At 33.2% G+C, this 68,497-nt stretch overlaps 4 protein-coding genes and 1 long non-coding RNA gene across 5 annotated transcripts; 2 read left to right on the top strand and 3 right to left on the bottom strand.

Annotated features, from left to right (window-relative positions):
- Positions 1–11,391: 11,391 nt before the first annotated feature.
- Positions 11,392–13,709, top strand: LOC132060861 (uncharacterized). The gene is made up of 4 exons (XR_009416044.1): positions 11,392–11,513; positions 12,636–12,806; positions 12,907–13,003; positions 13,467–13,709. It is a non-coding gene; the product is annotated as an uncharacterized LOC132060861 (long non-coding RNA).
- Positions 13,705–16,931, bottom strand: LOC132060859 (probable E3 ubiquitin-protein ligase ZFP1). The gene is made up of 4 exons (XM_059453766.1): positions 16,441–16,931; positions 14,900–14,998; positions 14,363–14,509; positions 13,705–13,991 (listed from the first exon to the last, which is right to left on the bottom strand). The coding sequence occupies exons 1-4, from the start codon at positions 16,861–16,863 to the stop codon at positions 13,755–13,757; spliced, it is 906 nt and encodes a 301-aa protein (XP_059309749.1). The 5' UTR covers positions 16,864–16,931; the 3' UTR covers positions 13,705–13,754.
- A 1,868-nt stretch (positions 16,932–18,799) lies between these two features.
- On the bottom strand, positions 18,800–22,347 carry LOC132060858 (GDSL esterase/lipase At1g58430-like). The gene is made up of 3 exons (XM_059453765.1): positions 21,693–22,347; positions 20,205–20,460; positions 18,800–19,203 (listed from the first exon to the last, which is right to left on the bottom strand). The coding sequence occupies exons 1-3, from the start codon at positions 22,311–22,313 to the stop codon at positions 18,998–19,000; spliced, it is 1,083 nt and encodes a 360-aa protein (XP_059309748.1). The 5' UTR covers positions 22,314–22,347; the 3' UTR covers positions 18,800–18,997.
- A 22,460-nt stretch (positions 22,348–44,807) lies between these two features.
- LOC132060857 (transcription factor PHYTOCHROME INTERACTING FACTOR-LIKE 15-like) lies at positions 44,808–48,002 on the top strand. Its single transcript, XM_059453764.1, has 5 exons — positions 44,808–45,979; positions 46,080–46,173; positions 46,326–46,391; positions 46,904–46,969; positions 47,576–48,002. The coding sequence occupies exons 2-5, from the start codon at positions 46,147–46,149 to the stop codon at positions 47,837–47,839; spliced, it is 423 nt and encodes a 140-aa protein (XP_059309747.1). The 5' UTR covers positions 44,808–45,979; positions 46,080–46,146; the 3' UTR covers positions 47,840–48,002.
- Positions 48,003–48,770: 768 nt separating this feature from the next.
- Positions 48,771–51,600, bottom strand: LOC132060856 (reticulon-like protein B9). Its single transcript, XM_059453763.1, has 5 exons — positions 51,479–51,600; positions 50,536–50,716; positions 49,804–49,933; positions 49,628–49,697; positions 48,771–49,063 (listed from the first exon to the last, which is right to left on the bottom strand). The coding sequence occupies exons 1-5, from the start codon at positions 51,588–51,590 to the stop codon at positions 48,894–48,896; spliced, it is 663 nt and encodes a 220-aa protein (XP_059309746.1). The 5' UTR covers positions 51,591–51,600; the 3' UTR covers positions 48,771–48,893.
- Between the last annotated feature and the right edge of the window lie 16,897 nt (positions 51,601–68,497).

The following is a 68,497-nucleotide window of genomic DNA, read 5'->3' as shown; positions in this document are numbered from 1 at the left end:
TATATAGTAGACGTTGAACCCCGCTTTGGCTTCTCATGTGTTTACTTTTTTATATTTTGAATCCCTTAGTGAAAAATCGACTCGCCCTTTTGCCCCGATTCCGAGCTTTAGAATTAGTTGAGACTTGAGAGATAATTTCAATAGAAATAAAAATACCCAAAGCGATAAAGGAAAATAAAGAAGAAACCTTGTTAAAAAAATGATTAGCTTCGTCAAACAATCCTGATTAGTGCGGTATCGTTTCAATTATTCTTGAATATCAAAATATCTTTCTATGACAAGTTGATTAATCAATACTGATTTAGTTCAAAAGAAATGATTAATCCTGCATATAGTAAAGCTCAAGTCGAATTATTGAAGAATATTATATCATACAGTTGCATTTGTTGGAAATAAAATGAAAAAAACTCTAAAATAAGAAGAATGTTCTTTTTAACTCCCAAATACTTTTGTATGATTAATTTTTAGGAGTTTATAGTTGATAACTTAATGCCACAAAGAATGAACCAAAAAATAATTAACAATTTAACTTTTAATGTCGGTTTAATATCACTAGTATTAATATAGCTAGGAAGATATTAAACTTTAAATGACATGCATTTATTTATATAAAACGGCTCTTGTAACATTTCATAATCTTTAGCGGTGAAACTATTTTTCCCCCCTGAATGTAGTATGCGGTGAAACTGTCCACTTCTTAGATAAAGATAATTTGGGCACAACTTCACTAAAATTTATCTGATATTAATTCCACTCATTCGATTACTGATCTGTTTAAGTGGTTTATATATATATATATATATATATATATATATATATATATATATATACTTAATATTTTATTATTACCAAGTTGCAATAAAAGTCATCTTCCGGGATTAATAAGGTAATGCCTAGCCCTTTTACTGTACTTTTCTTTGAGTTTCGCTTTTATTGTATAAATTTTTAAAAAATTAGCTCTAAGTACTTTGCCTAGTGATTTTTTTTTTTTTTTTAAAAAATAAAATCTTCCATAGAAAATGTTTGCGGTATTTGGGTGATAAGATGAAAATATACTATGAAAAATATATATATTAAAGACTAATAATAGGCATAAGAGAGTGTATTTTGATTTTGAGCAGTAAAGATTAAAAATAATAGCTAGACGTTAGTTTAAAAAGTCAAAGTGTTATAATAAAATGATATTTTCTCATAAGTAAGAGAAATCATTTATGTTGTGTGTTTAAATAAAGTACTACGTATATGAAAAGTATAAAATAAAAAAATTATTCATAAGATGTTAAATATTAATGATGTGAGATCTTATAAAAATTGTACAAGTTTAATTTAAAGCAGACGGTATAATATCATGTTAGGAATATTTTCTGTTTTAGCTTAGTCGCCAGTATTGGAGCTGAAGTCTAATAAGATGAGTCCGCAGATGATGAGACAGTATGTTTTGTTTCAGCCCAACAGTACTAGTATCAGAACCAATGATTAATACTCCTCTGTTTCAATTTATATGAACCTATTTGATCAAAGACGACATTTAAGAAAAGAGAGAAGACTTTTAAACTTCAATGCTCAAAAATGTTCTTAAAAATTTTCCGCGTGGTAAATCATTCATAAAAGTAATTTGTTTCCAAATATAAAGAGGTCATTTATTTTTTTGACAAAAAATGAACACAAGCCAAACAAATGAAATAGATCACCAAATATAATGTCATCGCTTGCGTAAGCAAGGGAAAAATAGAAAATGCCAGGAACATTCGAACTCAAATAGTTATACTACATTTATGCCGAAAAAAGAACTTGCAAGATTACAAATAAATATAAGGATATGTTTTACGTGTCAACGAATTTTGTCTTTTTTTTTTTTTTTTTTTTTGAAATAGCGACCGCATGGTTACAAAAATTGACACGAATCTCAAACAAACCCTTATATATAAATATTATATTAAACCAACAGAGACGAGGCATCTTTTGTATTTCCCACATTATCATGATGTTTCCACACGTCCTTCATCCTTTGTTCAGACAATATTGTTAGACCAAAAATACTATGATACAGAAAATTGTATTTTACGCTATATCAATGAGCTCTTTTTGAGTCCCCAAGGTTGGCAATACAGCAAATTGTATTTTACTCAAGCATAGGACAACTTGGTCCTTTTACAATTTCTTGATTCTCTGTTTTGCAAGTGCACAGGGACCAGGGTGTTACTCTTTTGGCTATTGCAGATATTGAAAGGACAAAGCTCCTACAAAGATGATTTCTTACCCTAAAATTTCAGCGTGTTTTCGCCACATCTTTGGATTATCGGGCGGCTATTAAGGTTTTAATTGCATTAAGATTTTTATGATTATACCATGTTTGGAATAAATTTTGTTGTGTTTACAAAGTTATAGTACTCTAATCTTACCCATAATATTTGTTAGAATATTATCTCATGGCCGTCAAACGCCGAAAAAACATTCTCTCATGAAAAAATAACCAAACGTTTGACAATTCTGCAAACTATTATTAGAAAGAAAACATAGGTATCCCCTAAAAAACCATTGGAAAGAGTGGAATCTGTTTTTCAAGCATCAGATTCCTGCTGGTATGTTTTGCATCACTCGTAGAAGTTACAATTATGGTTTAATTTCTTCACTATTTTTTTCACCATAATATTTTTTGAAGTTTTTACTTAACCCTGGTTTTGGCTTTTCAGTAAAAGAGCCGTACAAGCAGTTCAGAAAACGCGTAATATTCGTTTTATTTTTACTTTTAAATAAACTACAATACATAATGTACTGTATTGGAAAAATAAATTGAACAGGCTACTATATTCTTCTAGAAAATGAACCGCCTAATATTCTGTAGTATACTAGAGCGGTTGGTAAATTCTTCATATTAAAATTTCGTTATTTGTGCAATTTCCTTTTTTTCAGCTAGGCTATTAATTCGAGCACTATAGAAACCACTTTAATAACGTCTCTTCTAAGTCTTCACTCAGAAAACCCGAATGTGAAAAATAAAAAGAAGACCGACGAAAATAAATAAAAAATAAAAAGAATACCATAACTCTATTAAACGTTTAGGAAGAAAAAAGAAACTAGGCAGACTGGTCTGTATTCGTATATTTCTGCCCAATTTTGTTGAATTGGTAAGGGGAAAAAATAGGTGGGCAAATTTAGACCGGCAAAAAATGGTTCCCTATTCGGACTATTAGCTTTAGACTGGCAAAATAATAGGGTTTGAACACAAGTTAATTAAAGCTTCACTTGAGTCATATATTTGAAATGCACAGATATGCTTATTTATTGTTTTAATTTCTAGTAAATTGATCTAGACTGGGATGCGGACCTAATATAAGGACTTCAAAAGTTATATACACTCAACCCTCCGTATAACGGCGTCATTTGTCCGAATAATTTTTGAATGCTATAGCAAATATTGTTATAGATGACATATAATATAACATAATATGAAAAATCGGTCTTAAAAAATTTGGCAATTATAGTGATTTGTGATTATAGAAAATGACTGTTATAAAGAGATCTGACTCTATGTAAAAGTACTATCAAATTAAATTATTTGAGATAGTTTATACTGTAGTTTTATATCTTAGGCCTGTTAAATACTTGTCATTTATGGATTTCAAATCATTTATAACAATTAACTAGTATCAGTTTAGTTATTTTCATACAGAATTCACAATGAAGCCTCGACGGCGATGATGATCTAAAATCTGGATTCTTGTTACCTTGAAGAATTGTTGTTAAATAAGTCAACTATGTGCTGACCCAAAATTAAAGGTTATTGTCTACCTTCCTATTTAGTATGTCATTTATCTTGTTTTTCTATCTAGTTCCATCTTTCAGGCATTTAGTCAAAAAAGGAAAAAAAATGTTAAAGGGGGCTGGAGTGGATTTCAAATTTCTGAATTTAAAAAAGAAGTTGTAGCTGAAATTTTCATGTAATGGAATATAAACACACAACATCCAGTTTTGTTCTGACACTTTGGATGGTTGGAAAACACTTTTGAGTGTTATTTGGTACGAAGTTTTTACGGGAAATGTTTTTTGAAAAATGTTTTTTCTAGTAATGAAATAATTTTCTTATTTATTGTCTTATGGTTGGTAAATAAATAGAAAATATATGCAAAAGGTATTTATATATAATCTAGCTTAACACTATGGTATGGTGTTGTGCTGAGTAGGGGGGTGGGGGTGGGAGGAAATGAGGGTTGTTGGGGGTGATGTGTGTTGAAGGGTGAAGAGAAGATGATCAGCGTGAATTGTCATTTATAGAACTTATTTTCCTTATTTCTACTAATGAAAAAAGTTTATAATTAACTTTGTGGTTTAAGAAATAGTAATTTTGTTCTCTATTTATAGTTGAGTTCAACTATACTCTCGCCGTTAGGTCAGCATTTGCTTTTATGTGCCAGCTAACCTAATGAAATCAATACAAAAATAAAGAAGTTCAAGATTATTTGTGATTTTGTGAAATTGCACAAAACTGTTCCTCATTTGTTTGGTTCACGAATTGTTTTGTATGTTTTTTTATTCATGAATATTTGTTTGATGTGGGATTTATGCTAAATTGTAGTTAATGCAGTCTAGAAGAGTATAAATATTTCTTTATAGTAGATTATGAGAACGCACTCTTTAATTAAACTCCAAATAACGATTTTTGATCCATTATTAAGAAAACTATTTTTTATACAAAGTATAAACTGATAATTTATCTCGTCTTGATGCGCTTTAAATCTCATGGTGATAAAAAATCTATACAGTATTAAACCTCCTTTATCTCATCTTGATGTATTTTAAAGTCCTTGGTGATAAAAATCTTTATAATATTAAACCTCTTTGCTATCTTGTATATTCATTTAAAATAATTTTTTGTAATGGAACATCATATATACATGGGTGAAAATCATTTACACTGTCAACTTTGCTTTAGAATCAAACCTGCTTTAGAATCAAACGTAAATTTTGAACACTAGGCATTCTCCTCCACATATCATGTCAATTAACTTTTCTGAATGTCTATTCAACCCTCCTATTAACCTTTGTCTTTTTCTTTGTGTACTTTAAAATGATGATATTTCTTTTAATATATGTAACAAATTTTCTATAAGTAAAATTATTTTCGAGACAAAAGAAAGTGAGATATACTAATTGAATATATACATTAATAATACTCTATAATGAAATAAATGAGCAAAGTAAGAAAATTTAATTTTATTAAATATAATCATTTGATTATCACTTGCTGTTCTTTTCACAAGAATAATTGTGTCAATTTTGTTGAGCCAACTTTAACGGAGGTAAAAATAAATAATTTTGCAACTTAAAAGAGTAATTTTGGACCTTTTCCCTAAGAAAGAATTACCCAATGCATGTTCTGTTTGTGCTCACTCTTATTTCCTATAACAAAAATAAAACCGATAAATAGTAATTTGTTCTGAAATAACAATAAAAATACGAGACAATAAGAAATATAGTTGATCTACAAATGAATTGATTTAGCTTTCTATCTATAGAGGAAATTGAAGTTGTTGTGTGGCTTTTATGAAAGATGCTTGCAAGCTGCTGCATGGGTTACTTGCAAGTTGCTTGTTTGATTGCAAGCCTCTTCATGAAATTCTTTGTGCTTTTCAGAGCTACAATGAACCTGCTCGCATGAAGTTTAATTGTAGTTACTTATTTAATTGCAGCCTTCTCATAAAGCTGCTGCAACAAGACTTTTCAGGGACTGCTTACGAAGTGCCTACATAAACTACCTGCTTGATTGACCTGTTGGTAAGTTACTTGCTTGTTTGCAAGCTTCTTCAAGAAGCTGTAGGAATATTTAAATGAACATCCTTTGAATGTTCTTTTAACATATATGATAAGATAGAACGTAGCCACATAATAGCTTTACACAAGTCCGGAGAGCATAGCTTGTTCACCCCCAACGAACACATACTCACAGTCTAACATTCTTTCCTAAACTTGAAAACATACCCCTTTTAGGTACATAATGTTAACAGACCTTGACTTAGCCTTCCAATTAACCAAACAATGTTTAGTGCGTCCAACACAATTCAATCTGCATAAACATATACTCCCTCCATCCCAATTTATGTGTTATATATAGTTCGTATTTCGAGTATCAAGCAAGAAAATCTTTGATCGAGATTTATTATGTCCTTTAAATATTTTAAATTGTTAATTCTGGTCTTTTAGTACTTTTTATGTAGTTTTTGAATTTATAAATTATTTTTTTAAAAACCTTAAAGATTGTATGTGGAAAGGCACCGTCAAAATAAAAAAGTACAACTATCGAAATCCGAATCTTAACATAACCCATCTTGGGTTAGCAAAAAAAGCTACTATCTATCCAAATCTTAGCCCCTTTGTTAATCCCATCTTCATGTCCATAAATTCGTCACATGGTATTTATCAAGTCCTTGGAGCTAGTAATTGGAATAATTACGCCACTCATCCTCAGGCTTCGAGTTACTATTCGTTGTCTTCCTCACAAGACCTAAATCATGTTTAAACCAAGAATTCTGTCCACAAATACACTTACTCAATCATTTGGACGTCAAAATCAAGGTTCAATATGTGAGATTACCGATTTTGGTTCACACCCTAACTTTGAAGAATTTGGGATTCTCGATTAATTCTTGAAAATCTGAGAATGTCATTTGATTTAGGTATCATAACTTTGCATCAATTAAATGGTTGAAATCTACCAAAAATCAATTATTTCGTACATACGCTATCATGCTACAATGATTTCAGCACCCTCACGTGGGACCGTACACACCTCGAGGTCATTTTGATCACATCATTAGGGTTAAAATTAGCTTGACATCCAAAACTTTACGGGGATAAAATTTATCCTTACTAAAGGATGATATGTAATTTACTCAAAACGCCTCTTATTTGTGACTAATTAATTTAAATAATTTTGTAAGTGTTTAAGTTCTATGTTCCGATGGTATAATTTGATTTTTTACAGAACTAGGTATAGGTAAGTTGGTTGGCAATTTTAGATGAATCTCTTAATTAACATTAATGGTCTAGTAAAATAATAATTAACCTACTATTACAAGCTAAAATTTACTAATACAACAACAATAACATACCAAAGAAGTTTCACATATGTGGTAGATAGCAAGAAACGTGACGCAAATGCAAGTAGAGAGGTTGTTTCGGTAAACTAGACTTGATTAATAATATAACAAATATGTACTGTATTAACAAAAACGTATTGTATATACAACTTAAATTTTTTCCTAAATAAATGTGCCAAAATTTTCAATAGGCACACTATCATACTAATTTGTTGTTCAAACATTGACAATTGATGTGATTTGACGTAAAGGTCGAGTAAATTATGAACTATAATTTTGAAAAGATCGAAAGATCTGATGAAAGAAGGTGACAGCTTTGTAGATTCGTTCTCATGGTTTGGTCTTTTGCTAAGTTTAATTTGATTTTTGCAGATTGGATGATGAAAAAATGAGTAAGCTACTGCGTCAAAGCTTACCTTTTTTAGAGAAGACAAAGGACCTTTTTTCTTTCTTTTGTGTTTTCTGTTTGTATGCCGCCAAAATTTTGATTCCTCTCACATGTCAAATTACTTCTCATTTCCCACATCCAAACCCCCCCCCCCCACACACACCCCTCCCAACCTACCCCCTCTTCCATCAGCCTATATATATAACTTCACTCGGCCATATGCATTGAAGGTGTCTGTGTTTCATTTATCCCAACAAAGTTTTCTCCGCCTCTTGTGTTGCTCTAAGTTGATTGACCACCAGATGTCAAAGTGGAACTTAAATTTAGATTCTTCATAGATGAAGTTGTTGGTGAGCAATTATCTCTGAGTCATTTAAAGGTTGATGAAGTCCATAAGCCAAACTTTTGGGACCACTCACCACCAACCCTACTGACCTTAGGTGCCCCTGGGGTGGAAAATCATGTGCCTATGTTTGGAACTACAAATTACTTATCAAGTACTCAATCTGATTCTCAGCAGCCACAACAAAGAAAGATTATGACAAGACCTTGTCATAAAATCCTAGATAGGGAGCCAAAAGGGAAAAAGAGAAAATGTGGAGAAGATTTACTGTCTGAATTTGATGTGAGTGTAGTCCCCGCGATGGACAAATTATGTAGCTAAATAGCAAAATTCGTGGGCAATTCTACTTAGCAACAGATTAACGACATATTATTAGCTACGACTGACTTAGCGACGAAGTTCGTAGCTAAGTCCAGTTTCTTTTGGGTAGTGATAATTGATATTGTGTAATGACAAGCGATTGACTTATTAGCTCAAACATATCTTGATGCATTGTGCATGTGGTTTAGTTTTCACTTTATTATGATTTGATTGTAGTACTACTCTTGTTATTATCAGGCTAATGGAAGTGGGTTGACATCAAGAAGGAATGAAGATGGTTTGCAGCAATGTTCTAAAGCAAGTTCTGTTGACATCCATAAAATGAGTGAGAGGGTTAGTCTTCTTCTAATTACCTTCACGCAAAATATCTACGACTTGTTTAGACGATAAATTTCAAAAGTCTGTTTCATCTTGAGAAACTCTATGTCCATGTCCAGTTAAACACCATCACATAAAACGGAACGGGGAAGGAAGGAGTATTCCTAATTGAACATGGTTTATGTCATGACTCTCATGGCTATGCATAGTTTAGTGAGTGTACAAATATGAAATATCATCACATTGTTCTTTTTTGTGTTGATGAATGTGAACTTATAATTTATTATATTAGGTCCTGTACGCGCTTAATTGCAATATGCTTCTATATTTTATATTTGTAAGTCATAATTTTCCTCTTGTTTCTCTACATGCAGAGACGTAGAGACCGGATTGCGAAAAAGGTGAAAGCTCTGGAGGAACTAATACCCAATTGTAACAAGGTCTACCTTATTCACATTTCTGTTTTTGGATTCCAAAATCAGAACTTGTCTTAAAATGGCTGGAAGTTATCATTTTATTTGATACGCATTGTAGGCATTTAATTTTTATCCATTCGTTCATGCCAATCTCGATTGGACTTGGAGATAACTTTCTTCAACAAGTTGCATAGTGCTTATAATTGAATACCTAGCGATAGCATATGGTACATAGAAGAGTTATGCTAGTCAAATATGAAGAGATCACAAAATTTGATCATCAATTGTTATCAAATTTTTGCGGTTTGAAATTTGTTGTTCCACATTACCTTCTTTCCATCGTGTTTGCAAAAGACTAGAAATATTTTTTGTTCTCATTTTAACTTTGACACGATTGGCCCCTTCGCCTTTTTTTTTTTTTAATTTTATTTTATTGTGCTGATATTACTTTGCCAAGTTCTTCTCTTTTAAAAATTCCTACTTTGGGCTAAATATATGATCCTTTGACCAGACAGGTAGGGCCTCAGTACTTGATCAGGCCATACAGTACATTCAAGCCTTACAGCACCAAGTCCAGGTGCCCCCTCATCCTTTATGCCTCAATTGTATGTTATTTTGGTGGGGTGGGTGGGGGGGGGGGGGTTGGTGACTACGACCAGAGGGCAAAGCTACATGGTCCGGAAAAGGTCGAATCGGGTTTTCTTTTTGAAAAATTATATATACTGTGCAAATAGGAAAAACTAAAAGGACAAGTTGAAAGAGATTCGATAGTTACACTTTCTGTCTCGCGTTAAAAAAAAAAAAAGAGAGAGATTAGAGTGGCATACAAATAACAAACACATTTCACTGTTGGAAGAAAGTTATTTCAGCATCATCAAATCGAATTTATAATTTTGAAAAAATTACTTATCTTCCGTGATTTATAGATTTTGGATTGTTATGATCTTGCTATTGTAGTTTTCCTCAGCTTCTTGTATTTCTTACTATCATTTGTTCACTTCTTTAAATATCTACACGGCTTACTAAAAAATCTGCGAAGGCCACAAGCTCCGCTACGTATTAACAAGGAGTAGAGGTAGATTGGGCAAATATGAGTCTTTTAACATATTAATTGCTTGCTAGGTGATGTCAATGGATGGATTTCCATCATGGCATTCAACATCCACTCTACTAGCTGCCAGAAACCAAATAATACAGAGCAGCACTCTGCAATTTAATCCTTATGTGCCAGTAATGCCAAGGATAACATTTGGCTCCTATTTTGGTTTTGGGACATCTATTAATTATAGCAATATGCTTTCCCCCAATTTGTTCCCAATGATGCTTCTGCCTTCCACAGGCAGTCACTTTCCATTTTTGCCCCTTGCCTCCATCACAAGAAAAACTTAGCTGAAAAATGCAAAAGCTTCTTTCCAATCTTTTTTACTGAGTTGGGCATGTCCAACTCACATATAATTTTTGAGGAGGTTGGTTTTATGTTCCCCTCCTTGATGTAATCGTTTTTTGGATCTTAATATACAAGGTATGAGTCAATGTCGAAACTTTCGTGATGACTTTAACGAAAAAAAGAAGGAAAAAATAAAGTGTTTGATCAAGTTCTTAGGGAAAGAAATAAGTATTTTTGTCTAGTAGCATGAGTTGTTTTTTAGAAACTCTCCCGAAGTACTTTTGGAATCTTGGCTAAGCACAATTGCTGCTCAATATTTGTAAAAATCAAATTGATTAGTGAAATACAAATGGCTACTATCTAAATTGTTTTTTGGAAAATGCTGATTTTTAACGTAGAATACTTTTTAAAATAAGCAAATTTAGCTCGGCTAGGCTAAAATCTCTTCTACTGCTGGGAGGTTGAAAAGAAAATCAGTATTTGAAATTGCAGTACTTAATTATAAGTTTCTCTTACGCTGTTTCTGTTGGAAGCAGGGTATTAATTAGAGGGATTAAGGCTTTAATACTATGCTGACTACTTCACCAAATGAGCAACAAAATAGTATTAGAGAAATCTGGTATCAGGTGTCTTAGTACAAATTAAGCTGCAGTGTAGCTAAGATTTGTGACAAGCACATATAGGAGTGTCAAATGGGCGGGTTAAATGAAATTGGGCAATAAAAATGCAGTTATGTAATAAATAAGTTATTAACATTGGCCAAAAGCTTATTATTTAAATAAACTAAAAATGGGGTTCGGTCATGACCATCAACTTGACCCAATTTTTTTAAAGGGTCTATTTTCTAGAAAAATATTTTTTTGGAAATTATTTTCTAGAAATACATTTTTTGCGAAAAATAATTTCTTGAAAATTATTTTTACGGATTTTTTGTGAAAAATATTTTTTAAGAAAACAATTTTCGTGGTAAATATTTTTTGAGAAAAACATTTTTCGTGAAAATATTTTCTTTCATATTGAATACACCACAAACTTATAAGATACATGATACAAAAAAAGTATATATATTAAACAAATAAATTAAATCTCAAGCAATAAATTTAAATTTAAATAAATTTTAAAAATGAGCTAGTATTAGGCTAAGTTGGAGATCCTTATGTGTTGTCTTGGCTTAATGATTTGACATCAGCTGCAGACATGATGCACCCACAGTTGCTGAAAAAGCTCGTAATGAATAACTTCTGTAAGTGCGCACATGGGCAGTAAGCAGACATTTTCTTTTCAATTGATCGTGAACTGTGCAAATTTATGGCCCTGCTGTTTTATTACTTCTTTATATGGAGAGCAGGCAAGTTTCAAGTTTCATCACTTAGGTTATGGATATTTCGACGGTTATTTTTTAGAGATAACAGTATGAGAAACTTACATGTTCTGAAGAATGATTCAATGACCATCCGGCTATGCCCCAAATTCCTGTTTGCAGTGTTTGTGTACCAATAGTAGCACCAATGGCTGTTAAAAATGTCTTTTCCTCTCCACTCCCTGTCTGGATGATATGTTGAGTATGAGTTGAGATCTTCCACGTTTCAGATACACTCTCATGTGTATCTGTTGGGAAAGAAAATTTACTTATTGAAGTTTGTCCTTGGCAAGCCAAATTGAATTTTGATTTTTACTTTTTGGCTTATAGACTTCTTAGAAATGAAGGTAATGAATGGAGATTATGTGAAATTTGATTCTTATTCTTATTTGTTCGCATAAAGTATGAGAGACGAAGGACTATTGACATCTTCAGATGGAAAAGGAAAATTATATCAAGTACACATCAGCTGTATAGTCCATTGCCAGCTAGATATTTTCACTTTTGTCAAAGAGCTGCATATGTCAATATATTTATTTGGCTCTTTGGTCTACGAATGCTCTGTACTGCGTTCCTTATTAGTTGTCATGTTTCTTCACTGCCATATCTCCTTTGATTTGCTGTACTTGAGCCTAGGTGCCTTTCGCAAAATGTTTCTCTATCTCCACTTGGTAGTGGTGAGGCCATGAGACACTCCACCATCCTCAAACTCCACTTGTGGGATTACATTGGGTATGTTGTTGTTGTTGACTTTTTGGTCTACGAGCTATTGACTCTTTTCACACAGGTTGCACTCCTGCATAACTGTTTTCTCACTGTGGAATTCCTTCAAATTAAGGGATAGTTGATGCATTACTAGTTATATAGGCTGTAGTCTGAGGGTGATCCAGAAAGTTCACTTTCTTTTGTTAAAAGTTTCTTTAGGGGGGTCACGACCATCTCTATGTTCTCTTGAGATTGCACATGAACCTTTTATTACAGATTTTCTTAGGGATCTTCTTACAGGTACTATTCCTGCTAAACTTCTTTTGCAGTTGACCACCGCTTTCTGAGAAGGGGGACTCCGTGACAGAAGTGGTAAAATATTCTACAAGGATAATCTTCACAAATGCAATGTACCCGTGCTGGCTGTTGCTGGAGATAAAGACATAATCTGCCGACCAGAAGCAGTACACGGTACGTGTCACTCTGACTCATAGTACTTTCGCTCATTCTTCTGTATGAGGATGATAAGTTTTCTAATAATTCTTTTCTTGCAACACATTGGTTCTAGCAGAAACTGTAAAGCTTATCCCCGAGCACTTGGCCACCTACAAAGTATTGGGGATGCTAATGGTCATTATGCTCATTATGACTTGGTGGGGGGACGCATGGTATGTAAATCCTTAATACTTTCTAGCTTCTTTTGGAATACATAAATGACAGAATACAATCGAAACGAAGGAGCTGTATGGGTGATAACTAACTGAATGGATATAAACTAGTTCTCCGTTTGGGAATAAATGCGAGCTTTAAAGGAACCATAATTTGTTCGGAAAGGCAAGTTATTTAGAATGAGATGTTATTTAGAATGAGATGTACTTGAATAGTCCGGACTGGAGAGGATTCATACAACCAACCTCTATGGAAGAGGAGAGGTGCCTAGTCACATTTGAATTCACCTTCCATGTTTTTTGTTTTCTTATTATGTAAACCGGAAGAATTAAATATACCTAGATTAGAAAATAGAGTATAAGTCATTTACTACTCTGTGAAAAAAGCATCTTTTGTGCGTTGCTATTATTTCTCCGTTACTGTTATTGCATTAACAGGTTTTACTCTTCCTGGTGTCTGCAGGCTGCGGAACATGTATATCCTTGTATAATCCAATATTCATCTGAAGTCACAGCCTGATAACTTTTGGCAGTTACAGTTGCTATCTGTTGAGGATCTGCATTTGTTTAGGGAAATGCTCTATGCTTATTTGATTAATAGGCACAAAAGAATTCCTAATATTAGATTGGGCTAGATAGGTTACCTGCACTCGCATAGAATCCCTAAATGAACAAAACATCTTAATAGGAGAAAAGTTCGTTTTCTTGTAGAATTTGACTGTCAACAACAGAATTCCACTCATAGATAAGTTCACATTGTGATAAAACAAGAGAAAGGAGAGTACGAGGGAAACAAGTTAACAGGCATGAAATAAAGCTCGAGCACATTAAAGAATAATCCTACACCGGCTTCTCCAAACTCATGAGCAACTGCACTTTTGCACAGAGGGCATGCATTCTTCTGTAGAAGCCATTGTTTTATGCATTCAATATGATGGTAGTGTCCACAATCAAGTCTTCCAATTTCATCACCACCTTTGTACCTTTCCTGCAGGATTACATATCCATTGTTAAAGTTATATTCACTGATAGTATAAATAATTGCTTACACAGTTAGGGTAACTTAAACAGAATTAGAAGGTTGCTTGCCTCATTTTTAGGCTACTAGTTTCACTTATTATATGTAGTTAGTATTTACCTTTAATTACCTGATATTGTAAAAAGCTTTTGCATTGTCATCATATAGTAAACTCGTATCTATATTAGTTCAGGAGAGAGTCCTGTTCAAGAGATACTATATCATATAAAGCTTTTATTTTTCAGCAAACCTAAAGTCTAAGGGAAAATAATGGGGTTAAATAAGAAAGAAAAGGAAAGACAAGAAATGATAACTAATTGAAGGTGTTAAAAAGAAATCACTTGACAAATGGTGCATCTCCAGCTTTTGGAGATAAGTAATGGGGAGGATATTGTTGAGTGCTTAAACTTTTTTGTATGTTGGAGTATTTGCTCTTCTCCCAAACTTGTGCCCACATACCCAATCCTATCACTCAATTTAACCAGTTGCTGCAAAAAAAAAAAAAAAAAAAAATCATTGATACAGAAAGTTATACATTCATCTACATTGAATCTCCCCTCCATATTGATCATACTATATATGACATTCTCTTGCAAACTGGACGTTCTGTATGAAAATCATGACCTTTTATATTTATATAAAGTCAAGATGTGATTGTACCTTTTCAACCTTTATGACAAGATCTGGGGAAGGATCTGTTAGTAAATTGCGTTCAAAACCAGTAAAACAGAAAATCGAAAACTGGAAATACAGAAAATATTCGAGACCACAAAATACATTGCATGTTCTTAAGGAATTTAATCCCCTTATTGTACCTGAGGTTATGAATTACTTCCTACTAATAAACAAGGGAAAATGTGTGAAATCAAAACAGAAACCTCATATGACATAGCATCTACATCGAATCTCCAGCCTCTATATTGATCATAGCCATCTAATTCTCTTGCAAACTGGAAGTTCTGTATGAAAATCATGATCTGCAAGACTCATATAAAGTTAAGATTTGATTGTAGTGCACTAAACTGGCATCATGAGCAAGATTTAGGGAAGGATCAACGGCGCGAGATATATCTTATATGCAGTCTTATCTTGCATTGTCACATAATATTTGACCTTCTTATCACAAGATGACAATTTTATTGTTTATCCATCCATTCACTTTTTCACCATTTTTCATTGTAATGACTCATGGATTAAAAATTCAAGTCTTTGTGTTATGGATCCTAGTCCTCTAGAGTAACTAAGTTCTAGTTATAGAGTAGTTTGTACATAATGAATACTTTTGAGTTATGTCAAGGCGTCACTCCTCAAGTTCTAAATTTATAGTTTATACATAACAAATAAAATTTTAAGTCAAACACAGATTTTGCCGAACCCGTAAAATAAATGCTAATATAACCAAAAATAAGAAAAAAGAAAAAGAGGACTGAGTAGTGAATTAGTGATACTTACAGGAGGACAACTGTGAGGAGGAGGGTGGTGATTAATCCTTGTATTAGAGCATGCAATGCAGAGAACACAGATTACTGTATATATAATTGTTGGTAGAAGTCTGCTCTATTTAATCACATTTAGTCTAATTCACTGTTATTAAGTAAGCACAATCATGAATTTCCACACTAGTAGAAACTATAATGACGATTTTAAAGTACTATCTGGCGAAGAAACTTGAAGATGTTAGTACTATAACTACTAGAAACAGAGAACTCTGCTATTCAAAACTCATTTTGTTATACTTTGAGTATGTTAGGGTATTAACGTACCAAAATTAAATGAATTGGAGAAACCCATTGATCCTAAATATATTACAGTATAAGTTATTTCTGGAATTGAATTTTTTCAAGAACATTTCACGAGCTTGTTTTTTTTTTTTCGTTTGTTTGTTTGTTTTTGTTTTTCAAGAAATGTAAACATGGCCTTTGAGGATATTAAATGGGGTTGACAAGAAAAAAAAAAAAGAAAAAAAAAAGACAACTTCTTTGATCACCTATTTAGAAGTTCCTGCAACATGAATCACCCCATATTGTGTCCAAACAGTAGATAAAATTGCAAAAGGTTTAACTTATATGCAGTTTATAATATAAAGATTTTTTACATTATCAATGTATCTTAATCTGTTACAACAACTTATTATGATTAATTATCTTCTTGATGTAGGTACTTAATTTAATGGTGCAAATTATATACCTTTGTTAGTACACTGATATTAAACTCATTGCAGAATTACATATAACAACTACTACCCTATCTCAGGTTAGTTGGGGTCGACTAAAAAATGTGGAATTACAATTTACATGTACTATAAAATCAAGAAATTTCAGAATTGGATAGGGAACAATTCTCGGAATGAGCTCAAATAGAGAAGTTACCAAGATTACTAACAAATTGACAATTGAGAAGAAAAGATAGTTGTATATACCTCTTTGTTTTTCGATATTTGAGAAGTGATTTTAGGCCTAGGAACAACATCAGAAATAGAACCAATCCCAGGTGGAGCATAACATATATCATGAGTATCAACTACAACATGTGCTTGGTTTTTGACACTTAACAATCTTGTTTTCTTTCTCCTGACCATGTTCTTCTTCATTGGCTTATAAGGGTCTACATGATCTCCTTTACATCCAAGCTTTTCAAAGGTTAATGACATGAATGTCTTCTTCTTTTGAGGCCTTCTACTTAAAGAACTCTTTGATTCCCTTGAACCATTTTTGGTAGACATGTTTGAAAAATGAAAATTCAAAACAGAATGAGTATAATAATTTCTTTGGGAAGATGTGTTTAAGTCTTGTTTGTTTCTTGAGTTTCTGAGTCTTTTATGATCAAATGTTGAAAGAGGCATGGTGGAGAAGTTATGGATGCGGAAATGAGCTGTGATTAGCCCTAGGAATCACAAGGAAGTAGAGAACAAGGGTGTGTCTGGTGCGAAGGAAAATGTTTTCTTGAAAGTGTTTTTTTGGAATATAGGTGATTTTTTTACTTATTTTCTTATATTTAATATATAAATAAAAAATGTTCTGCCAAAAATATTTGTATATAATCTACTCATACACTATGGGAGGTGGGAGTGGGGGTAGGAGTGTGGGTAGGGATGGGGCTATGATGGTGGGGTGTAAGTATGGATGTGTTGGAGGGTGGGGATAGAGAATCAATGTGGAACAACATGACTCGCGGAACTTGTTTTCCTACGTCTACTAGAGAAGTTATTTTTCTCATTTTTAAGAAACTTAATTCCTCGATAAAATATTTTTCAAAAATGTTAACCAATCAAATATGAAAAAATTGAAAAATATTTTCTAAAAAATGTTTTTGTCTGTACCAACACACACCCCAAATGGCTTGCAGTTTGTTATTCTAGAGTGCACCGATGCACAAGAGGGGGGTGAGGGGTTGAATTGTGTATGCCTAATTTTCGCCTATTCAGGAACACACCTAGACGTAAAGTGTAATAAGTAATAAACAAATAGAATTTTACGTTAAAAACCTCCTTACTTAAGTGAGTAAAAACCATGACCTATATTGTGTAGGATTCACCTCAAAACTACTAAAGAACAAGATCGATTTTAGTTACGATTCAACAACCAAAGGGATGGATGTGCAAATGAGCTGTGATTAGCCCTAGGAATCACAAGGAAGTAGATAACAAATGAATTGCAGTTTCAAGGCCATTTGATACAAGGAAAGTACTATTGAATTATTATGTATATATATGAAAGTAAGTGTTATTCATTGAAATTTGTTGTGCTATTTTGGATTTCTTGGAGGGAGGCCAAACATGACAAAATGGTATAGTATTAACCTTACATAATACATTTGTCTGTCTTCTACGTGTTGTTTTTACTAGTGTTCTGTTTCTATTTTTCTAGTTGCAAACAAAATTGTTGGGCTGTCACATCTCCTACCTTCCAATATATTCTCATTGAATTTGAGTGCATATATTGTTAGTATAAAGATTATTTTTTATACAATCAGGAAAGGGAAGATCTATCACTAAAATTACGTGTTCGGCAGAACTCAATAGCTATGATCCAGATCTTGTATGTGTATTAAAAAATTCACTTAATATGTATAAATAATCCACGTAGAATCCAGTAAGCAAAAACGATTATGATTTAGAATCCATGAACTTAAAATTCTGGATCCAACTATACAATCAGAATATCAGATCACTCAATGCTATGTAATTAACTTAAACTCATTCTCATTTTGTACTTCTTTCTTCTTGTGAATATTTTTTAAGGTCATTTAAAGGTGATTTTTTTTAGGTAATTATGGATTTATTGGGGAAAGATAAAGATAATACATGATTATGTTTCCTTACCTTTCTGTGGATATCATGTAATCAAGCTGGTCATGTTATTGTCCATTTTTGTTTTTCTTTGTAATGTTGAGTTTTTATCCCCATTTCTGTTAATCATAATCTTGCATTTGGTTAAGTCTGTAAAGATATTCTTATTTCAGTAGGATTTAGTGAGCCAAAAAAGTTTGACAATGAACTAATATATATTTTTGTTTTTGTTGCCGGATCTTTGATATAATGGTAAGAGCTCAACACGTGATGTGTAAGTTAGGCGCACGTCATGAGTTCGAACTCTTTGCAGACAATATCTTGGTATTTTGAGTACAGAAGGGTAGAGGGACAGGATTATTATTCACCGAGGTTCGAACACCGACCCTCGAATATTTCTCGATTATCAAAAAAATATTTTTTGTTTATCACTAATTCCTTGTTTGGGATTTCATATTCTACCCTGCATAAAATGAAACATAAATTGAATTCATAACTTATACATGTTTTATTTATGTGAGATTGTAAGATGACAAATCAAACACCGTATTTGATTTGTTAAATTTTATTCAAAGCAACTAAAAAGCTACCAAATAGCTATACTAATTTTAATACGTAAATAACTCTCTTCCTAATGAGCAACCAAATGACACCTAAAAGTTTTACAAATTTTATTTTGGGTAGCAAATTAAAAACTGTCAATGGTTGAGAATTTTGGGAGAAGCTCCTTCACTAAATACTCAGTAATGTGGTAATAAGTTGATTCGGTGGGATGAATGCTATCAAAGAAAACATATTGTGAAGCATCTGAACACACTGGAGATTTTTTTGTACACAAGGGTCTTGCTTCTAATAATCCAGTTCCACAACAACCTCTTTTTGTTTCTTCAAATCCTGTTATAATTATGTAAAAATAAGAAAACAAAAAGCATTTTAGATTAATAAGAAGAATAAAAAGGTGATTTGGGGAGGTTTGTAAAGTATAAACTTGGTTAATATTGACATCCACTGACTTTGTGATGAATGAAGTAAGTGCAAATCTTAGAGAGTTCAAATTTTAACAGAAATTAAAAACATGTCAGGTGATTTCTTTCTATCTGCCTAAGTTTCGATGGGCATAGTTTGCTAAGGTTGTTCAAGGTTTCAACTAGCTACCCTTTACTTTATGTGGCTACGCTATTAATGAAAGAGTTACCTGATATATGTGTTGGTAAAAGTAATAAATGCTCAATAAAATAGTTAAAGTGTGTGAAATTGTAATATACATTAAAATATTACCCGATTTTGTAATATGAAATTGTAATATACCTTCTTATGTGTATACATGAAAATGCGGTTGGTGCAACTATTCCAAACTAACACTTCCGATCATTTTAAAATTGGATAAATTAAAAAGGAAAGTTTACGTAGAATTTGATCCCTCTTCAATAATAATGTAATCTCATGTATTAAATATTAATTGTTTTGACAAACTGAATTATTTTAAATGATTTTGCGGTTTTAAAGAGACGAGAAATCATTTGTTTTCTTTTCCTTCGTCAAATAAACCCTTATTTTACCAATCAGTCAGTATAAATTAAGTTAGATATTTAAAAAGTGATAAAGAATCATAACTATGCTTAACAATTAAACAGTCTTCTCTAAAAGGTGTGTAATAGAATTATGATGTACTCACACAAATATTTTCTAATTAATATTAAGAGAACACAAAGAAGTAAACGTTACATAACTAAATAACTCAAATGAAGCATTGCAAATTTATGTTGTTCGGACTCTCCAAAAAAAATGATGGTGCATTTATATCGGATCTTTCAAAAAAATTCATTTTTGATGAAATCGATATGCATCCAGTAAAATTTTTAAAGAATTCGAGCAACATATAATTGAAAGCTTACCATATTCATGTGGATTAGTGATCAGATCTGATAAAGGAGTGTAGATATCTGCATAAAATATTTTGCTTCCTCGAAGTTGTGCTTGTATATGTGGCAACAATTCTTCAAGTTTTTTATTATACGATTGAGAATCTGAATTCTCTTTATCAATGCAAGTGCTATGAAGTGGAGATTTTAATGTCATTTGAATTGGAAGACAACCAATTGGAGGAAGCCCAGTCACTATTATCTCACGACATCCAAGTTCATAAAGTTCCTAGTAAAATAAGATAAAAAAATTCTATAAGTTTTATGTAGTAAAAAAATAATACAATTATATCAATTATAAGGTAATTATAGATCAATATAAATAATATCAATAATATTGATTGATTTTTACACTATTAGATCGTACATAAGATATTTACTGATAATCATACATAAAAGAATGGGATTGGTAATCTAGAAAATAAAGCGAGTTACCCGCTACAATATGTAAAGATCACGTGTTAGTGTAATTTTTGTCACACTATCGGTATATATATGAGTTAGACTCAGTATTAAGTAGTGACTTGCTCATAATATTATCTAATATGTTATCAAAGATGTAAAACTCATCGATAGTGAAAAAAGCTTTTTATTTTGTCAGTATATTATGTTATTTTTTTATTAACCAAAAGTAATAATTCCAACTTTGAAAAAAAATCATGAAAGTTAAGACCATGACACGCTAATCTTGATACCTTTGTAAAGGGAGACATTCATTGATACATCATAAACACAGTCTTAAACCTTCAAACTTTGCTAAGATATTCATCAAAAAATGTACAGAGAGTGATAAGAAGACAAAGATGTCAATACTAGGTAATTTCATTTTGTTTGTCTAATTTTTTTTCTTTGAGAAAAGCAACATATCCCGTCTCTCTAAATTTTGAGAGTTCTCATGATATTGATGCTGATGGGAGATAATAAGTACTTGATTGAATAATTGAAGTGTGCGCAAATATCACACTCTAAAAAAATATGATATGAGTTGGTTTAAACACGGAAAAGATATTATATGTGTAAATGTTCAAGCCTTAAACACAAGTGACACCTTAATGAGAGGTGGAACCTTCTTCCAAAGTGAACAGTATCACTAATATAATGGTATGGCAAAATGTTACATCAATATGGCCCGGCCCGAATACCGTAGTTGTAAAACATTGCAGCCTAGTTAGTGTACACAACTTCTCGCGTTCACACAGGATTCGGATAAGAGGTCGCATCCCAAGAAAGTGTAATATATGCAGCTTATCCTGACACAAGTGTTAGTGACTGATTTTAATGTTCGAGTTGTGATCTCTATATTATACGGAGAAAATTTTATCATTACTCAAAAACTCCCCTTCATTATTATAAAACATTGAAAAAAGTGTATATATATATATATATATATATATATATATATATATATATATATATATATATATATATATAAAGGACAGAGATGTGATGGAGAGAATTAACCTTGACAAAATATTGCAGCTTGTCTAGAAGAAAATTTTGATACTCTTTCATGCTAAACTCAATCCTTCTTGTTGGAACATCATAGAAATTAAAAATAAAATCATTACTTCCTGAACTAACAATAACCAAAGCACCTTTCACAATTCTTTCTTTTTCTTTCTCTCCAAAAAAACCTCTCAATTTCTCCAAATACTCCTCAAAATATTCTAACTGTTTTCTCATTGAAATTACCCCTGAAATTGAAGTTGTTAAATCATCATATCCTGATCCACCTGATGCAAAACAAACCCCACTTCTAAAATCATTCTCTGATAAACTTGAATTTAAATATGGTGGCACACCATATTTTTTTAGTTTTAATAACATAGCCACTATATCTGGTACAAGTTTTCCATTTGAAAATCTACCTGTTGGGACATGGTTAAAATAATCCTTTCCATAAGGTATATGATTTCCTTTGAATAAAGTGAATATATAATTATTATTTCCAGTGTCAACTGTTGAATCACCAAAAACAAGAATTGATGTAAATTTGGGCATGGACTGGCTTTTAGTTGTGTTACACAAAAAGAGGGCAAAGAATAAGAAGAAGAGGGAAAAGAGAAAAACTTTAGGTGCCATGGCTTAAAAGTAAGAATTGAGCAAAAATTGTAATTTTAATATTCACTACGAGAAGAAAGATTCATGAGTATTTTTTATGGTTTAAAGATATGTTATTATGTACACTATTATTATATACTTATAGGAAATTGTTTTGTAGAAGAAACTAGTAGCAATTTTAATTTCTAAGGAAAGGAACAAAAGTTTGTAAAACTTAATGAAAATGATATATATATATATATATATATATATATATATATATATATATATATATCTTTAATATTTCATTCTTTATATCAACAAATCAAACAAGAACACAAGGTTTTCCTTCCTTACCTTAAGCCCTTTACTAGTTATTATATTATAAACAACGGATGAGTAGTGTGCAAAAGCTTATTGTATATTTGATGCTTCTTTGATGGAGAAAATAAAAGAATGCTTCTTGTGAATTTTTTTATTACCTTCTAATATAAGTCTTTTTCTTTATATCATTAAGAAATTAAGCAGCTTCAGAACATGGGAAAGTTCATGTGTCAATGTTTCATAAAAAACTGAATTCTTAAGGGATTTTTGATGGAGACTTAATCTAGAAATTTACCATTGTTTACTTGCTTTAAAGGCAAATTCTTTAGAAGTATAGCCCTCTCATCTTAAAAGATTTTATGTAAATATCAGGTTACTAAATATTTTTTTTGAAATCAGAAGTAACTTTCGTGATCTCATAACTCATATATTATAACCATTTTTTTGCGCGGATTGCCCTTCTTTTGGGGTGGTCTTTAAATTTACCCCTCATATTTGTGGTCTTTAAGTTTTGTCCTTCACTTGAAAAAGTGGGCGAATACGTGAGGTTCTGAGTTCGAACCCCCGCTCAGGCATAAAATAAAAATATAATTTCGCAAGGCACGGCTGGGGGGAGTGTATGCCAGATCCAGCATACAATCCTAAAGGAAAAACTAAAGTTATGCCGGATCCGGCATACAATCCTAAAGAAAAAACTAAAGTTATGCCGGATCCGGCATAAATAAAAGTTTGCCCCATAAGGCAAAACTTTTTCTTAAGGCATAGTTTAGTTATGCCTTATGGGGCAGACTTTTAATTAAGGCATAACCAGAAGTATGCCCAATAAGGCAGAACTTTTTCTTAAGGCATAGACTTTGCCTAATAAGACAAATTTTTAGTTATGTCTTAAGGAAAAGTTCCGCCTTATGGGACATACTTTTAGTTATGCCTTATGGGGCACACTTTTAGTTAAGACATAATTAAAAGTTTGTCTTGAAAAGTAAAAATAAAATAAAATATATGCCTCAAGGAAAAGTCTGCCCCCTCCGACAGACTTTTAGTTAAACATAACTAAAAGTGTACCAAAGGGGGCATAACGAAATTCAAACTCTGCCTTGCGAATTTTTTTAAAATTTTTGACTGAGCGGGGGTTCAAATCCGGAACCCATGGGTTTTAGGCAAAGGGAAAAATTTAAAGATCACAAATATGAGGGGAAAAATTTAAAGACCACCCCAAAAGATATAACTAGTCCAGTGAAGCTCGTGCTGAGCCCGGGCCCAAGATCAAGATACTAATGCACTTTATAATGTTTTAATTAAAAAAAAATGTGTATGTTTCTTAGGCACAACTCTTTTAAAATGATTGCTTCTTAATCATGTATTATTCATTAGTTAAATTTTTAGATCATATAATTAGATAATTTACTGAAAGAATTGTTATAAGAAAGCAAGTTTGCTTGGGATAAATAGGTATCAAAGAGATAGAGATAACTTGATGTTTAGTAACATAATTTAAAGTATGCAGAATGATTTCAAATTTTCTATAGTCATAAATTAAAAAGGACATTTTTATATTTTATGAATTTGTGAGCATATAATTTCTAGCTAGAGGTGGGAATAGCATGTTTTGCTATTCATTGACTAACTACTCATAATTTCATGTGACGATAGTTTATGCTAAAATAAATATGGTGATTAAAGTCTAGGTTTAGATGAAATTCAAAATAAATTGAATTCTTTGAAACAACATTAACTCATTGATGTTTTATTCTTAAAAGAAAACTTCCTTACTCAACCAATTAAGGATTACATGATTTCTGACAAATCAAATTGTTTGCAAGAAAAGAAAGATGTGATTATTAATATTTAATAATTATGGTATTGAGGAGTAGATCACTTGGTAAGCATCTTTTATCTTTTTCTATCCCACTTAATAAGCAAATTGAATAAAATTTAAAGGTTCTTTTTCTTTTATTTTCCAAGATTTTAATCCATTAATTGTTAAAAAGTTTGAAAATTTATTTTCTATTGTATAGTTGTGTTAAATCATTAAATCTAACTTTATATTTTCAGAATAACCTTGTTTTTACTAAAAATAAGATCAAGAGAAATTTAATGGTAATTTAAGAATTACGAAAGAAAATTTGATCGATAGAGTACTCTTCTGGTACTAAATGAGTTCTTCAAAGTTATTATCATCACAATTTTAGATTATCTTTGTGCATAGTTATTTTTATTAGATGGCATCATCACTCTTAACAATTTTTTTAGCATTTTTAAAGGGTTCAAAATTGATTATATTGACCAAATTGATTGTGTCAACCTAAGTAAAAATGAAATAAAGTAGAGACAAAAATAAGACATAGAAAAAAGATATGCTATCAATAGGGGGTGTACATGGACCGGGTTGGTTCGGATTTTTTAAACACCAAACTAAATTAATTGCGTCGGGTTTTTAAATTTATACACCAAACTAAACCAATAAAATTCGGGTTTTTCAACCTCGGGTTATTCGGTTTTCTCGGGTTATTTGGGTTTTTTTTTCCTGGAATAGTCTTGATACAAGACATATAACTTTTACTTCAAATATTTCTTTAGTCCTAGTAAGATACAACTATGTAATTGAGGCATTTCATAAGAAAATAACATAAAATGTGAAAAGAGTGATGATTGTATTAAAATATTCAACAAAAGATAATAAAATCAGTTAAAATAAATATTGCTAATTAATAAGGCATAAAGAAAATGACCATAATCTAAAAATATTAAGTCATGCTAAAATAAGTACGGCTAATAAGTATTGATTACATGACAAGAAAAAAAACTTAATTTATGTATTTTCACTCTCTAAACCAATTATGCAAAACTAAAGGATAGATATCTAACATTATTGTCATTCCTAGTGGTAAATTGAATTTCTTTTGTTAGTATTAGTGTTGAGTTAGTTTTGATTTGGACTTTATATGAGTTACTAACATCCATAGGATATAAAACTTATTCACATTCAAAATCCAAAGTTCATGATAATAGATAAAAAACTATGAAAAAAATTTAAGAAATATTTACAAATTACATTACAAATAAATATTTTTATTTATAAAATATTTTAAAAATTGAATACATGTAATGTCGGTTTGGTTTGGTTCGGTTTGACTTTATTTAGCTAAAACCAAACCAAACCAATTATGGTCGGGTTTTTTTTTTTTTTTTTTTTTTTTAACACCAAACCAAGTCAAACCAAACAGCTAGTCGGGTTTTTTTCTCGGTTTGACTCGGTTTATCGGTTTGCCGGTTTACTTTATACTCCCCTAGCTATCAAAAAGGGTTTCAAAGTATCTTGATATATTGAAATATACTTTGATACCTGAAGTAATAAATAGCAACTCTTAAGGACAATTTGACAGAGTAAACCAATTTGGTTGGCCCAACTAAATACTTACAATGTAACTAAGTACTACAAAACTCATTACATTGCCGCTTATATATAGTAGTAATATGACTGACTTCACCTGTCAAATTGATTTGACTCTTTATTCGTTTTGAAAATATGATTGGATAATTGATCAGACTAAACGGAAAAATAGTAAAACATTAATATCTAGAAGAAGGAAAAGATAAAACATAAAACATGATTAAGATTTGAGAGAGGCAATTATAACTACGAAAAAGGCCAACAACAACAAAAAAGAAAGTTAGCAGATTGATTCCAAAAAAGTAGCCATATGCTAACTACAGCCTACAGGCCACTGATTTGAAGTTTAATTGTTGTTTTTAGCACATCAGACCATGTTCTGAATTTTGGCTGTGACAGTTCAAATTTTCTCCCATATGATTCAAATGACTAAATTTTAAACATATTATAAATGTTGATTATTTTTGGAGATAACAACCTTAAAAGTGATTATTTGTGCATTCTCCCCAAATAGATCGACTCAAGAATGAATTTGGAGTACAAGAGAGTAATTAAGATTACTAACCTAAGTAATTGACCAAAAGCTAAGTTAGAGGATCGATAGTGTAATTGAAAAAAGGTGATTCACAAGAGTGGCCCGGAGAATGGAGATGGGTGATTTTGAATTTTTGACAGCGCTTATCCTAGGAGGAAAAACTTTGCGTTTAACTAGTTTTGACTTTTGATATTTAAGATTTGTTCATGGGGCCCGTGGGCGTCAAAGGTTCAACCATTTCAAAGTCAATGAATGTAATTTCCTATTGAAAGAAAGAGAGAAACGCAAAGTAATTTGATGAGCTGAGTTGAAAGAGAGATGATTGATGAAGGAAAGAAAATTATCTAGCTCAAATTTTTTTCTAAATTCCTCTAGAAGTATGAACGCAAATGTTTAAATCTCCTCAAATTTTTCAATTTTTTTTATAGCACTAACCTTTATTGCGGTTTACTATATTATATTTAGATCTTTATTTTAATTTATTTGTAATAATTTTATGAACATATTTATCATTAATGTAAAAGAATTTTAGTCCGTATGGTTTATGCTTTTTATTTTTAAATGCTTTTAATTTAATTAATTTATAAATATTTCTAACAAATTATTAAAGAATTAAAAACTTAAATATACCCTTGCCAATCAACCACAAACCTCCCAGTTCTGCTCATCGATTGAACCATCCCGAAAAATCCCAAAACTCTATAACTTTCAACAAAGCCAAATACGCCTATTGTATGATCAAGATATTCATATCGTGAAATTACAGTATAGAGTTTTTCTAGTTTTTGAAAAGTTTTTTCTTTTATGTTCTCTGATAGGTAGCTTTCATTTTGTTGATACAAGCTAATTAGCTTCAACAGATTAAACCTCCGTTTTCCAAAAAGCTACACTACAATCACTACGAAGTAAGATGAAAAAACATCATTCTTTTAGCAAGCTGATTTCTCATAAGCTCACTCAACTATCGTAATTGTAACATAAAAGTCACTTCACTTTGTTTTGTAACGAAAGTCACTCAACTTTCATCTTTGTAACACAAAAGTCATTCAACTCATTTTAGTCAACTTTTGCTGACGTGGCATCGTTTTAAAAGTGAAATCCTTATTTAATATAAACCCACCCATTTTTACCATTTATGATCCGCCCCACTAAACCAACCCGCTATTCGAATTTTTATAACATATCACTAAGGACTTAAATTTTGGCTCTAGTTCATCTGGTTACTATGACACTACTGCTAAGCTATTTGCAAGTAGTAACAGTTCTTCAAGGAAGTTTATACATTCTATTCACAAATTAATATTACGCAAATCAACTGAGTCTAGTTGTACCTTTGTTCTTCTTTTCATCTATGATGTATTCAGAATACAATTCCCTTGAGCAAGCAGCTTGAATTTTACAAAGAATACCATAAGAAGTTGATAGTGATTGTAGGGAAGGTAAATGCCACATCGATAATCAACGTTTTAATTCACTTAGTTAATGCAGGAGCCATGAAGTGTGATTTGTTCAAAATTACTATATTAATCATCTGCTCTACAAATTTACACAACTAATCGCTTTTCAGACATCCTCATCAAGTCCTACACTAAATTCATTGGATAGCGGGTCAGGTTAGTGGGGCAGATCACCAAATGGTAAAAATGGGTGATTTTATATTAACTAAGTATTTAACTTTTAAACAAATGTCACGTCAGCAAAAGTTGACTAAAATGAGTTGAATGACTTTTGTGTTACAAAGATGAAAGTTGAGTGACTTTTCAGTTACAAAACAAAGTTAAGTGACTTTTGTGTTATAGTTATGATAGTTGAGTGACCTTATGAGAAATCAACTCTTCTTTTAACCCATTCTATAAATGAAAGTCAAAACACATGATCAATCATTTACATAAAGTGGATTCACATTTGACATATTTGCCAATATTGAGAAATAAATTTGAGATATTCCAAAACTGAACTTTGATTTCTTAAAATATATTTATAAATTTAATTAAATAAAGAATATACTAGATATCAAATCAATTAAATTGTAACCTTTTTTAAATTAATGATAAATAAGTTAAAAGAATAGTTCTTTTGAAAAATTAGAATAAGAAGGTAATTGTAATATCACAAACTACAAGGAAACCGTCAAGTGTTGATCAAGAGGGGACAGATAGATCTCTCTACTCTCAATTAAAGTCTTGGGTCCAAGTCCTGAGAATGAAAAAGGTCTTGGTAGGAAGTGTTTTCCCTTTTAATAGGCCTTATGCAACGAGAATCCTGGTTAGTTGGGGCTCAAATGCGGGCATTTGAAATTATCCCGCTTTGTTTTTAGAAGAGTGAAGTGCATAAATACCAGCTTTTGGGGTCGCCATTTAATTAGTACCTTTTTTTTTTCTACAAATTTATACAGTTCGGGAACAATTGCAAATGTACACGCGCTAGTTCCAGTCTCTCCCTCGAATGCATAAGTTGCGAAAATTAGCGCCTGAAGTTTGACTAACTTTGGACATTTTTGTTTGAAGTGTGGCCTTCTGAAGACCAAATATCGGATATTTTTGTCTGAACTATGATATGACTTATAAGGCCAAACTTCGGACATTTTATGGCGTTGGCTAGGTTTCAGATATATAATGGCTTGCCAAGGCAAACTTCTTATATTTTGGGATGAGGCTAGGGCCTATATTTGGCTGAACTTTAGACATTTTGGCACGAAGCTCAGGTGAACAAATTCGCCCAGAACCAACAACTTTTTCTTCGAATTTTAAGTAGAAGAAGCCTTTTCTCTGTAACTTATTAATACTAAACACACATTATATAATTTTTAAAAAGTGGGTACAAGTTAAATGACAAACCTAAATAGGACACACCGTGAAATTTTACTTTTTGGAGGGACCAAATTTACAAAAAGTAAGGGCACATGGTAGTTTTAAGACTTTTTTTTGCACGGATTTCCCTTCATTTGGGGGTGGTCTTTAATTTTTGCCCTTTGCCCAAATTTCCCGAGGTTCTGGGTTCGAAACCCAGCTCAGTAAAATAAAATAAAAAGTAAAAAAAAAATAAAGGAATTTTCGCAAGGCATATGTTTGGATTCGCAAAACTCTGCCTTAAGGGTAGAATTTTGGCCTGAATGTTGCCTCAAAACTCTGCCTTAATGCAGAATTTTGGCGTACCAACAATGGAACTTGCATCTGGTCTTCAATAAGCTCTCTTTTAACCATTCACTTCCAACTTTCTTTTCTTTAACTTCTATCAAAATTGTAGTGTTAGGAAATTTTACAAGTAAATAACTATTACAAAGTTTCAGGTTTCCCTACAATATAAAAAAGCAGCGGTCATCTACAGACCTATAACAACTATAAAAGCACTGTTTTGCAGAGAAGGATCTTGCACTATTAAGTTGTTGCATTGCGGTCTTGATTAGGGCACTTCACCTTTCAAGTGATTTTACTATATCCAATGACAAGGATCTTTAGTGGTGAACATTATGCTCAAGCATCTCAGAGCTATAGGTGATAGTATGTGATTTTGCTAGAGTCTACAATATAGTTCAATTAAGATGAGTAGTAGTGAATTTGCCGTCACAATACAAGTCTGGTAGTCATGTATTTTGCCAATGAAATTCTGCAAAATTCTGGCCATGCAAAACTCTGCCTTGCGATTCTTTTTTAAATTTTTGACTGAGCAGGGGTTCGAACCCGAAACCAAAATTTTTTAGCGAAGGACAAAAATTAAAGACCACCAATTTGAGGGACAAAAATTAAAGACCACCCCCAGTGAAGACCAATTCTGCAAATTGCCCGTTTTATGAAGTTTCTAGCTAAGCGGCCAAAAATACAATTGGGCCAATATACAATTACAAAGCAGAGAACAGAAAAACAGGCCTGTGTTAAGCAAACTACATATTTAGGCCCAAACCAATCTTGCGCATCACAGCTGCAATTCAATTTTAATCTATTTAAATTCAAGTCAACACATCCATTTATATATGACTAAAACCATTCATTTTGGTTCTATTTATATAATTAAAAATTTCAGCGAAAAAAAAAAATACAAGTAAGAAAGGGGTATGCCAGTTTGAATGGTGAGTCACACTAATTAGAAAATTATTATTTTCCCATTGAAAATTTATCAGTGGCTATTTCTACAAACATTTTAGTTGAATCTATGAGAAAAGAAAAAATAGTGTTTTCACACGAAAAACTTAGGAAGTTTTCTAATGTTTCAATGTGAACTTGTTTCTTACCATTTGCTTTCATTCATAATGAGATGAAAAAATCATATTTTATATTACGTATTTTCCACTGAATGTTAGTGGAAAATATCTCTTTTCCTACTAGTGTCAGCATTTGCATATGTTTCCAGATGGGGTTTACGTTTTAAGTTCAGGAGTGCAGACATTTTCCAATACTCTTGTCACATTTATTCATGCAAAAGAGATTAAAAAATGGTCTTATAATGAATGCAGACATTTAGTCCAGTTCCAGTGATATCTGTTATAATCACGTAAAATTTTCACGGGCCAGCTTGTTGTAATGCCGCAATTTATCTGTTTCCGGTTTTTTAAAATTTGTTTATATATACTCTAGATATACGCTGTTTAAAATTCATGCATTTTTACCGGATATTTACGTAATGGTTAATGTAATTTTTTTTTTTTTTGAAACTTCAGTCATATATAATTGAACCTAAGGTCAATAGTTTATATCTGACTTAAGCCATTTTTTTTAACTTCATCCATATATACCCGGATTTCATTATATACATTTGAATTTAGGCATGTTTGCAACAAAATTTGATATACGAAAAATAAACTGCAAATACGAACAAAATATGAAGAAACAAGAATATTTTATTGATGAACAGTGCGGGTACAATTCTGTTGCTCCCTTGATTCTTCTCTCTTGATTATCTCTGTAATTCAAGGTAATAGCATATTTCTTGAATGTAGGATGACCTCCTTCTGATGTATTTAATCTCCAAAAATATCGGGTAGTTTGATAAAGGCAATATTTGATGCTTTGATCTCTTTGTGAATATCCTAGTGATTTATGGGATTTTCAAGATTTTGACCTCGAACACTCATGAGTTTATGGGATATTAGAGATATTTTTTTATGGGAGTATATGCCCTTTATATAGATGTGAGCTAAGATTTAGGGTAGAGTAGTGTCCAAGAAACCCTAACAGACCTTAGAGTTTGAAGATGGATTGGACTCGTCTTGTAGAGTCTCATAAAATTTTGATGTCTGGAAATGCCCCCTATTTCAAGGCTTGTCGGAGTGTAGACTTGCCGAACTCAAAGACGTGAATGAAGTACCCATAAAAATGGAGCTTCGCATCTTTGCAGTTTTGTGGCTCTAGATTTGGCATATTCGATTTGTAAGAGAAGAGATGAAGGGTAGAGTTGGTCCGACTAGGCGTGCCAACTTGTTGCAACAAAATTTGATATGCGAAAAATAAATTGCAACCACAAACAAAATATGAAGAAACAAGAATATTTTATTCATAAACAGTGCGGGTTTAATTTTGTTGCTCCCTTGATTCTCGAGGGCCGTTAGTAGCATATTTCTCGAACGTAGGATGACCTCCTTGTGATATAGCGAAAAGATCAAATGTCCAATCCATTTATTTTTCTGGTATTCAAGCAGGTTGGAATATGTATTATCATAATCGTAGAGAAAACGGAATTTCCACAATAAATGCAAGTCCCTCTGATATCATTTGAGAATACAAACTCATGTTGCACCCCAAAAATGGATTTTTTTTAGAATCATTAGTAGAGTCGGGTAGTTTGATAAAGGGAGTATTTGATCTTTGTCTTGATCTCTTTCGTGAATATCCAGTGACTTATGGGATTTTTGAGATTTTGACCTTTTTGTGAACACCCATGAGTTTATGGGATATAATATATCTTTTTATGGAAATATGTGTCCCTTTATATTGACGTGAGCTAGGACTTAGGGTAGAGTAGCGGTTAAAACCCTAACAGACCTTAAAAGTTTAAAGATGGACTGGACCATAAAATTTCGATGTCTATACGGCCATATAAGACATAACACATGTGCCTGAAGTTAAACTTTGCCCCAGACTAATTCCATATACTGTATATTTTACGTTCTCTGGGATTGGATTTATGTGCAAAAAAGTTTTAAGCGAGCACAGTTATATGGCAAGTCAATATGAATATCCGTGCACTTTACCCTATAATCACGTAAAGGATCCGACATGTCCACAATATAAGCACGTGAAGCCATGAGGGCATGCATGGCTATGGTTTGTATAAATTGCATACTGGTACGAGTTTCCCACACCCCTTCACGTTTTCATGTTTTTCATCATCAAAACACCTACTATATATAACTACAAACTATACGTGCCGCAATTTTAAGCTATTGTTGGACCGCCTATAATTACAGATTTTGACTTATTTTAACTTTAAAATACTTTAATATTTGTCAAATATCAAAATAAATTTAAAAACTGATTTTACGAACATTTATCTGTCTCCAAACGGACCCTTAAGATCCTCACAACTCTTAGTAGGCGTTTGGCCAACCTATGGTTTGAAACCATGGTTTCAACTTTTAAAAATATAAAATTTAACCCATAAGTTTATATTTTGTAAAAAAAAGACCCATAAATTGGTAGATATTTTTAACAATTACCCCCATCAATCATTTACCAATTTCATTAATTTCCACCAACCTTTATTTATGTCTACCAACCTTTAATTTATGTGAGAAGATTATATTAAAGAGTAGTTACATTACTATTCATGTTAAATTTTCGTTTTTATTGAACTAAAGTTTGATTAATTGATGTTGCATTTTTTAGAAAGGCCTTCTAGTAGTGTACTAATTTTGTTATAAATTATGATTTGCTCATTTGGTAAGATTATATAAGAATTGAGAATGTTTTGATAGTTTTCACAATTTGTGAGGTTTTTATATCTATAAGAAAAAATACAACTTAAAATGTTCAAATTGTATGTCCAAACATGATTTGATACATGATTTCAAACCATGATTTCAAACGGGGCCTTAGACCTATTTCATTGTAGTATATTTTATTCCTTCACTACGGTAAATATGAAGATCTATCACTTCACAAGTGGGTAATATTAATATAGCTAGGAAGATATTAAACTTTAAATGACATTCATTTATTTATATATAACGGCTCTTGTGACATTTCACAATCTTTAGCGGTGAAACTGTTTCTTTTTTTGTTTCCCTGAATGTAGTATGCGGTGAAACTGTTCACTTCTTAGACAAAGGTAATTTGGGCACAAGTTCACTAGAATTTAGCTGATATTAATTTCACTCATTCGATTAATGATCAGTTTAAGTGGTTTATATATATACTTAACAGCTCTATTATTACCAAGTTGCGACAAAAGTCATCTTCCTAGATTAATGAGGTATGTACTTTCTTTGAGTTTTGCTTTTATTGTATAATTTTTTTTAAAAAAATAGCTCTAAGCACTTTGCCTAGTGATTTTTTTTTAAAAAAAATAAAAATAAACTCTTCCATAGAAAATGTTTGCGGTATTTAGTGGTAAGATGAAAATATACTATAAAATATATATATATTAAAGACTAATAATAGGCATAACAAGTGTGTGCTTTGATTTTGAGTATGAAAGATTAAAACCAACATCTAGACGTTAGTTTAAAAAGTCAAAGTGTTATAAGTAAAATGATATTTGCTCATAAGTAAGTGAAATCATTTATTCTGAGTGTGTTTAAATAAATTACTATGTATTTGAAAAGTATAAAATAAAAAAATTTATTTATAATGTGTTGAATATTTTTAATGATATGAGATCTTACAAAAATTGTACAAATTTAGTTTAGTCTGTTTAGAGCAGGCGGTATAACATCATGTTATGAACTTTTTCTGTCATTTTAGCTTAATCACCAGCATCTGAGCTAAAGTCTAATAAGACAGTACGCAGATGATGGGACTGAGTATGTTTTATTTTAGCCCAACAGTACTAGCTAGTATCACAACCAATGATTAATAAAATACCAAATATAATGTCATTGCTTGCGTAAGCAAGGGAAAAATAGAAAATGCCAAGGAACATTCGAACTAAAATAGTTACCCTTTCAACTCATGTGATACAATTTTCTCTTTAATTCGTTCCAAAAAGAATAATACATTTTCTTATTTAAGAACAATTTAATTTTAAATTTTTCTTTTTACGCTTAACGAGATGATCTATAACCATACAAATATCTTGTCTTGTTTTAACCACAAGATTCAAAATCTTTCTCTTTTTCTTAAATACCGTATCCAGTCAAACTATATCACATAAATTGAGACGGAGGGATTACTAAATTTACGGAGGGAGTACTACATTTATGCAGAAAAAAGAACTTGCTAAATTACAAATAAATATAAGGATATGTTTTACGTGTCAACGAATTTTGTCTTTATTATTATTATTATTATTATTATTATTATTATTATTATTATTATTATTATTATTATTATTATTATTTTTTCAAATAGCGACCGCATGGTTTCAAAAAAATGACACGAGTCTCAGACAAATCTTTATATATAAATATAAATATTAAACCAAATGAGACGAGGCATCTTTTGTATTTCCCACATTATCATGATGTTTCCACACGTCCTTCATCCTTTGTTCAGACAATTTTGTTAGACCAAAAATACTATGATGCAGCAAATTGTATTTTACACTAGATCAATGAGTTCTTTTTGAGTCCCCAAGGTTGGCAAAACAGCAAATTGTATTTTACTCAAACATGATCCTTTTACAATTTCTTGATTCTCTGTTTTGCAAGTGCACAGGGACCAGGGTGTTACTCTTTTGGCTATTGCAAATATTGAAAGGACAAAGCTGCTACAAAGATGATTTCTTGCCCTAAAATTTCAGCATGTTTTTGCTACATCCTATGTTTCATGATTCTGAGTTGTGGGCGGCTTGCGGCTATTAAGGTTTTAATTGCAATGATATTTTTATGATTATACCATGTTTGGGATTAATTTGTTGTGTTTACAAAGTTTTACTACTCTTAATCTTAGCCATAATATTTTGTTAGAATAGTGTCTCACGGCCGTCAAACGCCGAAAAACATTCTCTCATAGTCTCATGAAAATATAACCAAACGTTTGACAATTCTGCAAACTATTATTAGAAAGAAACACATAGGTATTCCCAAAAAACCATTGGAAAGAGTGGACATCGGTTTTTTTGAGGCATTAGCTCCATGCTGGTATCTTTTGTATCGCTTGGAAGAAGTTATTATGGTTTAATCTTTTTAACTGTTTTTTTTCACATCTTTTTGAAGTTTTTACTTAACCATGGTTTTTGGTTTTTGGTAAAAGAGCCGTACAAGCAGTTCAGAAACCGCCTAATATTCTTCTTATTTTTATTTTTAAATAAACTACAACACATAATGTAATTTATTGAAAAAATCAATTGAATAGGCTACTATATTCTTCTAGAAATGAAACCGCCTAATATTCTTTAGTATACTAGAGCGGTTAGTAAATTCTTCATATTAAAATTTCGTTATTTGTGCAGTACCATTTTTTATTTTTAGCTAGGCTATTAAATTCGACCTCTATAGAAACCACTTTAATAACGTCTCTTGTAAGTCTTCACTCCGAAAGCCCGAATGTGAAAAATAAAAAGAAGACCGACGAAAATAAATAAAAAATAGAAAGAAGACCAGAACTCTATTAAACGTTTAGGAAGAAAAATGAAACTAGCTAGGCAGACTGGTCTGTATTCGTATATTTCTGTCCAATTTTGTTGGATTGGTAAGGGGAAAAAATAGGTGGACAAATTTAGACTGGCAAAAAAAGGGTTTGATTCTAAAGCTCCACTTGAGTCATATATTTGTAATGCCTACAGATATGCTTATTTATTGTTTTAATTTATATTAAATCGATCTTGACTGGGATGCGGACCTAATATAAGGACATCAAAAGTTAAATACACTCAACCCTCCATATAACGGCGTCGTTTGTCCGAATATTTTTTGAATCTTTATAGCGAAATATTGTTACAAAGAGCATATAATATAACATAATATGAAAAATTGGTCCCAAAGAAATTTGGCCATTATAGTGATTTGTGATTATAGAGGATGATTGTTATAAAGAGGTCTGATTCTACGTAAAAGTACTATCATATTATTATTATTTGAGATGGTTTATGCTGTAATTTTATATCTCAGGCCTGTTAAATACTTGTCATTTATGGATTTCAAATCATTTGTTACAATTAACTAATATCAGTTTAGTTATTTTTCATACAGAATTCACCACTGAAGCCTCGGCCGCGATGATGATCTAAAATCTGGATTCTTGTTAACTTGAAGAATTGTTGTCAAATAAGTCAACTATGTGCTGACCAAAATAAAAGGTTATTGCCTACCTTATTTAGTATTGTATGAGATTCAGTAAAAAAAGAAAAAAAAATGTTAAAGGGGGCTGTAGGTGGATTTCAAATTTCTGAATTGATAAAAAAACAATTTGTAGCCGAAATTTTAATGTATTGGAATATAAACACAACATCTAGTTTTGTGCTGTCACATTGGATGGTTGGTAAACACCTTTGAGTGTTATTTGGTACGAAGTTTTGACGGAAAATGTTTTTTGAAAAATGTTTCTCTGGGAACAAAATAATTCTCTCTCTCTCTCTCTCTTTTTTTCTTTTTTTTTTCTTTTTCTTTTAATGGTTGGTTGGTAAACCAAAAATATATGCAGAAGGCATTTATATATAATCTAGGTTAATACTATGACATTGTGGTGAGTAGGGGTGTGGGGGTGGGAGGAAATGAGAGTTATTAGGGGTCGTGTGTGTTGAAGGGTGAGGAAAAGACGATCAATGTAAATTGTCATTTATAGAATTTGTTTTTCTTATTTCTACTGATGAAAAGTGTTTATAATTAACTTTGTGTTTAAGAAATGGTATTTTGTTCTCTATTTATAGTTGGGTTCAACTATACTCTCGCTGTTAGGTCAAAATTTGCTTTTATGTGCCAGCTCACCTAATGAAATCATTACATATTAATACGAAAAAAGAAGTTCAAGATTATTTTTGATTTGTGAAATTGCACAAAACTGTTCCTTACTTGTTTGGTTCACGAATTGTTTTGTATTGTTTTATATTCATGAATATTTGTTTGATGTGGGATTTATACTAAATTGTAGTTAACGCGGTCTGGAAGAGTATAAATATTCCTTTCCTTTATAGTAGATTATGAGAACTCACTATTTAATTAAACTCCAAATAAGAGTTATTGATCCATTATTAAGAAATTTAATTTTTTATACAAGTATAAACTGATAATTTAACTCGTCTTGATGCATTTTAAATTTCATGGTGATAAAAAAATCTATATAATATTAAACCTACTTTATCTTGTCTTGATGTATTTTAAATTTTTTGGTGATAATATATATATATATATATATATATATATATATATATATTAAACCTCTTTGCTATCTTTTATATTAAAAAAAAATATATTTTTGTAATGGAACGTCATATATACGTGGGGTGGAAATCATTTAAACCTTCAACTTTGCTTTAAAATCAAACTCCTTAACTTTGAACAATAGACACTCTCCTCCCAATATCTCTATTGTTTTTTTGAAAGTCTATTTAACCCTTATATTATCACCTTTTGTCTTTTTCTTTTTGTGTACTTCTTTAAAATGGTGATATGTTTTTTTAATCTATGTAACAAATTTTCTATAAGAAAGTAAAATTAATTTAGAGACAGAAGAAAGTGAGAAATACTAATTGAATATATACATTAATAATATTTTATAATGAAATAAATGAGCAGAATTAAATATAATCATCTGATTATCACTCGGTGTTATTTTCACAAGATTAATTATGTCAATTTTGTTGAGCCCAACTTTACCGGAGGCAAAAATAAATCATTTCGCAACTTAAATGAGTAATTTTAACTTAAATGAGTAATTTTGGACCTTTTCCCTATAAGAAGAATTACCCAATGCATGTTCGGTTTGTGCTTACTCATATTTCATTTAACAAAAATATAACTGATAAATCGTAATTTGTTATGAAATAATAATAAAAATACGAGACAACAAGAGATATAGTAAAAAATGCTGGGGGAGAGAGAAATATTTATTTCTCTTTAGATTGATCTACAAGAATTGATTTAGCTTCCTATCTATAGAGAAATGAAGTTGTTGTGCGGTTCTTTTCTGGAAGCTGCTTGCAAGTTTGCTACACAAGCTACTCACAAGTTGCTTTCTTGATTACAAGCCTCTTCAGCTGCTGTAAGGTTTTTCAGGAGTTGCTTGCATGAGCAACTTGCAAGCTGCCTGCATGAGCAACTTGCAAGCTGTTTGCTTGATTGTAGCCTTCTTATGAACCTGCTGCAATTATTTCTTGTACTTTAATTAGCGTATTCATTTGTATATCTATTGTAGTTACTACCTTTTTCATAATGCTATATCATGTTTTTTTTAATCTTATTTATCTGTGGTAACTACTGCCTTTTTTCATGGTTTTTTTGCTCTCGCTATTTTTATTTTCATGTTGCTTTGATTTGCTTGTCCTTATCTAATCTTTTTTGTCAAGCTTTCTCTTGAGCTGAGGGTCTTTCGGAAACAACCTCTCTACCTCCCAAGGTAGAGGTAAGGTCTGCGTACACTTTACCCTCTCCAGCCCCCATATTGTGGGATTTCACTGGGTATGTTGTTGTTATGAAGCTGCTGCAATAAGGCTGTTCAGGGGCTGCTTACGAGCTACCTGCATAAGCTACTTGCTTGAGCTGCTTGTAAGTTACTTTCTTCCTTGCAAGCTTCGTTAGAAAGTTGTAAGAGTACTTAAATGGACATACAAATATAAAGCAGGGCATAGGCCATCTTACGTGGCATACCTCACATATCAGGATTTTTATTTATCTTTTTTCTTCAATTTTTAGGCTTTTTCCTAATTTAAACCAATTTCTCCATTCATTAAAAAAAAAAAAAAAAAAAAACAGCCACATCTACAAAGGAACAGTTACGCCTTTAAGTTATTACTCCTTTCAACCTAAAACTGAAGAGGCACCTTTTTACATTTTAGCTTTTCTTAATTGTTCTCCGTATTCTTTTTTTTTTCCTAGCCTAGCCTTAACTTTTGTTCTTCCTTCTCCACAATCCAGTCCACGCCTGCCATTGCCGAAGTCAAGAGCAACTGATGTAGACTGTGCGTCCACCAAACACAATATATGAGGGACCTGGTTGAGTACCAATTCCCTTGCAACGCAGTAAGTACAGAAGACAAGATATTACAGTGGAAAACTCCTGCTCAAGGGATTAAAAATCACGACCTACCCCAGTAGGAGTTCAACTCCACTACACGAGCAACTTCAGGTTACAACTCTATCGTAAGCTAGGAACTAATTGCCATAATCCCTCACCCTTACAATAACGCTTATGTAACCTAGGAACTAACTCCCATAGTCCCCCAACCCTTGCAATATTCTGATTGCAAGCAACTCCACTTAGCTAACCCTATCTAAGAACACTAATACACTTAGACTAATCCTAGCCTAATGTACCACTCAACAACTTGGGGAAACACACTTCCAATAAGCACCCTTTGAGACTTTTAAAACACCTACAAACAGCTTCCTTTAAAGAGAAGAGTAGGTTTACAATTTAAGCACAAACGAACAAAGACTCACAACAATATAAAGAACTTAGACTAAATCTTGTGTCTGGATCAGGTTCTTCAACTTGTAAGTGACTTTGTTCTTGAGAGATCTTGAGAACTTGTGTCGGCAGTTTTGCACGATTTAGATTAGGTTTTCAAGTCTACGAAATAAGTTGTCATCATCAAAAAGGGGGAAATTGATAAGTTTTGCCATTTTGTGTTTTGATGATTTGACAAACACTTGAGGGACTAGGTACTCAATCAAGTCAATGTGCTACGAACGTAAAGCCGTGGTATCATTGCTATCGGGCGGCGAGAACCACAAGAAGTGCGGTTTGCTAGAGGACAAACCTGTAGCTAAAGGCCAATACTAAAAGATGAAATGTCCCTATCCATGGTCACATGCTTCTCACATGCTCCCCAATGTATACAACATGTTACAATGCTTAACCTATCACTTCAAATCTAAAAAATCATATTCTTCCAAGTGTAGCCGCCATTGCTCTCTAGGTGCTCTCAAGAACAAAGCTTCAACAAATCGAAGGACCAGATCCCAACAACTGAAGATGTCTTAAGTCCTGGGTTTGTTAAGTCTTTGTCATTTTGTTCTTTTTTTTTTTTTTTTTTTTTTTTGTTGGTAACTGATAGATTCCATTTAATCAAAAGTGATCTTTACAAATCTAAGCAGGGCTGACCCACTGCTTCCTTAAAATAGCAACATGATGCTATGTACAATAAATTGAAAGCAAGAAAAACAACACAGCATCAAATGAAAAAACCATATACACATAACTGTTATACAATACTAGTCTATGGGATTGAATTCAAGCTAAGGAATGCATTTTGCCATAGCTGAATTCTATTCCCTCTGATATGAATGTGAAGTGTAATCTCCCTACAGATCTTGGCAGCATCAAAATAGCCCTGTTTAAACCTCAGATTTTTCCTCTCCCTCCAGATGATGTAGATAGTCATAGCAAAGCAATATGCAGCAATACAGCTCTTACCATTCTTGTTTTTTGCCATCTGGCAAGACCAGTTTAGTTCATTAGTCCAAGATCCAGCGGTTCTAGCACATCCTAGCCACGCTAGAAGCCTGTTCCAAACACTTTTTGTCAAACAACAGCCAATGAAAAGATGATCAAATGTTTCTCTGGTTTTGGCACAAAAAGCACAATCTGTAGGCACTACAATCCCAATCTTCAAGAGTCTATCAATTGTAGTCAGTCTATTTTGAACAACTAACCCAAGGATGAACTTGAAGTTGTATTTAAAACCATACTCTTCCAGGCTACTTTTGGATATTGAGGCAGAAGGAGCAAGTAAGCCTTATGGATATGAAACTTACCTATATTATGCAAGTTGGACAGTCTAGTAATCAGGTCACCTTGCAGCAGTCCATGGTGCAATAGCAGGTCTCTTGTTTGCAATAATTTCCTCACAACCCTAGCAGCTGACTTAGGTAGATGAAATGATTCAAGTGGTTTGTTCTTTATCTAATAGGTGTTCACCCACCGGATCGACAAGCAATCCTTTTTTAGAGCAATGGCCCACAAATGTTTCAGAATAGCAGCTTTGTTCCAAAGGACCATGTTAAGAATGTTTAGTCCCCATGTAGCTTGGGGTTGACATATCCTTGCCCAAGAAACTAGAGCCTTTTTTGAGATATCAGCAGCACCAACATCTATAATTTTTATGATCTTTTTGGGCAGTACAAAGATTTGGACCCAATAAGTCTGGACACCAAGTAATGACTTTGATCAACTGAACTCTTCTTGCATAAAACAGCAATCTGGCAGACCAACAAGTTATTCTAGAAGTAATTTTTCCAACTAGAGGCAAACATTAGCTGACATTCAGTTTTTTGGATGATAGTGGAACTCCTAGGTACCTAAAAGGAAGGGTCCCTTCAGTATAACCTAGAGCCTGCAATATTTCTTGCTTCTTTTCATCACTGAGACCATCCATATAGATAGAGCTCTTATCCACATTTGCTTGCAACCCTGATGCACTTGAGAACTGTTGGAAAGCAGTTTGCAATAACTGAATAGAAGAGTCATCAGCAAAACAGATATGAGTTACCCCTAGTTTTTTGCATATAGGATGAAAGTTAAAATCTCTGTTCAAAGCTAGTTGAGTCATTTCTCTTTGCAAATACTCCATGGCAATAACAAAAAGATAGGGTAACATAGGGTCACGCTGTCTTATTCTCCTTTTAGCAAGGAAAGGTAGTGATAATCCTCTATTCAGTACCAAGGAGTAGGAAACAGTAGTTACACATTCCATTATCTAGGAGATGAATTTAAATGGGAACCTCAAATCAATTAACATCCTTTGTAGAAAGCTCCAGTTTAGTGTATCATAAGCTTTCCCCAGATCCACCTTTAACACGCATCGTGGGGATAGTCCCTTTCTAGTGTAACCTTTAAATAACTTATGACTCACAAGGATGTTGGCAATAATACTCCTCCTTTCCACAAAAGCAGATTAGGAACTACTAATAAGGCCATTGATTACAGTTTTGAGCCTTAAAGTTAGCACCTTAGCAATGATTTTATAGAGGGTAGTTCAACAAGAAATTGGCCTATAGTCTTTAACATTTGTAGGTGAGGGGGCTTTTGGTACAAGTGTGATGGTAGTAAAGTTCAAGGGCTGCAGTAGTTTGCCAATATGAAAGAAATCAATAACAGCTGCAGTTACCTTATCCCCTACCACCTCCCAGTTGATGGTGAAGAACTTTAATTGGATACCCATTAACACCATGGGGTTTATCCTTTGGCATGCTCTTAACTGCTAACCAGACTTCCTCTCGTTTGATATGTTGAATGAGTGCTATCTTCTGTCTATGAGTTAATCAAGGCCCCTTCTTGATCACCTCTGAGCTGGGACAGACCATTTGTTCAGGAGTAGTGCCCATAAGGCTAGTAAAAAAGCTCACAAATTCATCGTCCACTTGAACTGGGTATGTAATCTTATTCCCAGCTTCATTACAGATAGTAGTAATTACATTTCTGGATGATCTTATATTCCCCTGGGCATGGAAGTACTTTGAGTTTCCATCCCCTTCCTTGATCCAAACAGCTCGTGTCTTAATGCTTGTTCCTCAGTTTTGCTCCACCTATCAATGCTAGCCAGAGTTTCCTTTTCTTGATCAATAAGCTGTTGAGATAAAGGTTGGTGTGAGAGTGCAGTTTGAATAACATCCAGAGTATTCCTAGAAAGATCAAGTTTCTGGTTGTAAGAAGCCATATAAGTGTTCAGCCCTTTTAGCTTAGCTTTTATCACCTTTAGTTTCCTCCAAACCTTATGTACAGCCTTTGTACCCTAGTTTTGTTGCCATACTTCTTGCAGTACTCCAGAGAATTCAAGGTGGGTCATGACAGTAGTATAGAATTTAAAAGGCCTGGGATGAAGAGTATGTTGTTGGTGGCATTGCATAAATATGGGGGAATAATCAGATACCCCTGGATTTAGATAGTCAGCCTCCACATGCCCAAAACTCTGCAGCCAGTGAAAGTTGCCAAAAGCCCAGTCTATCTTGCTGTAAACGCTACTTACAGGATCTTGCTTATTTGTCCATTTGTAAAATGCCATCCAGTAGACTGCAATGGTGTCAATTGCAGGTTTGTAATAAAGTCCTGGAAATCTTGAATCTCAGTTTGAGTCACAAGCTATCCAACTCTATCATCAGTTGTCAAGACACTGTTAAAGTCTCAACTAAGCAACCATGAACTTTGTATTTGAGAGCCCAAAAGCTATGGTGAGTCCCATAACACCTGCCTTTGCTGATTCTCATTTTTAGCATAGATCACTGTTAGGAAAGTGGAAAATTGTTTAGCAGCATCTTCACTGTTAAAGTCATTTTGTTCTTCATTTGTAATCCTACTCTACTTTCGTGAAGTGTCATTGTAAGAAGTTTTCAACCTTTTTGTTATTATGGTGTCTTGGCTATAGTTAGTCAAGGTGTGTTTGGTTGCTTGGCTAGAGTTAGTCAAGGTTAGTTTGGTTGCTTGGCTAGAGTTAAGTCAAGGGTTGTAGCTTATAATAGAGTTATTGTAAGGGGTAAGGAATTAAGAGGTTAATTCCTAGGTTGCAAGAGGTTGTAATCTTTAAGTTGCTCAGTTTAGTGAAGTTGAAATTCTACTCCGGTGGGTCGTGATTTTTAATCTCTTGAGCAAGGAGTTTTTCACGTAAATATCTTGTCTTATTTACTTTTTGTTTATTTACTTGAGGGAACAAATAGAGAACCGAGTTCTTTATACTGTTTGGTAGGCGCTTAGTTTCTTTCACTTACTAAGGATGATATGTAATTTACTCAAATGCCTCTTATATGTGACTAATTTAAATAATTTTGTAAGTGTTTAAGCTCTATGTTCTGATGGTATAATTTCTTTTTACACAACTAGGTATAGGTAAGTTGGAAGGTAATTTTAGATTAATCTCTTAATTAATATTAATGGTCTAGTAAAATAATAATTAACCTACTATTACAAGCTAAATTTTACTAATATATAACAAAATGTACTGTATATACAACTTAAATTTTTTCCTAAAAATTAATGTGCCAAAACTTTCAATAGGCACACTATCATCCTAATTTGTTGTTCAAACATTGACAATTAGTGTGATTTGACCTAAAGGTCGAGTAAATTATGAACTATAATTTTGAAAAGATCAAAAGATCATATGAAAGAGGGTGATAGCTTTGTAGATTCGTTCCCATAGTTTGATCTTTTTCTAAGTTTGTTTTGATTTGTTGTAGATTGGATGATGAAAACATCAGTAAGCTCATGCGTCAAAGCTTACCTTATTTAGAGGCGGAAAACAACTTTTTTTTTTTTTTGGTAGGCCGCCAATATTTTGATTCCTCTCACATGTCAAATTACTTCTCATTTCCCAAGATTGGTTTCTCTTTTCCCACATCCCTGCCCCCCCAACCCCCCCCCCCCACCCCCCCACACACACCAACCTACCCCCTCATCGATCAGCCTATATATATAACTCCACTCGACCATACCCATTGAAGGTGTCTCTATTTCATTTATCCCAACTCTTGTGTTGCTCTAAGTTGATTGACCACCAGATGTCAAAGTGGAACTTAAGTTTAGATTCTTCATCAGATGAAGTTGTTAGTGAGCAATTATCTTTGAGTCATTTAAAGGTTGATGAACTCCATAAGCCAAACCTTTGGGACCACTCACCACCAACTCTACTGACCTTAGGTGTCCCTGGGGTGGAAAATCATGTGCCTATGTTTGGTACTACAAATTACTCATCAAGTACTCAATCTGATTCTCAGCAGCCACAACAAAGAAAGATTATGACAAGACCTTGTCATAAAATCCTAGCTAGGGAGTCAAAAGGGAAAAAGAGAAAATGCGGAGAAGATTTAGTGTCTGAATTTGATGTGAGTGTAGTCCCCGCCCTGCTCATTGCGAAAAAAAAGTAGGAATTAGCGATGGACAAATTATGTAGCTAAATAGGAAAATCCGTCAGCAATACTATTTAGCAATAGATTAACGACAAATTATTAGCTACGAATGACTTAGCGATGAAGTTCGCATCTAATTCCAGTTTCTTTTGGGTAGTGATATTGTGTAATGACAAGCAATTGACTTATTAGCTCAAACATATCTTGATGCATTGTGCATGTGGTTTAGTTTTCACTTTATTATGATTTGATTATAGTACTATTGTTATTATCAGGCTAATGGAAACGGGTTGACATCAAGAAGGAATGAAGATAGTTTGCAGCAATGTTCTAAAGCAAGTTCTGTTGAAATGCATAAAATGAGTGAGAGGGTTAGTCTTCTGCTAATTACCTTCACGCAAAGTATTTATGGCTTGTTTAGACTACAAATTTCAAAAGTCTTTCTTTCTTCTTGTGAAATTCTATATCCAGTTAAAGATCATCACATAAAATGGAACAGGGGCGGAAGGAGTATTCATAATTGAACGTGGTTTATGTCATGACTCTCATGGCTACGCATAGTTTAGTGAGTGTACATATATCATCACGTTGTTCTTTTTTGTGTTAATGAATGTGAACTTAGAATTTATTATATAGGCTGTGGGCGCTTGCAATATGCTTCTATATTTTATATTTAATTTGTAAGTCATATGTTTCCTCTTGTTGTTCTACATGCAGAAACGTAGAGACCGAATTGCAAAAAAGGTGAAGGCTCTGGAGGAACTAATACCCAATTGTAACAAGGTCTTCCTTATTCACGTTTATGTTTTGCGTAGTCCAAAATCAGAACTTTGTCTCGAAATGGCTGAAAGTTATCAATTTATTTCATACTCATTGTAGGCATTTAATTGTTATCCATTCGTTCATGCCAATCTCAATTGGACTTGGAGATTACCTTCTTCAACAAGTTGCATAGTGCTTATAATTGAATACCTATATAGCGATAGCATATGGTACATAGAAGAGTTATGCTAGTTGAATCTGAAGAGATCACATATCTTGATCATCAACTTGTTATCAAATTTTTGCGGTTTAACTTTGTTATTCCACATTACTTTCTTTCCGTCGTGTTTGCAAAAGACTAGAAATATCTTTTGTTCTCATTTTAACTTTGACACAATTGGCCCCTTTTTTTTTTTTAATTTTTTTGTTTAAATTTTTTTATTTTATTGTTCCAATATTGCTTTGCCAAGTTCTCCAAATTCTCCTCTTTTAAAAATTTCTACTTTGGGCTAAATATATGATCCTTCGACCAGACAGGTAGAGCCTCAGTACTTGATCAGGCCATACAGTACATTCAAGCCTTACAGCACCAAGCCCAGGTGCTGCCTCAATTGTATGTTGTTTTTTGTTTGTTGGGGGGGGGGGGGATTGACTAGGACCAGAGGGCAAAGCTACATGGTCCGTAAAAGGTCGAATCGGGTTTTCTTTTTGAAAAATTATAGATACTGTGCAAATAGAAAAAAACTGACAGGACAAGTTGAAAGAGATTCGGTAGTTACACTTTCTATCTCGCGTAAAAAAAAAAAAAAAAAAAAAAAAAAAGAGATTACAGTGGCATACAAATAACAAACACATTTCACTGTTGGGAAAAAGTTATTTCAGCATCACCAAATCGAATTTATAATTTTGAAAAAATTACTTATCTTCCGTAATTTATAGATTTTGGATTGGTATGATTTTGCTATTGTTGTTTTCCTCAATTTATAAATTTTGGATTGTTGTGATCTTGATATTGTTGTTTTCCTCAGCTTCTTGTATTTTTTGCTATCATTTGTTCACTTCTTTAAATGTAGATACGACTTACTCAAAATTCTGCGTAGGCCACTGGCTCCCATTTACGTACTAAAAAGGACTAGAGGTAGATTGGGCAAATGTGAGTCTTTTAACATGTTTAATTGCTAATGTACTTATTAATTGCTTGCTAGGTGATGTCAATGGATGGATTTCCAGCATGGCATTCAACATCCACTCTACTAGCTGCCAGAAACCAAATAATGCAGAGCACTCTACAATTTAATCCTTACGTGCCAGTAATGCCAAGGATAGCATTTGGCTCCTTTTTTGGTTTCGGGACATCTATTAATTATAGCAATATGCTTTCCCCCAATTTGTTCCCAATGATGCCTCTGCCTTCCACGAGCAGTCACTTTCCATTTTTGCCCCTTGCCTCCATCACAAGAAAAACTTAGCTGAAAAATGCAAAAGCTTCTTTCCAATCTTTTTTATTTCGTTGGGCATGTCCAACTCACATATAGTTTTTGAGGAGGTTGGTTTTATGTTCCCCTCCTTTATGTAATCGTTTTTTGGATCTTAATATGCAAGGTACGAGCCAATGCCGAACTTTAGTGACGACTTTAACTAAAAAAAATAAAAAAATAAAGTGTTTGATCAAGCTCCTAGGAAAAAAAAAAGTATTTTTGTCTAGTAGCATGAGTTGTTTTTTAGAAGCTCTCCCAAGACTTTTAACCTGGCTAAGACAATTCTGCTCAATATTTGTAAAATTCAAATTGATTAGTGAAATACAAATAGCTACTATCTAAATTGTTTGTTGGAAAACGCTGATTTTTAACATAAAATACTTTTTAAAATAAGCAAATTTAGCTTGGCTAGGCTAAAATCTCTTCTGCTGGGTGGTATAAAAGAAAATCAGTATTTGAAATTGCAGTACTTAATTATAAGTTTCTCTTATGCTGTTTCTGTTGGAAATTTGTATGTTCTTTTCAGTAAGATTTAGAAGAGTCTGGAAGCAGGGTATTAATTAGAGAGATTAAGGCTTTAATACTATGCTGACTACTTCACCAAATGAGCAACAAAATAGTATTAGAGAAATCTGGAATCAGGTGTCTTTAGTATAAATTAAGCTGCAGTGTATCTAAGATTTGTGACAAGCACATATATTAATGAAATATTATTCACAAGAATTCAACAACTTATTTTCTATATCGTGTCTTGTTCTTATAAAAATTGTTCTGGAAATCAGTCCATAAGCACCAGAAATTTTACGAGTTTATAGTTAATAAAACGGTAAGCAAAGACACTTTTGTTTTGTACAGAAAAAACAGTCGCATTAAGAGTTACTAGGTTAACAATAGTAATGAAAATATAAGGAATTACTGCAAACAGGAAAGAAAATTTTCTTCATCACTGCTTTAGTATTTAGTATTTATATTAATTACAAATTACAGCATTTCGTGCACCTCATATAACCAATATAAACTTTGTCCAACTTATTAATGAGTTGACTTAAAACCTCTTCCTTTCCTTGACGGGTCCCCTTGGAATCTTGTTAAGAACTTTCCTATCAAATTTCTTGTACAACTTCTTCATATCTTGGTTCCCTTTGCTTGCTAGATAATCCACTTTGTCTTGATTCCTTTCATAAATAGCAGGTAATGTTGCCAGGCAAAGAAATCCTAATAACCCATTAAATAAACACACAATATTAGATTATAATATTGTCACAAGGGTCGGGTTTTTAGGTGCGAAAATGGATCAACAAATAGGTGAAGTGGCATGTCACTTAAGTAATGTGCAAACATTTTAACCGAATATATACATTCTTTTTTAGTAAGAACTACTTTTAAATATGTTGGTGAATAGTTGAGTGTCTTTTATGTGACAAAACAAAGAATATGGATTTTTAAATAATATGATATCCTTTTGTGCTAATTTATGTGACTTTTTTTGCTCATTGAGATTCAAACTATGTGAATCTCGACTAACATTCTAAAATATACTTTTTTGCCATTATATTGACATGAGAGGACTTGCAATTTTAGTTCTTTTCATATAGTTTTTAAATATCTAAATTCCAGTTTTAAAATATTGAGTTATTCCACTTTAATTTAGCTTCGAAGATTAGCCAAATTGATTTTCAATAAGCGAAAGATATCACATACATTGAAATGGCGATTAAACTTTGATGATCACCAAAGCAATTTCCCTGAATGAGAGTATATATAATTCTGTAACCTTACCCAGATACAACAGATTCAGAGAGCTGAAATAATTTCCAATTACTGATAATACCCAGAGAATAGTGATTGCCTAGCACCAAAAGAAGTACCAAGCAATTGAGATTAAACATCAGCAAAAAAATAAAATAAAATAAAAAACAAGGTCAAATGGCAATGCTATAGAATGTCATATTTACCAGGAAAAAGGTTCTAAAGTCTTTTCCAGATGAAATCTCATAGAACTTAGATAGCATTGAGTTGAATTTTCCACATAACCATCTGAAAGTTGAATCCGATACCATGATAGCACGTAAATCAGGAGGAGCCCTGAAGAATCAAAACAGAGGAATATATTATTATCAGCATAATTCAGAACAGGGAAGAAATATAACGAAATTAAATACTCCTTCTGTCTCAATTTATGTGGCGATATTTGACTGGACACGTGACTTAATGAAGAAAGAAGGACTTTTGAAACTTGTAATACTCCTTCTGTCCTAATGTATGTGACACTTTATGCTTCTCGAGATTCAAACTATGTGAACTTTGACCAACATTTTACAATATATTTTTCCATCATATTGATGTGCGAAGAATTACAACTTATAATACTTATTGTATAGTTTTTTAATATTCAAATTTTATTTCAAAATGTTAAGTTGATATAATCAACGGTCAGTCAAATTGACTCTCGAAAAACAAAAAATATCACTTAAATTTGGATGAAATGAGTATATAATAAGTCATAAATATTTGTATTACTATAAATCATCTCAATAAAGATAAAATGAAAATTTTATGAATAAGGAAGTATGGCATTTGTTTTTTGAATAAATTTAAAAGTAAAATATATCACATAAACTAAATATCACATAAACTAAGACAAAGGGAATATAATCTTTTTGTCAAGCCATTGCTTGGAAAATTACCAATCAATAAGTCCAGCCCCAGTAGACCAGATGAACAGAATCAACATCAAGATCATGGAAATGTGACACAAAAGAGACACAAAGTTGTACTCCACAACTTCAAAAAGGAACCATATCATTGTGAATCCAATTAGAATCGCAGCTGATATTGTCCTGTCCCTCCATAATAAAATATCCGCGACTGTAGGAAGATAAATAGAGAAAAAGAAGTCAATTTGCTGAAGTCAATTTGTCGAACTGTTTTTTCAAGTTTGTCCCAAAAAAACTCATACCATAAATCCTACTAGTAATTGATACTCATTCTATCTCAATTCATGTGATACACTTTCTTTTTCAATTCAACCCAAAAAGACTGATTCATTTTAATAGTCAGAAATAATTTAATTTTAAACTTTTCATTTTATAGTCACAAAAATATTTATGATTTGATTCAAATCACAAGTTTCAAAAGTCTACTAATTTGTCTTTCTTAAATAAAGTTTTGTGCCCAATCAAAGTGCTTAATATAAACCGAGGGGATAAGATAGTAAATAACATGTTATTACATGTTACAATGTTACTAATTACGGAGTATTATGTAAAGAACCTCTACAATATCAATATATATAACTTAAATCATATATTAGAAAATGCAAGCAAGGAAGTGAAGATTAAAACAAAACAAATACTCCCTCCATTTCAATCTAACTTTCCTAATTTGACTAAGCTCAAAGTTTAAGAACATAAAAAATATTTTAAAATTTTGTGATTTTAGACTAAAGATGAGTGTAATGTATATACCAAAATGTCTTATGAATCTTGTCGTTTAAACATGTTACGTAGAATGTTGAAATATTTAGAGAGTTACCAAATATAGAAAAGACACTCTCTTTTAAATAGACTAAAACAGAAATTAAAATAATGAAATTGAAAAGAAGGAAATACTAAGAAAAAGCTAAGAAACCTTTTCCTCCTCCAAGAATTGCATGCATGGGTCTTTGACGAGCAAATAATCTTTTAGGAGGTACTGAAGTTGAAGGACGGGGATCATCAGAATCAGAAGAATAGATCGGCATGTTTTATAATTATGACTTTGAGGAAATATATCGATATGATGTTGTAAAATTGTTAATGGTAGATACAGATGACGATGTGAGTTGAACAGTAGGGTTTTTATAATTAGTAGTTGCAATTCAAAAGCTAATTGGCTGCTAGCTAAGAGAACCGATACAAGCAAAGAAAGGAATGGCTTTAGCCTTGCATCATATATTTGCTTTACATGAAACCTTTCCCTTCTCTAATCTCTTATAGAGTATGCTCTTTATTATTGGAAGATTAATTTTCTAATCGGCCGTGTGATGATTGCCTCAAAAGTTTGCAAGGTGAATGATTTAGATTTAAAAGTGGGCATTTCCTTCCTTTGCAATTTATCTTTTCCCTGAATACATTAATCTTGACTTAAATCTTTTTTATGTCGCTTCTGAATATGAATACATATTTTAAATTGCAAAAAATATACTAACTACTCCCTCCGTTCACTTTTACTTGTCCAGTTTGGACTTTGCATATCCGTTTAGCAACAATAATTGACCACAATACCTATATTAATTGATGTTTATAGGTCTTCGATTTTGAGAAGATTTGGGAAAGAAGTAACTAATATTAAGGGTAAAACATGAAAAAAAAATGTTTTTCTCTTACGCTAAAAGTAAATAGTAAAAGTGAAAATGTATTTTTTAGTATAGAAGACAGGTAAAAGTGAACAGAGGGAGTACTGCCTATTACTTACAATTTAGAATGCACAACTTTTTAGGTTATTAGATTTCTCCGAAGGGAAAACAATTGCTCAAACTAGGGGTGGGCGTACGGTTCTTCGGTTCAGTTTTATCAAACTTCGCACTACCAGAAAGTATAGAAATCGCAACAAAATTTTTTACATTTGGCAACAACTTAGTTTTATTGTTGGCAAATGATTTTTTTGTTGCCAAAGAATTTAATTTTATTGCCATAGTATTGATTATTGTTGCAAAAAGTACTTTTGACAAAAAAAAAAAAAAAAGTTGATGCACGTTGTTGCAATAACAGCCGTTGGGAAAAGTTCATGCAACAAAATATTATTTTTTTTTGCCAAAAGTACTTTTTGCAACAATAATCAATCTATGGCAACAAAATTTTTTTTATTGCCAAATATAGTTTTTCTTGTAGTGTCGGTTCGGCTATTTCGATTTCGGTTTTTTGAAGGTGGACACCGAACACCGAACCAAACTAGTTCGGTTCGGTTCTTTCGGTTTCGGTTTTTTGAAGTTCGGTTCGGTTCGGTTTCGATTTTTTCAATTCGGTTTTTTTGATATGATATTAGAAGCGATTCCATTTACACTAATTCATATTCTCAAAAGTAATAAAATATAAAACTGATAAATTGAAATCAAAACCAAACATACAGGATACACAAGAACAGAAAACCATAACCATGATATAGGATTACTAGGTGTTATATACATACAGTAAGAATAATTAAGAAAACACATAAAAGACATACATTAATCCTAAATTTCGGTGGGCGCTCGGTTCTTCGGTTCGGTTTTATCAAACTTCGGTTCGGCTATTTCGGTTTCGGTTTTTTAAGGTGGACATCGAACACCGAACCAAACTAGTTCAGTTCGGTTCTTTTGGTTTCGATTTTTTGAAGTTCGGTTCTGTTCGGTCCGATTTTTTAGTTTTCGGTATTTATGCCCAGCCCTAGCTCAAACTAGAGAAGCCAGAGTACAATATCGTTCCTACTTTTTCCGATATCCCGGAAGGGACAGTTCGGATCTTGACTGGTCCGTTTAAACACCAAACTGGAAAGTTTCATATTGCTTTGGATTGGGTTCAATTGTTTACTAGTTTCCAATCATCTTGGGCCAAAAGAAAATCATCTTGGGCCGGCTGCCTTGGCTGGCCCAGTTTGAGTCAATGAATCATACCTTAACCCGATATCCACTATCTTATGTCTAATATTTAAGTATTTTAATAAGCTATAGTTGTCTAGATCAGTGTACAAATGTTATTAATTACCTATTTTAATGAAGTTCAGTCCCTAAGGGAACAAATTAGAGGCTAGAATTTGAACTGTAGTATTACGGTTCGACCTCTTTTTCCAAGTTATAAATCTCCTATTCGGTTATCTATAAAATTTGTAAAAAGAATTCTAATGATTAATGAAAGCCATAAATTTATACCATTAACTAAACAAAATATAAATTTAATCTCAAGCTTATCCTGAAATATCCCACCTTATCACGCTTACCAAAGGAAAGGCATGAAGTTCAACAGAACCTTTCCTCAGGTTTGTAATATGTAGTATGTAATAGTGTTTGTTTTTCACACAATTGAAGTGTGGTTCAAATTTTTCACAAAATTGTGCGGATTGCCCTTCATATGGACTGGTTTTTAATTTTTTCCCCTCAAGTTGGTTGTCTTTGATTTTTGTCTCTACTTCTTATTTAATGAAAATTTGTGTCGGCCAAAGTACCCTTATTCACTGGTCTATGAAACCGAGATTCGGGTTCGAACCCTTGCAGAGACAAAAAAAAAAAATTTCTCAAGGCAAGATTTCATAGCAAACGATGCATATTCGGGCAAAAGTTATGCCTTAAAACATGCATAGTTTCTATGTAGTTCCTTTTCCGGCATAGTTCTGTAGGATAACTTAATTTCTACAGAACTATGCCAAAAATGGCATACTTTACATACAAACTATGCCTTAGGCATAACTTTTGCTCGAATTGGCATAATTTATTATGAAATTTTGCCTTGTGATTTTATTTATATACTCTGGTGGGGTTCAAACCCAGAATCTCAGGGATATTTTCGGCCACTTAAAGTTTCAAAGGGCAAAATTAAAGGTCAGCGATTTGAGGGACAAAAATAAAGACCACCCCTGAAATAGGGAATTCGTGCAAATGACCCCAAAATTTTCGCCCAAATTGCACAAGCAATAAGTCTTACATGTAAATGGACTGTAACCACGACACAAACATGGAACGGATTTTTGAAGGTCCACAGAAAATTTGTTGCTAATCGACCGAAGTGAAAAGCAAAAATATTATGATAAAAATGTTCCTCAGTAATATCATCGTGACTCGCGAAGTCATGGGCTGTAGCAATACCAAATCAAGAGTGACGAGTAGTGGGGGTTCTGAGCTAAGCCTTGGCTAAACCTTAGAAATTACAATGCTATAGTGCTTTTCAAATCCTCATAGCCATTATCCTACTACAATAATTCTTGTTAAGAAGAATGCCCATGTCGTGGTAATTACACATCTATGTACTTATAAGTTATTTCTATTAGGTGATATCGAGTTTTCTTGGAAACATCTCAAGGATTAAGGAGTTTGAATATCAATTTTGAAGGTATTTGATTTGGAGACTAATTGAGGCGGATATGAGCTGATTTTTAGATTATAACCTCGAGTTTAACTCCATAGGTGTATCTCATATGTATATAATGTATATATCCACATTATCCTCATGTGTATAACCGTATATCATCTTGTGTATCTGATTATATCCTGTATGTCTATGTGTGACATACACTAGCATACACGATATACGATGTTTCGCAATAACGTTTTTAGGTCTAATTTTGACTATAAATCAGTATAAATCACCTCCAATCTACCTCAAGTTTTGTATACCCGTCTAGCTTTATCCGACCAATTCCTACCATAACGCTAGAAAAAACACATGAAAGGTAAATTTAGATGTAAAGTAGAATTAGTCTTAATCCTCAGTGAAATAGAGAACGGGTGAAGCTTCTACGGTGGGTCACGATCAGTGGCGAATCCAGAATTTTCACTCAAGAGGTTCTAAAAATAAAAATGTAAACGTGGAAATAAGCCAAAAAACATAATTTCAGAGAATGTAATAATACATAGGTACAAAGAGTTAGTTCCATTACAAAGGACCTGAAACTAATAGGAATAGAAAGGTAGTAACTACAGTAGTGCAAAAAGTTAGCCCTTTACAATGTATCAATCTAGAATTAGGGTGCTAATTACAAACTTCAAAAAAAAGATCACTGCTAATACTTCTCAAGTACATTTACAGCACTACTCGACGACATTTCATTGCTTGAAATCAAAATAATATCATCAGTTGAAACATCATTAAACAAATCTTTTTCCACAAAATGAACCATGCAACCGCTCAAGAATTGATCATTCATTCAACTCCGCAACTCATTCTTAATAAACTTCATTGCCGAAAAAGCTCTTTCAACGGTTGCAGTGGCAACTGAAAGAAGCAAAGAAAATTTCACTAAACGAAATACAAGAGGATAAGACGAATGTTTTTTTGTCTGAACCAATCTTTTTGAAAGATCACAAAGATCATTTAAATCGGAGAACCTTTTATCAATATCCCAAACATGAATAATGCTAATCGGCCCACAAATATGTTTTGTTAAACTATCCTTTTTGCGCCAATTCCTAAACCCCATACCAGATCATACTTCACCTCCACCTTGACAATTGTTATTGCCCTTAAATAAATAACAATACAAACAATAGGCCGCATCTTTACTTACACTATATTCTAACCAATCGGGAAATTCATCAAACCATTTACGATTGAAACGACGCATATCTCCAGAAATCAATGTTTGAGGTAAAAATTTAAATTGAGGTTGACAAGGATGTTTCCGAAGATAATCTCTTCTAATAGCATCACGATAATTTGGATGATAATCCAAGATTTGAGTTCTTTCACTTGGATCGGCCTTTAAAGTACTTAATTCGAACTCTTGAGAAGAATGCAACCGTGCTTCTAAATGATTCACATTTTCTTCCCGAATAGGTTGACTTTGAGAGGCCGAACTTGAATGTGAAACTTTGGCGAAATACTTCTTCATTGATTCTTGAATCTGTAAAAGCTAATTGATTCATTAAATAAATATCTCATGGACTAAAAATCATAAATTACAACAGGCTATCGACATAGTCTTACGCAAAGAACCACAGTTTAGTCTTTTGCCAATAGCAATACATAGAAACAAGAAAGAGAAACAAACAACTCCACTTCCAGGTGCTATAAAGATTCCAAACCAGAGTAAATTTCTTTTTGAGTTGGGAATTTTACAAAATGAAAGGGCTCACACAAAATCCAGACTACCCCTTAATCCCAAACTACATCCAATCTGGAATATGGATGGAAGTTAGGATTTCATACATTGAACTAAAATGTGCTTGGAAATTTAATCTCTCTGCATGTTTTGACTTAAAATAAGGTTATCAATCTTGAGCAAAACTCTATCTACTTTCTTGTGTCGAATTATGTGTTCCCAAAATCAAATTTCTACAGATAAATTACTCGATGTGCTAAAATTTTGGTACTGTTTAGGTATTTTAGCTTCTTATCATTCATCGTAGTTCAGTTTTATTATAGGAAAAAAATACCTTGTTTATGCCTGAGAAGTCTATATAAGTAGGAATGTCTTGTAGTTAGAAAGAAAGTCCGGCCGGCTGGCGGTGGTGCTTTGTGATACGCAAGTCGCAACTGGTGGAAACAAGCTTTGTGATACACAAGTCGCAAATCATCTTGGACCGTCTGCCTTGGATGGCCCAGTTTGAGTCAATGAATCATACGTTAACCCGATATCCACTATCTTATCAAATATTTAAGTATTTTAATAAGCTATATTTGTACTGATCAGGGTATAAATGTTATTACCTATTTTGATGAAGTTCAGTCCCTAACGGAACAGATTCGAGGCTAGAATTTGAACTGTAGTATTACGGTTTAACCTCTTTTTCCAAGTTAGAAGTCTCCTATTCGGTTATGTATAAAATTTGTAAAAAAGATTCTAATGATTAATGAAAGCCATGAATTTATACCGTTAACTAAACACAATTTAAATATAATCTCAAGCTTATTTTGGAATATCCCACCATATCCCGCTTATCAAAGGAAAGGAATGAAGTTCAACAGAACCTTTCCTCAGGCTTGTAATATGCAGTATGTAGTATGTAATAGTCTTTATTTATAAAACAATTGAAGTTTCGTTCAATTTTTTTGCCCAAGTTGAGTGAGCAATAGGTCTTACATGTAAAGGACATGTAACCACAACACAAAATTTCCTTTACCAAGCTACATGAAATAGATTTTTGAAGGCCCACAAAAAATTTATTGTTATTGATCGGAGTGAAAAGTAAAAATATTTTGATAAAGATGTTCCTCAGTAATACAATCATGACTCTCAAAGTCATGTGCGGTAGCAATACCAAATCAAGTATGACGAGTAGTGGGATTCTGAGCTAAGCCTTAGCTAAATCTGAGAAATTATAATGCTATAATGCTTTTTAAGTCCTCATACCCATTATCCTACTTCAATAATTCTTGTTATGAAGAATGCCCATGCCGTGGCAATTACACATCTATATACTTATGAGTTGTTTCTATTAGGTGGTATCGAGTTTTCTTGGAAACATCTCAAGTATTAAGGAGTTTGAGTATCAATTTTGAAGGTATTTGATTCGGAGACTAATTGAGGCAAATATGAGCTGATTTTTAGATTATAACCTCGAGTTTAACTCCATATGTGTATCTCATATGTATATATGTATATATCCTTATGTCTATCATCCTATACACTAGCGTACACGATATGCGATGTCACACGGTAATGTTTTTCATGTCTGATTTTGACTCCAAATCAGTACAAATCACCTCCAATCAACCTCAAATTTTATATACCCGTCGAGCTGTTTCCGACCAATTTCTACCACACCGCTAAAAAAAACACCAGAAAGTTAAATTTTGATATGAAGTAGTATGTGTATATATATATATAGTTTAGGGAACTTGTCCCTAAATATGTATATGTATATATATGTATATGTATATATATGTGTGTGTATATATATATATATATATATATATATATATATATATATATATATATATATATAGTTTAGGGAACTTGTCCCCCTTCCGGTCTTATCCATGCATAAGTTAACAAAAGAGAGTCTTGATTAGAAGCATTAACTTTCCTAGCAAAAGAAGTTCCCACGATGTCTGTCCAAACTACTTCATTGGTATACACCGGAGGAACTATCAAAACGTGAATCCTGTCCAAAAGGTTTCCTTTCGAGCCTTCCTTTGCTAATAGATCTGATACTTTGTTTTGTTTCCTGAAGGAGTGCTTAACTATTGGGTTCCCCAACCTCCGAATTAGCCACCTGAATTCATGACTAATAGGATCATAAAAGAGTATGTTGATACGTAAGCATAGAAATTACCTCAGTTGAGTCAACACTGATATGAAGTGGAACATGGTTTTGGTTCCAAGCCATTTGTAGTCCTACATGCAAAGTACATAACTCAGCATGACCAATAGTGGTATGGGTGATGCTTTTGATAAATCCCATAACCCAATACCTCTATTGGTCCTAACAACCCAACCAATGCCTCCCATACCAATTCTACCCACAATTGAGCGATCAGTGTTCAGCTTAAAACATCCCTTGTCTGGGGGCTCCCCTTTGATGTTGATGCTAATTTATAGGTAGAATGGCCAGTGTTTCCTTTCCTAATAATGAAAAAGGATTCAATAGCTTTAGAAATGGTGTTATCAATATTGACATGCTCCTTCTTATTATTAAAGATATTACTATTCCTAGTGAGCCAAATATGCAAGATGCAGAAAGGGAGGATGTGATTCCATGTGATAACACTGTTAAAATCCTTATTTTTTTTTACAGAATTCCAAACCTCATGCCATTGGTCTGTGTTGTTATTCACAAGATGTATGTTAAGGGTTGGAAGAGAGGACTGATGATCAAATTATTCCAGAAGTTTTGAGCACTGGGGCATTTGAAAAAAACGTGCTCAATGTCTTTCTTTGGATGGGTATAGAAATGGCAAACTGGGTTGATATTGATGCCTATAGAGTAAAGGTAATGACCAATTGGTGATCTTTTATGGTGTAGGAGCCAGAGGAAGAACTTCATTTTGTTTGGGATCTCAAGTTCCCAAATCCATTTAAAGTTGGCTGAAGTGGCATTTGGTACCCACGAGGAGTGAACAATGTGGTAGTAGGAAGATCTAGTGCTGAAAATACCATTACTAGTAAGCCCCCAAACCATCTAATCCTCCTTATCACTGTTGTAAGCAAAGAAAGTTCCCTTAATAGCCCTTTGGAGGCTATCAAGAATGTCATAAGGAAAGCTTTCTAAATGCCAAATGTCATTATGCTGATGGTTGTCCAGTCTGGTTTGAAGAACACTATGAGGCCAAGGACCATGAAGTGTTTTAGCAATGGACTGGTGACTAGTAATCCAATTATCAGTCAAGAAGTTGACCTTATTCCCTCTATACACCACCCATCTATTACTTTCAGAACAATTTTTCCAACCATTATGAATGCATTTCCAAGTTCTAGTGATTGGGCATTTCCTAATGGTGTTTGGATTACGGTGCTTAGAAATTAAAGTTCTTGCCTATATGGTAGAGGAGTTACAACACATTCTCCAAGAGAGGCTAGCTAGGATGGAAGAGCGTAACGACCCGCTTGGTAGTTATGGGTGCTTTGACCCTTCTACCTTTGCTAGTACTTTTTCGAGGCTAGAAATGAGCGGACCTAAATAATTTGGTTGTGTTTTATGTTATGACTTGTAAGTGACTCTGTGATGTGTTTTTAACTTGGTTTTTTGTTGGCTTGTGTTCATAGGGTCTTAGAATGATTTTGAGAGACTAAGTATAAAAAGGTTGGAATTTCCTTGCTAACTGGGTCATGACGCCTCGTTGCAGCGAAGATAGGGTTCGCTGCAACGAAGGGTGGGAAAATCCGTGGTTCATTGCAGTGAAAGCCCTATTCGCTGCAATGAGTTTGTTGCAGCAAGACCTTGGTCGATGCAACGAAGCCACTTAAGTCTAATGATGAGTTGAAGTAGTTATTTCGTGCCCACACTTCTCATAATCCCCAAAACAGTTCCCAAGAGCATAGAGGCGAATTTCTAAGGCTAAGGCACTATTCTCCATCAAAGGTAAGCCTTAATAAATAACTTTCTTCGCTAAATGTTCCAATTAGATTCTTGTTTCAATCAAAAGACCCTTAAAGGGAATTGAAGGGTAGAACACAAATACCAAGAAAATCCTAGAATATTAATGGGTTATTTTTTATTGTTGTTTAATGTTATTTAATCATCTAAGAGTAGAGTGTAACACCTCGTATCCCTAACTAGTTGATGTTCATGATTCAGGGACTTAGAAACCAAGACAAAAGTGTTAGAATTGGAAAATTAGGCCTCAGAACATCAATTCTACGTTCTACGACAAAAGTACGGGCCGTACTTTGAGGTATGGGACGTACAATGGTGGGCGTACATCGGGGAGAACTGGAAGAGAGCATTGAGACCTGTTAACCCAAGAACGGGCAAAAAAGTACGGGTCGTACTTTGAAGTACGGGACGTACCTTGACCCGTACTTCCCCCGTCGAAATTAAATTTCACTGGAAGTTTAACCCAATGTACGACCATGATGTAGGGGCCGTACTTTAAAGTACGGGATGTAAATTTAGGCTGTACTTTGCCCGCATTCACCAGAATCCATAAATATGAGGGTTCAGTTCTATTTTTCACTTTTCACCAGTTTCCAAGCCCTATAACGAACAACTCTCATTTTCCATCACCAAGAACATTAAGGTAAGCAATCCCAATCAATTTCAACTGGATTCTAACGTATGTAATGAGTACTAAACAAGAATTCATTCTTTTTAACTTAGGGTTTTCAAGAAAACCCATTTAAAGTATTCAAGACTAAAGCTTTGGGATTCTTCCACAAAGTTCAAATTTTTATTTCGGGTTTGGAGCATTACCAGGTATGTAGAGCTACTATCTATGTGTGGGAACATCTTTGTTCTTCCCCACACCACGTTCTTCCATTAAAGTATGAGATTATACAAAAACTAGGGTTCTAGATAGAGTAAATACTCAAAATACCCCCCAACGTTTGACCAAAATCCCAACTATACACCTAACCTTTGCGTTGGTCCTATTACCCCCTTGGATAATTTTTTCAGTATTAAAATGCCTCTTTTTTGCTGATGTGGCAGTCCAATATGCCAACCCCCAATTATTAATAGGCGCTTGTCCACACGCACCTGGCCCACATGCCACATCTTTAATTTCCCCCCATTTTTTATTAACCCGACCCGTAACCCACCTATTACCTAATTAAATCACCCCTTAATTCTCATATTCACAAAACCTAACCCCTAACCCAAATTTCACGATCAACACCATTTTCAACCCCAATCTTTGTCAACATATTATTAGGTACATAAGGCGATTTAAAGTTCATTTTTCATTGCTGCTCATTGTTCATCTAGTAAAGGTTATTTCTTTACATTTTTTCTTTCCAAAAAACGATACTAGGATTTTGTGCTTCATTGCCTTACCTGAAATCTGGACTATAAAGAACAAATTTTCATAGTTCCCCAACTGTAATCAGCATATTTATTATCATATTGTGCATATTGTTTGATTTTTTTTTCTTCAAAAAATAATGTAGTCTAGGGTTTTCAGTTACTGTGCATATGCTTATCATTTTTTTGATTCCGTTTGACATGAAGTTGAATTATTTGTTATTCTTTATTTTTTTGTTTTGTATTTGGGTAGTACATGGCTGATTTTGTGTATGTAACCTTAAGATGGTACCATGGAGGTGTGTTACACTTAAATAATGGGGAACCACTATATGAAGGTGGGAAAGTTACTGATATATTAAATGTCGATGTTGATATGTTGTCTTTTTTTGAGTTGAGAGACTTTATTAAAGAATTAGGATACACAACTACTTGCACATTTAGTATTAAGCCGCCTAATAGTGGCATTTTGGTAAATGTTGATAGTGATGAGGTTATTTTAAATATGACTGTGGGTTTGAATGATGGTGATATTGTGGAGGTTTTTGTCAAGCACATGGTTGATGACGCAGTTGTTGACCCACCTTTATTAGAATATGTTAGTCATGGGGATAGAGAGGAATCTTGTTCCCCTTTTAATAAAGGGGCTGATGACATAGGGGCTGATGAAAAAGGTAGTAATGAAAGGGTTGTTGAGGAGCCCTTAAATTATCTTAATACATCTTTGTCCTTTTCTACTCAAACGTGTGAAAAAACACCACCTCCTACCTCTTATACACCTGCTGCTACTGCTGAAAACACCACCCCATTCCTCTTTTACTTCAAATTTTTCTGTTCCAGAAAAAATACCTCCTACCTCTCCTACACCTGCTATTGCTCCTGAAGAAATAACACCCATTCCTCTTTTACTTTAAATTTTTCTGTTCCAGAAAAAACACCTCCTACCTCTCCTACACCTGTTGTTGCTCCTGAAGAAACAACACCCCATTCCTCTTTTCCTTGTGCTGATACTACTATTGAAAATACAGCAAGCCCTTCCTTTTCTACGCCTGCAGCTTCAGTTGAAAACAATCCACCCCATTGTTCTTTTACTTGTGTTGCTAGTGCTGCTGAAAATACAGCAGGTCCTTCATTTTCTACACCTGCTGTTCATGAAGATCTTGAAAATCTAGGTCTAGTTGGATCTGATTCCTTAGATAAGGGTTCTGATTTCTCAAGTGATGATAGTGAACAATCTGTAAATGACATAAAAGGGGAAGGTGAGGATGAATATGCAAGTGATGAGCCTGATAAGGTAAGAGAGTTGAGGGCTGAAAGGAGGATTGAAGTTCAGAGGAGAAAAAGAAATGAGAGGGCAAAACCTGATAGTGAAGAGGTTCCAGTAGGTGAAGCTGGTGTGGATCTAGGGTTTGATGAAACTACAACAGGTAAGGTTAGTCTTGAGGGTAGGTTAAGAGGTGATGAGCCTTACATTGATAGTTTTGTTGATGATAGCTTTGAAATAGATGAGGATGAAGGTTGGGATGATGAAGAGGACATTGAATCTGTTGGGGTAAATCTGCCAAGAAGACAAAGGTTTACAAGAAGGAAGAATGATAAGAACAAAATCATTCATGACCCCACTTCCAAGAAAGTTGTATGGCAGTTGGGTTTGGTCTTTAAAAATGTTGATGAGTTTAGGAGAGCAGTAACAAAATATCTTTGTTAGGAAAAGGGTTCAAGTAGAAAAGTGGGTGAATGAGCCTACAAAGGTTAGGGTGAGGTACAAAGATGGTTGTCCATGGATGTTGTATTCTAGGCTTGATAAAACCACAGATGATTTCCAAATTAAAACTTACATTCCAAAGAATACTTTCCTCCAAACTACCAGAAACTACTTGTGTAATGCCAAGTTTATTGTTAAGACCTATAGAAAGAGAATAGGCGAGCGACCAAACATTAAAGTTGTTCAGTTGCAAAAGCTAATTAGGACAAAGTTTAATCTTCATATTGGTAAGACCACAGTTCGAAGAGCAAGAGCAAAAGTACTGAAAGAAATCATGGGAGATCACATTCAGGAGTTTGGAAAAATCCTTGACTACAGGGATGAATTGTTAAGGACCAATCTTGGTTCCACTTGTGTAGTTAAACTTGCTAAACCAAATGCTGATGGTAGGCCTGTTTTTCAGAGCTTTTATATCTATTTTGATGCTTTGAAGAAAGATATATCAAAGACCAGTAGAAAATGTATTGGTTTAGATGGTTGTTTTTACGAAAGGGGTTTGTAGAGAACAGTTGTTAGTAGCTGTGTGTAAGGATGGTAATAACCAAATTTTGCCTCTGGCATTGGCTGTGGTGGATTATGAAAACAAGAACACTTGGATGTGATTTATCAGAATTTTAAAGGAAGATTTGGCACTTGGAGATGGCACTTGCTGTTTGTTTGTTTGTTTTGTAGACTGTTTGTAAATAACAATATGACTGTTTGTTTATTGGCTAACTGGTAGGCACAAAACTATAATAACAATGCTTGAGGAGATTAGGGTGAAAATGATGGCAAGGATTGGAACATTAAGGGAGTTTGTAAACACTTGGAGATGTAACTACTCTCCAATGTGTACGAAGGTGTTAGAGGAAAATGTTACACTTTTAATGCAATGTAACATCGAGTTTAATGGAGTTCTTTGGTTTTGAAATTAGGGAAGGACTATGTCAACACACCGTGGATATTTCTAGAAGGCGAAAGCAAATTTGTGGGGTGTGGCGACTAAAAGGCATTCCATGTGCGCACATGCTTTAGCCGCAATTCGGTTTAAAAGGTATGATACACTTGGCTACATTGACCATTGCTAAAGAAAAGAGACTTACATAAGAACATATGAGCATGTTCTTCAACCAAATACAAACATGAAAATGTGGCTTGTCTCTACCCACCCTAGTGTGGCTCCACCAGAGATAAAAAGTATGCCTGGTAAGCCTCAAAAGACCAGAAGGAAGGAGGCAGGGGAAATTCCAAAGTCTGAGAAGAAGCCAAGAACTGGAATGACCATGACTTGTAGTAACTGCCATAATAGAGGCTACAACAAGAGAGGGTGTCCAAGAAATGACTCAAGGCATGGACAGAACCAGCAAGTTCTAGTAGGGGAAGGGCCAACACATCCCAACCACCATCTTCAAGAAAGGTCATGGAGAGACCAAAGAAACCACTAACAAAACTAGTACCTGTTGAAAAGAGGCCAAGAGGAAGACCTAGGAAAACTGCCAAGCAGTAGGAAATAGTCCTACACCAGCTAAAGTTCATGTTTCATGTTCTGCACCTGCAGCAACTAGTGCACAACCCACTGCTAAAGAGGAAGAGGAAGTGGCACTAGTGCACCATATAAAAGGCCTAGAGTCATGGGAATAGGTGTTTTCCAGGCGGGAATGGGTGTTTTCCAGGCAGAAAATGGGTTCAAAGCTGTTAATGTGAGTGCCTTAGTAAGCTCAAGTGTTCTTTTATGTGTTGTTTCCATTACTAAGTGTTCTTTTATGTGTTGTTTCCATTACTAACTTCTTGTTATTATTTGTGTGAACAGCCTGGCATGTCAAGCAGCAGGATTGTCTCAACTAGTAAAGCAAAGGTGACCAGATCAACAGAGGTAACTGGTGACATTGGCTACAAGCTAAGCGCAAATAGTAAGCTCAAATGGAGAGGCAATGAAGCAATCACAACCAGGAAACTACAAGAGATACAACAGAAAATGACAAAAGGTAGAGGTAAATCAGCAAACCCAAGTCAAGAAAGCACTGTTCACGATCCAAGCCATGGAAAATCTAATTATGATGAAAATGTCCTGCGGTTCTTAAATGTACACATTTATGGATTGACATTTTAGTATTTTGTCTTGTTAATTAATGGTCAACTGATAAAGTTTGTGTTCGTTTTTGCCTTGTCTTTTAATCAAAACAACATTATAGTAAGCTTGCTATACCATTTCAGCTTGACATATCTGTTTAACGTGTACAAATTCCATTTCAGCTTGACATAGCTATTTAACGTATACAAATTCAGGTTGGGCATGAATTTAATATGGTCAACAAAGGTTATTCAAGGCACTAAATATAACATGGTCAAGGACCATTAAATGGCCAATTAATTCGGTTGTAACCCATCTATATAACACAACATACACACACACACCCCATTTAACGTGTACAAAATTCAGGTTGGGCATGAATTAATATGGTCAACAAAGGTTATTCAAGGCACTAAATCTAACATGATCAAGGACCATTAAATGGCCTATTAATTCGGTTGTAACCCATCTATATAACACAACATACACACACACACCATATCACACATTCACTACACTAAACTACAACAACAACATCAACGTGCAACCAAGGCAAGCACAACAAACACAACAACATATAACATCTACATCATACCAAAAGAAGATGCTAGCTTTCTTTGTGAAAAAGTTAACCCGTTCTTACGTGCAAACCGATGATTTTGTAAGATTTTTATATTTGTTATTATTATTATTTGATTTACGTGAAAACCGATGATGTAAACTTTCTTTTTTGTTTATTGAAGATACTTTCACATGAACATCATGACATTTTTCTAACGAGAACAACGCATGCCGTGTTAAAATATCAAGATGACACCGTTCACAAGATGACGTTTAGAATTGGAAAAAAGCTCGTTTATGCCAAGGGTGGAAGGCATTTATAGATTCAAAAAGTTTGAAAGAGGGAGACACACTAGAGATTTGGGTGTGTGAATGTGATTGTGGAGATGGCATAGGGTTTCATGTATTTAAAAAAGAGATAGAGATCATAAATATTGATTAGTAGATCTCTATTATTCAATTGTCTATGTTTAACATCTCCATGTATGCTACTATTTTGATTAAGACAATGATTAATGTTATATGGATGTGATTTTGATTTTAATTTCGGATAAACACTTCAAAACACCTTAACATCAAACTTCTTTATTCATACATGATAAAATAGATGTATATGTTACAAAATTTGCCATAACAAAAGGCAAACAAAACATAACATAGCCGAGACACTACCACCACTACCGCTATCTATGGAAATTTGATTTTTCCATTGTTTGAATTGCCACTATAGAATACAAAACTTATGAACACAAAAACAACACAAACAACAAAACAAAAAATGAAATTCCTATGGAACCTACCCCCTTTAGTCTTCCTTGTGTCTTCTTTTTTTGGTCCATCAACCTCGACCAAACCCATGTCAATACTAACCGAATTATTGTCGTTAGTAGTGATCTCATCCAATTCCATCTTCAAACTCCCACATTGCACCAATTCCTTCTCTAAATCTCTAATTTTGTTAACCAATTTTGGGAGGATAAATTTTGATCTTGGATCAACTTCATCTCTGTCCCTCCAACGAAAAAAACTTGCATTTTTTAGCCTGAAAAATATCAAAACAGAGCATAAATTTACAAATTTAATTTTTCAGTAAATTAAAAAATAGGAGCAAGACCAGTATCTTCTTCCAGGGTTGTTTTTGGACCAAGAAGTTTGCATTTGCAACAAATTCTCGTGTTGACATTGGACCACGGTTCTAAGCATAGGATCACTCTCATCCATACACAATCGACCAAGGTCAATTTTTTCCATAACAAACCCTGAGAAATGAAAAATGACTAAATATGAGCAAGAATTACTCAAGAAATTTAAAACAATAAATTTCACATGAACCAATTTAAAGAGAAATAAATGAGAAATTAATCCTAACTAACGAACCTCTTTCCAACGATTGGAGCGATTAAGGTGTTGATTTTTGGAGCTGTAACGATTAGAGTAGTTGAAGTTATGGAGTTGTTCGCTTTTTTGACAAAAAAATGTAGATGGGTATTAAATGGGGTGAAGAAGAAGATGAAGTAGCCGTTGGATGTAAAAATGGAGGGAATTTAAATTTATCTATGTGGCAGTCTAATTGGCATTTTAAAACATGTCAGATGTTGTTTTTTAAAGGTTATAACGCGCCACTGAGCGATGTAGTCACGCTCTTGTCCACATTAGCAAAAAAGGGGCATTTTAATATTGAAAAAAATTGTCCAGGGGGGTAATAGGACCAACGCAAAGGTTAGGTGTGTAGTTGGAATTTTGGTCAAACGTTGGGGGGTATTTTGAGTATTTTCTCGTTCTAGGTATGTTCATGATAACCCTAAGTCTATATGCTATGATATACCATGTTCCTATGAATAGTTCATTATTATATTCCTAAGCTACCTTTACGGTAATTGGGGACCCTTACGTGTTCCAGGAACCCATGCCTAATTCCATGAGTTCCAAGTATTCAAGTTATTAACTTTATGAGTTTAAAAGTATGAACCCTTATATGTTTTCACACACGCTTTACAATATGAACTCCTGATTATACTATATCATTCAAACTCATGTTTTACATGCTATTTGATATGAAACCATGTTTATGTTATATCATTTCAAAACATGCCTACAAGTTATTCCATGAAACCATGTTTACAAGTTATTTCGTGAAATCATGATTTCAAGTTATTTACAAGTTATTTCACGAAAATCATGGGCTTCTTAGCCAACTATATT

Source organism: Lycium ferocissimum, chromosome 6 (genome assembly GCF_029784015.1).
Source record: "Lycium ferocissimum isolate CSIRO_LF1 chromosome 6, AGI_CSIRO_Lferr_CH_V1, whole genome shotgun sequence".
NCBI lineage: Eukaryota > Viridiplantae > Streptophyta > Magnoliopsida > Solanales > Solanaceae > Lycium > Lycium ferocissimum.
Note: the sequence above shows the minus strand (reverse complement) of the source record. Positions and strands in the feature narration are given on the sequence as shown.

Excerpts from the sequence above, each read along its gene's own strand:
- LOC132060858 (XM_059453765.1), bottom strand. The coding sequence starts at position 22,313 with ATGGCACCTAAAGTTTTTCTCTTTTCCCTCTTCTTCTTATTCTTTGCC. Across the intron at positions 20,461-21,692 it reads AGCTGCAATATTTTGTCAAG|GAACTTTATGAACTTGGATG; the intron begins GTTAATTCTCTC and ends TTATTTTACTAG. Across the intron at positions 19,204-20,204 it reads CACTAATCCACATGAATATG|GATTTGAAGAAACAAAAAGA; the intron begins GTAAGCTTTCAA and ends TAATTATAACAG.
- LOC132060857 (XM_059453764.1), top strand. The coding sequence starts at position 46,147 with ATGACTCTCATGGCTACGCATAGTTTA. Across the intron at positions 46,174-46,325 it reads TCATGGCTACGCATAGTTTA|AAACGTAGAGACCGAATTGC; the intron begins GTGAGTGTACAT and ends TTCTACATGCAG. Across the intron at positions 46,970-47,575 it reads CCTTACAGCACCAAGCCCAG|GTGATGTCAATGGATGGATT; the intron begins GTGCTGCCTCAA and ends ATTGCTTGCTAG.
- LOC132060859 (XM_059453766.1), bottom strand. The coding sequence starts at position 16,863 with ATGCCTCTTTCAACATTTGATCATAAAAGACTCAGAAACTCAAGAAAC. Across the intron at positions 14,999-16,440 it reads AAATATCGAAAAACAAAGAG|ATCATGATTTTCATACAGAA; the intron begins GTATATACAACT and ends TGAGTCTTGCAG. Across the intron at positions 13,992-14,362 it reads GGAGATGCACCATTTGTCAA|GAAAGGTACAAAGGTGGTGA; the intron begins GTGATTTCTTTT and ends GTAATCCTGCAG.
- LOC132060856 (XM_059453763.1), bottom strand. The coding sequence starts at position 51,590 with ATGCCGATCTATTCTTCTGATTCTGATGATCCCCGTCCTTCAACTTCA. Across the intron at positions 49,698-49,803 it reads ACTTTAGAACCTTTTTCCTG|GCAATCACTATTCTCTGGGT; the intron begins GTAAATATGACA and ends TTTTGGTGCTAG. Across the intron at positions 49,064-49,627 it reads TCTGAATCTGTTGTATCTGG|GATTTCTTTGCCTGGCAACA; the intron begins GTAAGGTTACAG and ends ATGGGTTATTAG.